Below are 72,089 nucleotides of genomic sequence, written 5' to 3' on the forward strand. Positions count from 1 at the left end.
GGGGAGCCGTGGGGCCCGCAGTCGAGCGGCGGAAGGTTGGAATTGGGGCTGAAGGCGCCGTAGTGGCCGCGGAAGGCGGGACCGATGTTGACGACGTCGAGGGAGCGGGGCTCGAAGGAGAGGGCCGCGGGGCGGAACTGGAAGGCGCGGTACTCGTGGGTGTGGACGTGGGAGTGGTGGTTGTCGGAGGAGGGGGAGGCGAGGAGGAGGAAGATGCAAGGAGGAAAAAGAGAGGGTTCGGAGTTTGGGTTTTGGATTTGGGAGGAGAATTGGGTGAGGGAGGAGAGGGAGGCGGTGACGGAGAATTCGCGCATGGAGGGGCGGAGGGGGGAGCGGCGGCGGGCGGAGAACCAGCCGAGGAGGGGGGAATTGGGGAGGGAGGAGGGGAGGACGGTGCCGGAGGAATCGTGGAAGGAGGGGGAGGTGAGGAAGCCGGTGACGGTGGCGAGGAGGGTGGGGGTGGGGGTGGCAGCGGAGGAAGTGTCGTCGTCGGAGAGGGTGAGAGGGAGAGGGGTGACGTGGCCGAAGAGGAGGCCGTGGATGGAAGAGGGGGAGGTGGAGAAGCGCTGGATGAGGGAGGCGAGTGTGGGGCCCGAAATCGCGATCTTCTGCAACGGAGGATCCTCCATGGCCAGTAAAGAGAGTGAGATTGTTGCGAATTTGGGATCTTCTCTGTGCAAAGAGCGTTTGTTTGTGCTGTTATTGCTTTGTTGAGTCTGTTTTACTTCTGAGCAAGGAGTACCGAGTCTAGTCTAGAAATGGTATGAATGAAGACACTCTGGTTCTTTTAATCGGCTCACCCAATATTTTCCTTTTAACTGAAACTAGTCTGTAACCCGAGGTAGGCACGGGTCATTTGGTTAATAAAATTGCAATCACAAGAACATAATTGAATATTAAATAGATATATAATTATAATGTTGATGAAATAGAGTGTATGTGCTATAAATACTATCTGTCAGGATGCTGTTTGTATCATTAGACTGCAAGTGAAAAAATAATATTTGTCAGGGTGCTGTTTGTATATTTTTACTTTAAGTGATATAAATACTATCTGTCAAGATGCTGTTTGTATATAACATAAAGATAATTTGCATGAAGACTTGATTGTGTTGAAAATATTTTAGAGTTGATTTAAATTATATAAAAGAAACATGGGAAATAAATTAGAAATATTTTGTTTTTCTAGAAAGAAATTAATTTAGATGTATTTAATTGTGAAGTGGGACTAAATTTTAAAAATAATTTTGTAAAAATGTTTAGTGAGCATATGAAAATAATATTTTGATTATAAAAGATAATTTAGACTCATAAAAAAACTATGTTTTAGTCTTTGTTTAAAAAAATGTTTCAGTGTATACAAATAATTTGTTGTGATGTTAAATAATTTTGTTATCTCTATAAATAATAGTATTTAATTCTGATCCAATATAAAATTTAATTTAATTCAGCAAAAAAAAATTCAAATTTGTAGTTATGTGTTACAGGTGGTGGCAGTATTAAGCTATGTGGTTTTTTGTATAAAGCCGAAAACGGACTACAGACAGAGGTGGGTAAAAAAAAACATAATAGAAACAGTAGTGTGTATGAGAACGAAATCAGACAAACTTGACACATGTTTTTAGTATTTCAGTGCCAAGGAAACCGAAAAAGGTAAAGACACAACGAATGGCAGCAGCATACAAATAGAAGGTTTAATCCTACGACTACACTTTTGATCAAAACAGCTTTACTAATTGCAACCATTTATTTGAAACAGAAATTCGAACCATTATATTATTATGGAATAATATAATAATCTAACTTAAATGTTCATTTGATTTCATCATTTAATCTAATTTAGAAGTCAATATTGACCTATCTCTGTTTTCATTTAAATACCAACAATATTGACCTATCGCTTGAACGTAGTTCGCAAAATCAATATAAAATCAAACGACAAACAAAGCGCTGAGAAAATTTAACGGAACGTAAATATTTGTAATATTGAAGCGAACAAATTGTCTGGTGGTGGTGGCAGGAAACATAAAATATTAAACTTTAAAAAAAAAGATGAATATAAAAAAAACTTAATCATCAGAGTCGGGGTCGGTGTTGTTGTTGTTCCATTCGATGGCTTTCCTTATCAGCAGCTCCCATGCATGGTCATGAAAACGGTAGTAAAAGACTACCTCATCTCCGGCTTTTAAATTTTTTTCATGAATGAGGTTGAACCATGGTTGTGTAATGGCAGGGACGTCATGGTGGATGGTGAGTGGCCATTTGGTGGATTTTGAAAGTCTGTGGTGGATGGTAATACTTTTTTTGGAGCCATACACAAATTTGGAAGCCGCTGCAGGAAGTGTTTGTATCATCAAAAGAAAGAATGGTTAAACAAATTGATGAGGAAACCACAAAGTATGATAGACTGAAAAAAGTGTAGTATAACGCACTAAAGGTAGGTTCTGTTGTAGCATATCATCTGTGATATCAACAGTAAAGATGTATCTCCTTCTATAAATGATGGGTTTTAGGTTAGAGTGGTGGTGTGCAGGTCCGTCAATATGAACGGTGAAAGTGGTGTTTTTGTCACCGGCGACCAAACGTAGAATCACGCTTTCGTGGAGGTTGTGTGCCCTTCTAAAATCATTCAAGCCATCAACAAAAAAGCATTTAGTACCGAGTGTTCTTACCCTAATGAAATGTATCTCGCCATCGTAGTGGAATAAAACGTATTTGGGGTAGTTGCGCAGCCATTGCCTGTGATAGGTAAAAGGAACTTGGAGAAGGTTATGCAGGCAAAGAAAGTAAGGCGAGGCAGTTGAAAAAAAATGGAAATGCAATTAAGTAGAAAACGTTTTTTTATGTGAAATGTTACCTTTTGAACTCTGAAAGGTGCGGTGAATCTTATGTTGTCCATTGGATCGCGTGGGAACTATACGAATAATGTGAAAATGTTAAGTAACCAAAGGAATAGAGGAAACAAATATAAGAAAGATGAAAATGAGAAGAAGAAGAAATAAATTACAATAGTGGAGCGTGATGCGGAAGTGGCCATAAGAATGCAAAGAAGATGAATAGGGAGTCTACTTTGATTTGGCAGGATGCGAAGAGGATGAATACGAAGTGCAGTATAGGTATATATATGTGTATAGAAGTGTTGTAAGTGTTGGTGGTGTTATATCGATATAATGACTGAATTAATTAACAAATTAAATGGTGACTCTTGGATGCAAAGAAGATGAATAGGGAGTTTAGTTTGGTTTGGCAGAATGTGAAGAAGATGAAGAGATGTGTACTATACGTAGATATATCTGTATAGAAGTGTTGTAAGTGGCGGTGGTGTTATATCGATATAATGATTGATTTAATTAAGAAATTAAATTAAATGGTGACTCTTTGTTGTTGAATGATGCAAAAAAGAGTTGTGAAGAGTCACAACCCTATACAGCGCTGACGTCTCTCGATAATGATTACATTTGATGTAGTATAGGGAGATACAACTGCAGTAATTGTCTTAGTGCATTTATTACGATAGTTCCTTAGTGGTGTAAGTTTTATGTGGGATGGGAAAGCGGTTTTTGGAAGTTCAGAAGGCAATCTGATAGCAAAGTAAGCGGGGATATGAAGCGTGTAGGAAGCGTGTAGGTATCCAGAAAAGTAAGGGTTGAGCAGCAGTTGTGCAGTGTATTTATTAGCAATAGGGATTGGTTGGTGTAATTTTAATTTGACAGTGAATATAGGTTGAATTTATTTGTAGAGTAAGTGGATGTTCAAAAGTTTATGGTATAGGACTGAAAGCATGAATGCAAACTGTGGATGGTTGGTCCAGCACCCCAAAGACTTCGAAAACATTTTCATTAAATTAAATCATATGATATCATTCATATTCATCATATCATATCATCATATTAAATATTAAAGGATTGAGGTTGGATTTATTTGTAGACTAAGTGGAAGTGTAAAAACCAATTGTATAGGAGTGTAAGCACGAATACAAAATGTGCAGGGGTGGCCCAGGTAGTTGGAAAACATTTTCGTTAAATCAGATTAAATAAAAAAGGATTTCAATTTAATTAACCATAATATGGATTTGTACGTGTATTTCGTAAATTATTGTATGATTTGTAGTTATATAAATAAATTACCATGAAATAACAATTTGATATTGACCATGTAATATAAATTTTCAGATAACATTTGCAGCATTAAATAAATTTGTTGATTGCTGAAGTTGGATTGAATTCCCCGAAGTCAGTATAGGAATTTTGGAATGCAACAACATACATGATATATGTGTTATATGTCAAACTGAACAAAAGGAGTAAAAGAGAATATAATGTAGAATCAAATAAATTAGTTGAAGTTGCATTGAATTCCCCGAAGTGACTATAACAATTTTGGAATGCAACAACATACATAGTGCATGTGTTATATGTCAGACTGAATAAAACAAACAAACAGAAAGGTGTAATTAATGGGACAACATAATTGTATTGTATGATGGAAGGATACCTGTTTATAAATTCGCAAAGACTTCGTTGTAAACAACATTAGTGGTAATATTTTTTGGATTACCATCATTGTCATGTATGAGAATATGAAGTCCATCTTTGTTTTTGACCCTTGAGAGTGCAACATATAGTTGGCCATGACTAAAACCTGGGTGTGGCAAATACAGTCCTATGTGATGAAATGATTGTCCCTGAGATTTGTTTATAGTCATAACATAAGAAACTATGAATGGAAACTGCCTCCTTATAAGTTTGAATGGCCATGCAGATTCAGAAGGAGACATATTTATTCTGGGTATGTATGTCCTATTTCCTGAATTAGGCCCAGTAATTACTTCAGCCTCAATCACATTAGATCTGAGTTTGGTGATAATGAGCCTAGTTCCATTGCACAGGCCATCAGTCTGGTCGAGATTTCGTAATAGCATGATTGGAGTTCTAACCTTAAGTTTTAATTTATGATTAGGTATACCTGATGTTTGCAATGAATATAGGAATTCAGGTGGCAATAATGCAAAAACAGGATTGAGCAATTCATCTGATTTATCAATACTATCTGCGCTGGAATACTCTTTTTCGTGATTGGGTATAAGTGATAGGACATAATCATTTATTTTGTCAACAATTTCTTTTTTAGACGCAAGAACAACTCTTTTTTGCAAGTAATCTGTGTCACTATAGTTATCTATCAAGCTGGGATAGGTGGCTTCAACAATAGCATGGATAGGATCATCATAATTTTTTATGAGAAACTCATCTGGAATAGTGATTTCTGAAAAATCCGTCATTATATTGTCCAATTTTTCCATCTCCTATGTCAAGTAGTCAATGTGAAAATTGTTTGAGTTCTTCATTGTTGGGCTGCTGGGGAGCATTTGATAGCAATCTCATGTTTTTTGTAAGTTTAAGAATTTGGCAATGGTCCCAAATGTATGATGCATTTATAGTTGCATGGACGATGTCTGAGCAATTACCTTTTGGAACAATTAGCAAGATCTGTTGGAAATCTCCCCCCAAAAACCATAATTTTCCCTCCAAAAGGCAGATTGTTTTGCATGATGTCTTTAAGACTTTTATCTAGTTCCTCAAATGCAAATTTGTGACACATTGGAGCTTCATCCCAGACCATTAGTTTTGTAACCTTTAATAATTCAGCTAACTCACTGCCTTGATGAATATTGCATGTTGAATTTTCTGTTGCAGGGACTGGCATAGCAAATTTGGAATGTGCAATCCGACCACCAGGCAATAGTAATGAAACAATTCCACTTGAAGCAACTGTACAAACAATTCCACCATTGGAGCGTATACCAGATGATAAGGTTGTCCAAACAAATGTTTTGCCAGTTCCACCATATCCACAGAGAAAGTAAACTGCAGCTGATTGAGTGTTAACCACAGACATAATGGTATCGACAATAGTTTTTTGCTCATCTGTAATTATATATCCACATATTAACAAATAGTAATATATACTATTATGATTAAGGAGTTCCTATATCAAATGTGTCATAATTTATGAGTACCTGTCAGCAATTGGTATGCCGTGTTGTATTGTTCTGCTAACATCTCTTTGTCATATGTCATTTCATTATGGATCAGATTATTATGATGTTGGTTTCGTGCATATCCTATTGCGTATGGCATGGATGTAAAATCTCGCAAGCTTCTTCTATTCGCTTGTAGCATATTCTCAATCTTAGTTAAGCATAAATGAATTGTTTCCTTTTCAGTAAGGCGAATACCTGTGATTAGCAAAATAATAAACATAATGATTATGAGTAAACAATATTTATTTAGAATATATAAAATCACCTTGTTTTCTATGATTGAATATGATATCATCTGCCATCTATTAGTTGATGTGTTCAATTTAAAATATGAAATTTCTATTTTACATCTTTTATTTGGCATTATATAACCTTGTCCAGCACATCACAATTTTTTCTTTGATTTCTCTTCGCCATAGATTAGACTTGTTTCATATAGTTCTACTTTGTTGTAGTTAAAATCAAGATTAAAGTTGCGCAAGCCATCAATGAAATTAAAAATTGCAACTGAAATATCGAACACATGATTTTAGCAAAGCAATGATAGCTACAAAAATGGAGTGATAACATTCATGGCAAACACATTCCAAATAAGCAAATACGATGTCAGGATAGAAACTTTGATTAATTTAAAGAGCACCTCGATTGAGAAGGAAAACTGAAACTAAAAATTTAACAGAATCCTCTGCATGCTATTTTTTTCTTAATCTGGTTTTTTCCCTGTTATTTTCAGGCAATTCAGGTGGGAATGGAATTCATTAAGCAGTTAATCAACAAATAGATTAAAAACGTGAGAATATCGAGTAGCAACATGATCGCCAACGTAGCTATAAATTTTCCTCCTTGGGTGTTTTTTAATATTTGATGTTATTTGAACACCAATTTATCTCCTTCACTGTTTTTTTTATTTAGGCTAACTCCGCCATTAATTTGTTAGAACCATATAGACCATCAAAGGTATGGTAAACAATAATTCAATTGTATCGAGCACAACCAAACAAAGAATACTGGGAAAATCAATTGCTTTCAATGCCACATTTAATATAAGAAAACTTCCAATACTACAGCAGAAACACAATATGGATAGATCTCAATTTAGAACGTCTAAAAGCATGAATCCAAAAAAACCGATTTTCAAATGTGCAAATGCAGTGATAACAAAAACTACATAATTGTCTGTTCAATATGCCAATATTTTAATAGCAGTGTGAAAACACAACAATAAGAATCTGGAATCAGCTAAATTAGCTCCTATGAGAATGTCTTGTTAATTTGTTAGACGATAGCTGGGCTGACGAAATATGAGAGCTCCCTAACTCATCATCGGCTTCATCAGATGACATCCGCTTTTTGGGCGTTAAAGGCAACCCCGCAACCGGATCATGGTCAGCTGTGGCAGATAGAAATTGCTGCATAAAGCATAAACTGGTAAATAAAAAACATATAAGATATCAATGTTCATGACAGCAACATTAACTCACACATTCAACATGCGTAGCATCATTGCAATCAACATTGGAAGGATCTATTTGGAACATGTCTGCACCATATATAAGTTGATGATAGTCAAACTCATGAATCATATCATCATGACAACAACGACTAAAATAGATATCAGAAAAGAACACCTCACTATCAGGCAGCATCTCCAGAACAACATTGATCAAATCCAGGTCTTTTGAGTATTTAAGTACAACAACATTTTTTAATCTTGATTGAATCCTGACCTTAAAAGCAAGCACATGACCCAACAATTTGTCAAGTGCTTGAGGGGAAGCATTCAAATCAAGATTGTGAATGTATGTATACATAATTTTGATGATGCCAAAGAAGAATCAAACAAGGCTGCTTCAAATGATAAGCATTTGCTTCAAGAATAATTCAAGAGTGCTTCAACAAGCAAAGCCATGTTTCAAGATTCATTAAAGACCAAGCCTTGCCTTAAAACAAAGTGCTTTCAAGACATTCAAGGCTCTGGTAATCGATTACCAGGAAGTGTAATCGATTACCAGAAGACAGGGTTGAGAAATAGCTGTTGAAAAATGTTTTGAATTTGAATTTTCAACATGTAATCGATTACCATATGTCTGTAATCGATTACCAGCAACGAAACTTTGGAAATTCAAATTCAAAAGTCATAACCCTTCAAATTATAACTGTGTAATCGATTACACAAACATTGTAATCGATTACCAGTGGAAAGTTTTCAGAAAATCTGCCAACAGTCACATCTTTTCATTAGATTTGTGAATGGCCATCAAAGGCCTATAAATAGGTGACTTGGGCACGAATTTTAGATAGAGAGTATTTTTGGTCCAAAATGTCTTATCCTCTCAAAAGACAATGAGAGAGATTCCAAAAGAACTTCATTGTCAAATGCTCTCTCAAAAGAAATCCTTGACCAAACACTTGCAAAATCTATAAGGATTCTTACATGATCTTCATTGTAATATTCTTCTCTTGAAGAGAGAATTCTTCTTCTATTCTTCTTATTCAATGAGATTGGTTAAGAGACTGTGAGTCTCTTGTTGTAAAGCATCTGAACACAAGGGATGGGTTGTCCCTGTGTGGTTCAGACTTTGTAAAGGATTTTACAAAGATAGTGGAAATCTCAAGTGGGTTGCTTGAGTACTGGACGTAGGCACGGGTTGTGGCCGAACCAGTATAAAACTGTGTTTGCATTCTCTCTTCCCTTATCTTATTTATTTTGTTGCAATCAATTGTGTCTTGCATGTTTAAAGAACATTGTTAAATTGATTGTTGTTGCTTCTTCTATATTCTAAGCCTATCCCTCTTAAGATTATTGAGGCCACAAGGTCCAACAAAGATCACCATCCTGCCAGAAACAACACATATTCACCAGCTGTCAGTTACAACTCGAAGAACATACTTCAATCTTGACCCTATTTACACCATCAGTTGTTTGGCCAATCAATTCAGCACATTCATGGTCCCAGAGCAAAAATTTGCCACTCTCATTGTTTTGTGTAACCATGACCTTAAGTCTATACCTACCAATTTAGATGCCAATCAAAAACAAAATACTGAATAAAACATGTTAAAACTTCGTACCCCATTGCCCAGAGGCTCTTCGCTATGCGAAGGTATGGGGGAGGGATGTTGTACGCAGCCTTACCCTTGCATATGCAAAGAGGCTGTTTCCGGATTCGAACCCATGACCAACAAGTCACCAAGGCACAACTTTACCACTGCACCAGGGCTCGCCCTCACTGAATAAAACATGTTAATGGACTAAAACTCCAATTACCTTAGAACAGGCTGATCATTATCCTTGCCACATCCACATGTGAATGGTCCTGTTTGGATGTCAGTTTTCCTATGACATTGAGCACAGGCTGGATAACACCATGAATGGTTATCCATGACTATTTTGCTAATAGTCCCCACGGTAACACAAACAACGTCCTTTTAAAAAACCATAACAATCAAATTGCCAACAATAAAATGCCATCGTTAGACACATTAGCTATAATATATGAATGCAAACAAATCTAACCAAATTCAACTTCCAACTGCAATGAATATAAAATAAACACAGATAACAGATCCACCTCAGAAATGGCATTGATTTCTAAAATAGTTTTGGCTTCAGCCTTTGAAAGAAACGAATCCTTTGATGATAGCTGACTTCCCCCTGAAACTTGTGAGCTTGCTTGATCGCCAGGTAGCAAAACTCGACTCACATCAACACCTAAATCTAAAAGCCTAAGCCAATCGAATAAATAGAATCAAACAACAGATTACAGTCAAGACGATTGTCACACGAATTTAACAATTACAGAGCAAAGATGATAAGCAAAATACCTCTCTTTAAATTCCTGAATTTCTAATATAGGATCATTAATCAATAGTTTTGACGCCTTGAAGGAATTGCTCACTGAAGCTGGAAAACTTTCTGTAAATGCCAACAACAGCAACAACAAAACTCAGCTATTGAGTATCCAAATCAACAAATAAAATATCATACTTACCCTGTGCATATTTTATTCTGGCATGCATCAATATAACAACCATCGGCCCATCATGCCCACGTTCATTCAAATAGGATAGGAACTGAGTACAGTAATTCTCCCAAAGTGTGCAAGACAAAATTTCACTGCTACAACAAAGAAACAACATTACATCCATCACCTCATAAGGATAAGATAGACATAAGCACCATGCAAAATGAACAATAAAATTCTCAACAATATAAACTCTAAATAACCAAATATACACAGGAGATAGCAAAAATTGTGATTAACCATAACCTCAAATCCTTCATTCTAAAAACAACCCTGGTATTTTTCGATGAAACATGCCGAAAGACCACCTGATCAATGACCCCAATAATATCTTAAACCACCAGAAATGAAAATAGGTCATCGGAAAAAACCCAAAGAAGTTATGATCAAAATGAAAGCACAAATTGTGACTATACTCTCTAACCAACAGGCCAGACACAAAATTGCCAGCAACAACATTTGCAAATTCAACAAATCTAAATTCCTTAAAAGGCAGTTCATGCAAATCAGCTTCTCTAACAACCGTCACTCCAATAAAAAATAACTTGTACTCATGTTCGCACACTCTAAATTGACCATCATTCTTAACAACTTTGAAATTATGCATAACATAAGTGCAATTCTCTTTCAAATAAGCTTTCCAAGACTTGAGGTGGTCCGATTTACAAATAGCATGAATTTGATCACCCTGAAATATGCAAACTATATAATCAATAAATGACATCAACAACAATCCAACAATCAAATAGAGAGCACAAAATATACCTCAGAATCAACAAAAACCATTTCCGCTTGCTCAAACTTGTTAGGAGTCCCAACGAACCAAAGATCGGTGATCCTAACAGCAAGCTTAAACGTTTCTTTTGATCCATCAATAGACCTAATCTTGTCAGGAATCCTTGCCATAAAATTACATAGACCTGTCAATTCTAAATCAAAAATGTAATAAATCCAAAACCATGCAAATGCTATGTAAAGAATGATTGTCAATTCAGAATAGAAAATAATGCTGACAAAAAATAGAACAGCAACACAGACTCAAATGCCACATGCAATAACATTTCAATCAATGACAAAATACCATAAAAACTATTATACTATTTGTTGAACTACTAAGCCAATACATGCAACAACCTGAACAAAAAAAAAAACAAATCAGCAAATAGCAGAGAAGCAGAAAAAAAAATTATATCTCTGAACAAATAATATTGCAACCATCAACAAACAAATAGAAAGGCTGAAAACAAACACAACAAAGTTCAACTTTTGGAAAACAGAATACCAACCCATCCTTAAACCACACATGCAATAAGATTTCCATCAATGCCAACATACCACAAAAAGTATTACACTATCAATCAATCCAACAAACAATAACAGACAAATGGAAGCCAACAAAAAAAAACTAAGAGTTTGTAAATAATGAAAAACAGAACAGAACACGTGTCAGAGCAACATAAACATGCAGAAACCAAAATCACCAAACAATAAAAACCTGACAAAATCACACATGCAGAACACACAAACAATAATATGGTTAATCAAAAAACACACATGCACAACAAACGAACAATAATATGATTAACGAAAAACCATGTAAATACAATCCAACCATCGAAGCCAGCGATAAGAGACAAAAAACAAAAAAGCCAACTCAGCAAAAAAGCAAAAAAATAGAACCAAACAATTATAGCTCTAAAGGAATAATATGATCAATCCAAAACCATGTAAATGCAATCCAAAGAACAACTGACAAATGCAGGCCAACGAAAAGAAAAGCAAGAATTTGTGAACAATAAAGAACACGTGCTAGAAGAACATAAACATGCACTCGAACCTTCAACCACAGAAGAACGGAAATCACGAACTGGAAACCACAACCTCGCGCCAAAATCGTAAACAACAGAACAACTAAAAAAACAAATGAAAAAAGTTAAACAAATGCAATCAGCAGCTTGCAACTTGCTAGTGAAAGAAGTAAAAAACGCTACAAAGAAGCCACGTACACCACCAACCACCAAAACTGCAAACGACAATCTAATCACTCAACAACACACCAAGCTACGTGGCTTAAAACCATAATCATAGAACCATAAAATAACACATGGCAGTAAGGTGGCAGAAAACCAACCCAACCTAGAAGGGCATAAATGACCAAAAAACAAAAAACTTGGACAGGTGTCAAGCTCTCAGCTATGGGTATTTTGACCAAAAAATCAAAATTTTGGACAGCTGTCAACCTCTCAGTCATGGGTATTTCAGTATTTTCAATTTCCTTCTCTTTTCTTGTAGATATTGATTTATTGCAAAAAATCACAAATTGATTTTGTAGATTTCACATTTTAGTATTTAATAAATATCTATCTTGTATATTTTTTAATAAATTTTAATTAATACTCTTAATGCTAATAGTATTCCTTTAAATGAACGTTTTATCATTGATTAATTTTATTAAAAAGTATAAAACCAAAATAAAATCATTAAAAAGAAGTGAGATCCATTAATTTTTTTAATTTTTAACAAATTTCATCAATAATATTATTTGTATTTAGAAAAAGTGTATTATTAGTATTTCTCTAAAATAATAGTATTACGTTGTTAAAAACAAATCAAAATTGATTTTAAAAATAGTTTATAGAAATTAATAAATTTTAATTATGCACCAAATATTACTACTTGCTTTTTAATTTTGTAAAAATATTATTAATTAGTGGTATAAAAAATACACATATTATTAGTATATTTATTTAATCTTATAATATAAACTTGAGTTCATAATTTAAAAATATCATTTCCTAAACATCTTCGATAGCACACCATATATATTAATATAAAATGAAAATATTGTTCTATATATGAAATTGGATACTCTGCCAAAGAGACCGAATTAAACTAACTTACAACATATTCATGCTATCTAAAGTAATGATTAAAAAGTAAGCCTGCATAATTGATTGTCAACAAACAAAAGGCTTAATCAGTAATGATCATGCTTTACTAAACAAAGTGAAGAATGCTTCAAAAAAATTGACAGTATTAATCGTTACATGGCAAGAAGAACGCTGATGAAGATGAAAATGTCATTTCATGACGAAGCCACATAAAGAATTAAAAATTAGAGATACCTTTGAATGAAGATAAATCCATCCAAAATTAATGTCTCAAGAATTGTATTATAATGGAGATGAACCAGCTCTATCATGTATTTTTTATTTTCTATCATGCTAAATTTCCTCTTAAAACTAATTGAAATTTAATGAAATTGACCAAAATATTAGCTACTTCTGAGAATTGAAGCAGATCATGATGCGGAGCTTTCTAACCCTATCTATCACTGCAGATTCTTTTTAGAAGATTCCAAAAGCTAGATAAATGATAATATACACCTCTGAAATGGTTAAAAGGGGCCATATGAATAACAATAGACAACTGGCCCTTTCAAAGATTCTCTTTTGACAGGAAGAGGGGAGGAGATTTTTGAAGAATATACCTATATGTACAACCCTTGGATGAATAAAAATTCAATTGTCTATAAATAACTTGATCCTACACAAGACCAAGAAAAAGGAAATTAATGAGAGGAACAAAAATACTTGAGCAAAAAATGTAATTAGGAAAGGAAACAAAATAATAAAATTTTCATAGATTGTGAACTTCTAAATATTGTTTAGCATATCTAATAGTATTTATTTCTCTGTTTGGGAGTTAATATTCTATTATATTGGAGAATCTCCTGAGGTTAGAAAGGATGTGGTTGAAGGAAATTACTTGATTTGTAGCTTGAAATTGTTACGATTTAAAAAATTACTTAACTTTTCATAATTAAGCATTGCATCATAACAAGAGTGCACTATCAGAGTGATATGACATGGAGACCAAGTGTAAGCAACGGTTACTTATAAAAATAAAAAATAACAAATAAAGTGGGTACCAACGATAATAAAATGCTCTTCGTGCTTGACATATCTCTTTCAAGAAGAAAGGAAAAGTAATTAAATTCATCTCTCTGTGTTTCATATTTATATTTGTTTAAAGTAGGTTACAAGATGAAAATGTATGAAATGAGACGTAGCTTTTTGTGCTATGGTCAAAGTGTTGTAAAATTATAAGCTTGAGGGAAAAACACAATTACAGTAATATCATTGAATCAAGTGAAAAACAGAAGCATCATCATTTCATCAGATGAAGAACTTGTTTAACAAATATTGAAAGCATACATTATTTCTCCAGTTAAAAAAGAATACAAGGTGTAAAATAAATCCTCACTCGTATATATACATAAACTCAATGAACAAATAAATAAAGAATAAATCATATATCCTTTCTCAAGTAGTTCAAGTAAATAAAGTAATTTCCCTTCCTACACACTCTCAAAATCAACCCTTTACTCAGTTGTTTGGACCTTAGCTCCATCATCATCCCCTGCAGCTAAGTCTGGTTTAATCTCCTCCAATTGCTGCAGAACTTGCTGAACTTCAGGCCTAGCAGCTGGAGAAGGATCCACACAATGCAATGCTAACTTCAATGTGTTAAGCAATTCATCCCCTATGGCTGGTGCATCCCTCATGAGCTCCAAATCAAACACTTCATTAGTCCACTCTTCCTTAACTATGGATGCCACCCATTGTGGCAAGTCCATGCCATTGGTTGGCTCCCCAGGCGGTTTACCGGTCAAGAGCTCCAACATGATGACACCGAGGCTGTACACATCAGTCTTTGTGGAAGGCTTCTTGGTCTTTGAAAGCTCTGGTGCATTGTAGCCGAGACTTCCTGCAGTAGCGATGATGTTGGTGTTGGCAGAAGTTGTCATCAGCCTTGAGAGGCCAAAGTCTGTTATGTGGGCTTCTGTTTGCTCATCCAATAGTATGTTGCTTGATGTAAGGTTCCCGTGTACAATGTTCTCTTGGTTGTGGAGGTAGCTCAAGCCGCGAGTAACTCCGATGGCTATCTTCATCCTTGTTGGCCATTCAATAACAATTTCAGGCCCGCGAGCTGCATATGTTGTTAGATATATCATATATCAGAATCAGAAACATTGACACAACAAATTAAGAGATTAAATCTTAACTAATAAGATACTCTAAATACAGTTTAGTAATTACCATGAGGAATGATGTTTTATATTAGATATATCGCATATCAGTATCTAAGCAATGAAACAACATATTCTAATTATTGTTTAGTACTTATCGTCATGAGCATGTATTAGATGTATCACATAGCAGTACCATAAGCAATGACACAACAAATGAAGAGATTATATCTTAACTCATAAGATACACTCATGACAGTATAGTAAACTTACCATGAAGGAATGATGCTTTATATTGGAAACAGAACGTATTAGATATATCACATATCATTATCAGAAGCAATGAAACAATATATTCTAATTAATGTTTAGTACTCATCATCATGAAGGAATGATGCATATGCTAGATATATCGCATATCAGAAGCAATGGCACAATAAATTAAAGGATTGAATCTTAACTCGTAAGATACTCTAATTACAGTATAGTACCTACCATGAAAGAATGATGCTATTGCTATATATTATACATAGCATCAATTAGATATACCACATATCAGTATCAAAAGCAATGAAAACATATGCATATACTAGATATATCACATATAAGTACTAGAAGCAATGGCACAACAAATTAATAAAAGATTAAATCTTAACTCTTAAAGTGATCTAATTACTGTTTTAGCACTTACCATGAAGGAATGATGCTAGGCTTCCTTTGGTCATGTAATCAAACACAAGAAGCTTCTCTCCTTTTGGTCCTAAATAGTAGGCTCTAAGTGCCAAGAGATTTGGGTGTCTGATTTTGCCAAGTGCAGCAACCTCAGTTTCAAACTCCTTCTGCCCTTTAGTAGTCTTTTCCCTCAACCTCTTCACAGCAACTTGGTTACCATCTTCCAGTGTCGCTTTGTATGCTGTCCCAAATGCACTTTTTCCCATTATCTCCGCAGTTGCACACAAAAGATCATCAGCAGTAAACACAAAAGGCCCATCAAAGTGAACTAGTTTCCCACCAGCTTCACCTCCTGATTCAACTTCGCCAGCTGAGGCACCTTTCTCAACACCCCTGGCAGATGCTGCAGCCTTAGCAGTCTTGCTACTCTTTCTGCTTGAAGCAGCTCTTCTCCTGATCAAACAACACAGCAAGAAGCAGCACAGTACTAACAGAACCAACAGGAGAATACCTGCCACTATGAGGATTATGTCCTTGGTGCTTAGTTTGTGGTGATGCGGCTTGGAAGGAGCATGTGGTGATTGAGTTGGAAGGTTATGAGGAGGGGGTGAAGAGCATGGTTTTGAAGTGATGAATCCACATAGCTCAAGATTCCCAACAAATGAGCTAGCATTGAACCTTTTGGAAAGTAGAGATGGAACAGCACCAGATAGGTTGTTGTAGGAGACATTGAATGAACTGAGATTTGTAAGTTTGGTAAGGGAATCTGGGATTTCTCCAACTAATTTGTTCTCAGATAAATCAATTTGGCTAATGCTTGAAATGTTCCCAATTGTTGTTGGGATTTGGCCATCAAGCTTATTGTTCTTCAGGTTAAGCACAGAAAGGTTGTGCAACCTGTCCAAAGAATCGGGAATATGGCTTGCAAGTTGATTGCTCTCTAGATTCAATGAAACAAGAGAAGAGAGGTTAGAGAAGCTAGCAGGAAGGCTGCCATTGATGACATTGTTTGATAGATCAAGAATTTGAAGCCTGGAAAGTGCACCTAGCTCACTTGGAATAGCCCCTACAATTTTGTTATGACTCAAGGAAACATTTTCAAGAAAAGCTAGCTTCCCTAGAGAAACTGGGATAGTTCCAGAAAAAAGATTGTGATCAAGGGTCAAAACTTGAAGCTGAGAGGCTTTCTTCTTTCCAGTTCCACCCCAAGAATCTGGGATAGAACCGGAGAGATTGTTGTGCTGAAGTGCAAGAATGGTTAGAGAAGGAGACATAGTGAGACTACTAGGAATGGATCCAGAAAGTGAGTTGAAGCTCAAATTGATCCTGAATATCCTAGTGGATCTTGCTAAACTAGAAGGGATTTTACCACTGAGGGAATTGTTGCTAATATCAAGAGACTGAAGCATTGGACAGTTTCCAAGGGAAGGAGGGATAGAACCTGAAAGCTTGTTGTTGAAGAGATAAACTCCTCTAAGGTTAGGAAGCAAACCAAGTGTCAAAGGAACTGGACCACCAAGAGCATTGTCATGGAGACTGAGCTTCCTAAGAGACTGAAGTTGGCTAATTTTCTCTGAAATTCTCCCACCTAACCCTCTCCAAGGAAGCTGAATTGCAATAACCTCACCATTCACACACTTGATTCCAGCCCAGCCTCCTGAACAAGCACCTACACCACTGTCATTCCAGCTTTTCAGCACCCCTTTGAAGTCAATAAGCTCATTCTTAATAACCCTAAGGGCTTGAAAATCAGCCTGAGTCACAACCACCCCATCCCACAAGTGGCCTGAAACATGCTGAATGGTGGAAGTGGAAGCCAAAAGAAACAGAAAAAAGGGTAAGCAAATGAAACCACCGCTACCACTTTTTTCATTGCTCCGGCATTTCCTCCTCCTATCACCACCACCATTTGAAGCAAAAGAGAGGCTATGCTGAAAAGGGTCTGTGTGGAAACCTTTGACATGATGATGACAAGTGTTGTTGTGTCCCATGAAAGTGGTAAGTAAGTGGGACTTGGAACAAACAATGGCAAAGCAAAAGAAAGAAAAGAAAGTAAGACACAAACAGGTTCCACTTGCACACTCTCTTTTTTGGTTTCTCACTTCTCAAACTCAGATACTCAGATGATAGTGGTAGTATAGTACAATGAAGAACAAAGGGAAGGATCTAAATAACACAAGAAGGAAAGTAGAGAGTGAAAAGAGAAGGACATGTGACTGAAGAAAGTTGTTGTCGGTGGGGTTTAAGGTTTGTTGTAGAATGAGTCAAATGTTGCAAATTTCTTAATGATCCTAACGGCTAGTTTTATTTGTTCATAGTCTAAATTATTATCATAACTGCTGCATAACGTATTAACGTTGTTGTTGGGTTGGGACATTATAATAGAAGACCGAGCAGAGATGGGGTTGCGTTTCGTCCCTCCAACGGCTACATTGCATTGGATTTGGTTTTTTTTTGGATGCTTATGTATTCTTATGGGCCCCACTCTTTGCCACGTTCTGCTGGCTCAATGTGACTGGTCATCATGAATATTATTATAGTATAATAAAATTTGCATCGGTCATAGAAGACAAAATTTTAATTACCCGAATTAGCCTTGAATAAGGGTGTTGTAAGATTTTTTTTACCCATCGAAAATGAAATCATTATTAGAATTCACAATAACTTATGTATTGTTCTCAACTGAGCTAAATTCCAGTGTTGCAAAGATTGATTTTGCAAAATTTATTTTTGATTAAAATTATATTTAAATCCATGTGATTTATATTTATATTTTTTATTAAATTAATAGTAAAATTTGGTATATACTTTTTTGTCTAAATTACTCGGTTGATCTCTAAACTATTTTAAAAAATTTCAAATAGATCTTTAAACTAAAAATAAATAAATGGATTCTTAAAACAAAAAAGTAGCTCTTGGAATTAGTTTTTAGCATCCTGAAAATACTAGAAATGACCATATATGATAGTTTTAAGAAACTTGAGGACGCAATTAAAAACACTTACATGATCAAAGATCAATTGAAAAAAATAATTTAAGGACTTAATTTAAAAATTAGTTCGAAAACCAATTGACTAATCTAACCAATATTTTTAATACAACATTCTAAAATTATTTAAAGTCAAAAATCAAATTATATGAAATCAAACATATCAACGTTTATTTTCGCGAGGCTTTGAATAATCTGTGCATCCAAACAAACAAACAAACAAAACTTGTGATGCACTTCATTGGGGCAAAATTGGCAATTCGTGAGGCTTTCATTTTCTTCCTTTGCATTGTCATTATTGTTTGGTCATAATAAAGAAGAGGCTTTTATAGGCATCTTTCTTGTGTTGGGTTGAGGCATCGGGTGCAATATTGTACTGGGCGTAGGGACATCAATGCGACACGGATTGTCCACCTCATGCCTTCATAATTTTATTGTGTTGTGAATTAGAATGCATTATTAGCTTGAAAAAACGGAGCACAAAACAAAAGAGGAGTTGTGAATTGTATTACATTGGAGGGGAAAATAATATTCGGATTTTCACAGCCATAACGAGACTCTGGTGAATAATGGCCCCATTGTGTTTCAAGTTTCAACAAATTTTTTGTTATGTTTTGGACACAACATGGGGAAGAAGTGAACTCGAAGAAATTGGAAAATTAGAGGGTTAATTGGGGATTAATTAAGGATTAAGGCATTGTACGTGTTCAACTTTTTGAACGACAAACAACATTTTGAAATGTCAAAAGCATGATAGTGATCATATTTATAGCTTCAACGTTACATTACAATTTTTAATTATATTCATTTTTTGAAAATTCTAATCATTTTAAGTATATTACTGGCAATCTCTTAAGAAAAAAAATCTAGAAGGAGAAATTGTCTAATTTCAGTATTCTTTGTAAGCTTCATAAAAAAAAGGTAATGATATTTAAATTAACTTATTGATGAAAAATTTAGGAAAAAAATTGTCAATCTTAATCATTTATAACAAATTAAAATAAGTTTCACTTAATACATCTCTTAAAAAAAAAGTGTGAACTAGCTTGTAGTCTAAGAGGATAACTATGTTCTATTATGCTATTCAGCTAGAAAATTTTCCGAATTCTCCATGCAAGAATAAGATTATAGGAACAGTTTTCTCTATTATTTATATCTTTTATTTCCCTCTTTTCACTTATTACAAAAAATACTTATACGTTATCACGATTCACATGACAACGTCTATAAAATCATGTAAGTATTTCTGTAATGGGAAATGTGGACATCATAAAAATCATAAATAAACAAAAAGATTTAAATTAATTTTGCTCTCCTGTCTTTTAAAATTTATAATTTTAATTTTCTTATTTTAAAATAGATAATTTGGTTCTTATATTTTAAAATATCTACAATTTTAATCTCCTAATTTAAAACAAAAATATTTGATCCTTAGTTAACATTGATTATTAAGACATTAATGTTGATTATGATATTTGTTAAATAAATAATTTCATGTTACATCACTCAATTTGGGTAACATCGTTAATATTTCAAATTTGATGGAAGACCAAAATTACATTTAACCTTAAACAAAATTATAAAAGTTGAAAAGGAAAAAAAGAAATATATTGATATGAATTTAAAAAAATTTTAAAATTTATTCAAGTTAAACTGAGATTTAAATTTTAAATTTTATATGAAATTATTTGGAGCTTTGCGAATACCCAGATAATATATAGATAATAGCATCTAGGTTTGTTATGGCGGAGAGATTCTATTGGTTTTTAATTTTTTTTACCGATCCAGACGAAGGAAACTATACACAGAAGCAACAAAAATGAGATGTAGATTCTGAATTTGGATTTTATATGTAGTCATTGAGATAATTATTTATATATTGTCCCTTTTATCATTTTTTTCATATGTAGTTCTTTTAATCAGAATCCAGTTTCTATATATGGAAGAGAACAATCTCAACTAGGTTGACACCAAAGTCATCAACAACTAAATACAACACACTCCACTAGGTTAAGGATCAAAGAAAAAAAAATAATGATCATGAGAGACAAACGACCAAAATTCATGTACAATCATTTGAATCAAAAGCAAGAAATAACATATATTTATATATTTCTAAAAAATTCTTTCCAATTAAAAAAATATGGAAAAAAATCCCACCAAATTAAATCATTAGTAATAACACCATGAGCAAACAAGTTTATCTGCACATAAATTACCCTTGAATAGATGTGAAAAATAAAGAAGAGATAGAATTACATTAAATAAATTCATGATAGATAAGTTACACACACAATCACCACCCATATAAAAAAATAAAAGACAATAGTTAAATTATTGAAATTAATAGCTTATAAAAAAATAGTGAAATTAATTAAAAAAAAACATAACAAATTAGATTAAAAAATCAGAAAATTTGAATTGGAAAGTCTATAGGAGGAAGAAAGAACGAAACATTCAATAAAAAACACTCCATTGAATTGCGAAGGAATAGAGGTCAAAAAATACAAGTAAATTTTTGTAGAATATTTTACCAAAAAAACAAACAAACGATAATATTCTGTGTAAAAATGAGATTTTAAAGGCTATATGTTAGTAACATCATTATAGCGCGCTAAAAGTCGTTATTTTAGTTGTTATGACTGTCATCTTAACCGATTAAGAAGTTAGATTTAAGTAAAATTAATCACTTTGATTTACCCTTTTTATGTAAATTGTAAGTAAAAAACAATAGAAACTAGAATAAAGTACAATAATAATAAATCCAAGAATATTTACTTTTATAATCTTTATTATGTTTTATTTCTGTTAAATTTTCAATAAAAAAAACTCAGATTATAACCATGGTTGAAAACCACAAAACGTTGTTTTAATCATTTTGAACCAGAATTATTAGTCTTTGAAAAATCACAACAATAAAATATTAAATCAGTTCATTATATTCTACAATAAATCAATTTGTCCGTACATTACGCAGAGTCTACTACTAATTACATTTACAATTAAAAACCATAAAAAATTACCATTCATTGTATTTTACAATAAATCAGTTTATCCGTGCATTACATGATTCTAATACTACTTACAATTACAATTAAAAACCATGCAAAAAGGAAGACTTATACGTAATACAGTGAGGAAGTTGGCATGTGGTTTTGGTGAAGGAGTAAAAATACTTTTTAACCAAGTGAATACACGTTGGAATTTTAAATTCGAATTGACTAGTTTGGCCATGCTGTGGCCATTTGGAAATGACAATTATGTCACCACAAAAAATGCTTTCTGATGTTGGTTGTTAAGGATTTTTCCAGCGCAAAGGGTATTTTGGTTGTTGGGTTTTACTGTGTGGCAAAGAGAATAGACAAAGTCAGTCGGCAAGGCAACAGGGGTTTGGTTCGCGCGTGTTGCTACATTGTTTCTCGACACTGCGTTCAACATCACCAACACCGTGAAACACTGAAACCACAAACTTCAAATCATATACATTTAAAACGCAGCTGTTTCATTAACCACACACTTCCAATCATATAATTAAACGCATATGTTGCATAAAACTACTACGCAACACAACTTCTCAAATTATATTTAATGCATAATTTCCTTATCATTACAGATAAACAATAATAGTAATATCAATATTGAATGCGAACCCACCATCCATAACTGTTACGAACATGCCTTTACTACCTTTTCGCAGAATGATTTTTTCTTTTTAATTACCAGGGTCAAACATGACATTTACTACATTATAACATAAAGGACATTCCTGTAAATAGCAAGGTTAAAAATAACACTTACCAAGGTCAAATAAATCATTAATAGCTCAGCATTCAGGTTTCCTCAACCGTCCAAATTTTTTATCATAAATCCAACGGATCTAAAACATCACATCTACACCTGAACCATTTGTTAACAAATGGAACATAACTTTTAATGATTTTTCTTCACGTGAATCACATAGTTGATGCTTCACCGTAGAATTTTCCTGCAAAAAGATGTTATTTTGAACATTATAGCTGTTATTATGGTCGATCACTACTATTAGAAACTCATTTACTATTTGTATCCCAATGATGTTCCCGGCAAAAAAAAAAAAAACCGTTATTTTAGCCTTACAACCACTATTCAAAACCGTGAAATGCTGTTATTTTGGCAATCAGTTCATTATTTACCCATCTCTAGGGTGCTCATAATAACTATTATAAACTGAATTTGTAGTTAACTGAATTAAACTAACTTAAAATAACTAAACTTATTTTTTATTCTATTTTAAAAAATTTAACTATTATTAAAAACAGTTCAGTGCATTTTAATTTTTCTTTTTTAAAATAACAATTAAATGGTAACTTAACACTCTAACTTAAGTGTTCACATAACTGTCTGAGGCAGTGAGGCGCGACATAGTGATGCACTCTCACTCAACGACGTAGTGACACACTCTCACAAAACGATGTAATGAGACATGTTTTTCTTTCACTCTGACTCAACCTTTGCCGCTCAAGGTTCACGCTCACCCTTGTTTCACACTCTGGCTCAAGCTTCTCTTCTCGGTTTATGGGTTAATAATTTGATTCATTTTTACGGGTGTTGTAAGAAGATTGTGAATGCGAGGAAGGTGTTCAATGAAATGCCTGAGAGAACTGTTGTTTCTTGGAACTCGATTATGACTGCTTGTGTTGAGAGTCTTTCACTGGGTGATGAGATTGGGTATTTTTTTAGGATGTGGGGTTGTGGGTTTGAGCCTGATGAAACTTCCATGATTGTGTTGTTGCTCTTTGCTTGTGTTCTTCAAGCTCCATCCATTTATATTTCTTTTTTATTATTTACTAATACTATATATGTTATAGCTATTATATTGCTATTACTTGCAGTTGGATTCAATGACTTAGTTCTGATCTCTTATGGTTATCATAATGGTAGAGATACAATGTATTTGTCCTAGAAACTTCGATTATATTACTCTCTGAATTTTAATTGTTTCTTTTTTAGATTAGATGTTTACTTGGTTAGTCATTGGTTGCTTAGATACAATTTTATTATTTACGTACCTTAGTCATTAGATCAATTACTGTTGACACTTTTGGACAAGCATGGAAAACAAGGAACTTATTACTTTGGAGAGTTATCATATATCAGTTTGTCATTTATACCAATATATTGCTAGTTAGATGGTATATTATATATTTGTTTATATTATATATTTGATTTAAGATTTGTGGCTAAAGCAAGGTTTTTCCTAATGTTTTAGATATTGTTGTGTGTGGTGTGTGAATTTTTTATACCTATGTGTATACCATTTTCCTAATTATTGCTTTTAACTTGTTCTTCCTTCTTTTTTCCAATGTAGTGGTTTTTCCTTGACCCCTTTTGGTCTTTCTGTAGAAGACTCTTTTGTTGTTCAATATTACTAGGATTAGTCTTTAAGTTTGATTTAAACAATGGCATGCAAGCTTACTATGTTTTCAAGTATAAACTTCACTTTTATTGAGTGGTAGATGTTGTGGAATTTAGAAAAGCATAGTTTGCTATTATTGGTTTCTCTCTGTCCTTATTCTTGCTTTTCTTATAGTTGAAATCGGATGGATTCTTCATTATCAGAGACAACAAGACATTCAATTGCTAATACCTCATATGCCTCTACCACTAAAGCACCATTACCACGTCATTCAAAAGCATCATCAGAGCATAAAACTCGATCAGTAGCATGGGACCATTTTAAAGAAGATTCCAGTGAAGACTATAAGGCATCATGCAACTATTGTGGTACCTTAATTAAGTTTAAAGGGTGGACCAACTGCTATGAAGAATCATTTATTAAGATGCCCTGATAATCCAAATAAAGGACAAAAAGTGAAAAGATCAAATGTTTCCTTTTGACAAATTGTAGAGGGGCAAGTGGGTGGTGGTGTTCACTCTTCACCAAGTTGTTTTAAATTTGACCAAGAGTTGTGCCGAAAAGAACTTGTGAAGATGTTTGTGTTTTCCGAGCTTCCAAGTTTCTATTTGTCTTGCAACCATGATTTAGTGCCCCATCACGTGCTACATTAACATGTGACATTTTTAGACTCTTTGATGAAGAGAAAGAAAAGTTGAAGAAATTTATTTCCAAGCACTGCGAGAAGGTTTGCTTACCATGAATACATGGACATCAATCTAGAACTTCACTTACATGAGTTTGACTGCTCACTTCATTGATAATAATTGGAAGTTACAAAAGAAAATTTTGAACTTTTGTCAAATCATAGGACATTCTAGAGAGAATATGACAAAAAATTTTGAAATATGCTAGAATGAATAGGAGTGGAATCATGTCTTTAGTGTAGTTGTGGACAATGTTTCATCTAATGACCTCGAGATTCAACACTTAAAAAAAAGGTTCATTTTTTGGTACAATGTACTTTTGGAGGGGGATTATATCCATATGCGATGTTGTGCACATATTTTGTGCTTGATTGTGAAGCATGGTTTGAAACATGTAAAATAATTTGTTTTAAGAATCCATGCTACATTCAAGTATATCAGATCTTCACCATCTAGATTGGCTAAATTCAAGGGTTGTGTTGAACAAGAGAAAATTCTCTACAAGGGCCTCGTTCACCTAGACGTGAAAACTAGGTGGAAGACAACTATCAAGTATCAAAACACATTTGGCAGGCTTGAAATGGAAGACAAAAAGTATATTGATGATTGTTAACTCCTTAGCAAGTGTACCAATTCGTCTAAGTAGTACTTTAAAACGATAAGACTGAGTGTCCAGTCCACAAGGACTTTGACTGTACTCAGAGTTTATATATATCCAATTTTAAGCAATTAATGAATTGAATTGCAATATGTGACATTAAATGTAAATTTGACGTAAAATTAACTATAAGGCTAGCATGCACAAGGGCGAGAAAACAAATACTTGGAACAGTGAAGTGATAGTTGATGCAGAATTACGGGCATGTTGGGGGCTCAACCTACCAGAACTATTCTTAATGCAACGTTAATGATTTTTCTCTATTCCATATTATTTCAATTATCACCTACATTTACTTGCATACTCTAGCCATGATTCCTCACATGAAAGAGCCTAACTTACCTAATTTCTCCACTAATCCCTTAAGAGATGAATTAGACAAATTGCGTTATGAACAGAGATGCATAAAATAGGCTAAATAACACCATTCTATCGCTAGAGATGGATTGTTTAGATGTTCTTTTTCATTTCTTAAGAGATAAACATTTTCCAATGCCTAAACCCTATAACATTACATGAGCATGGGTGATCAAGCCACAAACATGATAATAAGCACAGAAAAGAAACAATAATACTGAAATAACATTAAATAGATAGTTAGAATAATTACATTAAGAGTGTTTGGTTGCTAAGCTCCCAACAATGGGTGGTTTAGCCTCTCATTGTCATGAGAGGCTTACAAATACAAAAAAAGGTAAAGGTAATGGAAGAGAATGGAGGAAAATGGAGAAGAAAGGAAATGAGAAGCTCCAAATTAGTGGGTCTCTCTCTAATGGATTTGCCCTAGCCTTGGGTGCTCAATGGATGGAATGGTCCTCTGTTCCCTCTTCTTCTTTCTTTTAAAACACAGCACAGTCATGTTTTTCGACATTGATTGTGCGCTAAGCGAGGTTACACGCTGAGCGCGGCACAAAAAGTCCAACTGGATAAGTGACCACACGTTGAGTGCGCACCATGCACTAAGCGCGCATGCACGTGACAACTGGCTTCCTATGTGACTTCTGGCGCTAAGCAAGGCTATTGTGTTGAGTGCTTTTCACTTGCTGAGTGCGACTCTCTAATTCCTTAACTCTTTTCCATGCCTTATGTTGTGTCTCTACAAAAAGTATACCACCAAAAATGCAATAAATTTATTATTTTTAGCACCTACTAGGTAAAAAAAAATCAAAAGATGTTAAATTCCTAATGTTTAACACAAAAAGAAGCAATAAAAGAGAGGGAAATTAGATGATTGTTGTGTGATTTAATTACACAATTTATGTATACATAACAATTATCATCTCATTCAATGCAATCACACACACACAATATGGATCACTAAGGACTTTATTAAGCTTGTAATGTGGTCGGGTTAACAAAGAAATCATGATTTTGCTCAAATTCAAACAATTAGGTTCTAGGAGAGCATTCACCTATTCCCTATTTACCTAACAAACACTTTTTCACAACCACCAACCTTATTGAATTGCTACACAGTTGCTTTCAACTCTTATTTCTCAATTTTTTTATTTTTAACAAAACTTGAAACATAATACCAAAAAATGTAGTTCTGGTTTTCTGTGTGTTGTTATTTATATCCCTGCAACAAAATTACCCAATACACTCCCCGAAATTTGGGACAAATTTGTCTTGATCCATAATAATGCTCTCTTATAACCTAAGACAGGGTGCACAACAACAACATTTGCATTCAGCTAACTTTCAATGACAAATTCATTCACATTTAGGCTTAAAAGGGTATAAGGGATTCATTCATTCACTAGCAACATGGTAGCTATTTGGCTAAGTGGATGAAATTAAAAATAAACAACAGGGCCTTGATCATATCCACATCATGTATGCATTCAAGTAGTCAAGGAATCATGCAAAATCATGAAATTAAAATCAGTCGTTCTCTTACAATCAAGGTTCACACAACTCACCCAGTAATACGAAACATTTAGTTTTTCATCCATAATTTTCTGTCATGCAAACTAACCACTTCACTTACACGCATTTAATTCACACTCCATCCCTCACAACCACGCTTGCTCACTCGAAAATCAGAAATTCGAAAACAATATTCATCAATACGTAATTCATCTCAATCATACAGTCGATTCCACCAAACCAAAACGTAAAATGTCTATCATGCAAAGAAGTAAATTAAAACTACTGAATAATTGAAAATAAATGAAAATTAAACTACTATCATAAATGCAGGAAAATGAAGATAAGTCCTGATCAAAGATGACCTCAATCTCGAGTTGGCGCCATGGGTCCCAAGCTCCCTGAGCAACTATGACATCTGCAATATAATCATCATCATCACCGTTCTTTGTAGCATCATCATCACCGGCTAGTCCTGCGTCAGTTCCAGCTCCAGAGGCGTCACCCCTCCCCCCCCCCCCCCCCCCCCGACAGAGGAAAAATGGTCCCCAGGCCAAGCTACACGCTCCAAGAAAGCCTCTAGCGACATGACTAGCTGATGGAGGGAGAGCTGATGAAGGCTCAACATGAGAAGATATTGGCCCTGGTGAAGACTGCATCATAGGAATGAGTTGGTCAGGAGGAGTGGAGAAAAGGGAAGGCGGAATGGAGACCGAAGGAGGAACTACTGGCAAAGCATCTGGAGTGGCCCGAGTCGTAGCCTTTTGTGGCCCTGAAAAAACAATGGAAGGATCTGTTGGATTCCAATAGTTCTTCTTGATATAAGTTAGGTTAATAATGGTGCTCGACGACTAAAAAGTCAGGGTGTTTGAAATGACCCCTTTGGTGTCCCAGAGGGTTGTGATCAAAGCAGGGGAGCCCAACCTAGAAGAGTTGGACTGGGCAATTTGAGTGATCTGGGAGAATATCATGCTACCCAAGTCCATGTCCATCTTCATAACAAACCCATAAATCAATCGGGAGCAGTCCATGTTCAGATCTAAGGTGTGGGAGGTAGGAACCAAGTTGAAATAGGACAAGACACTCCATGTTTGAGCGAGAGTGGTCAAGTCCTTCCACAAAATCTTTCATAGAGCCCCTTCGGCATTCAATATTATAAACTGGCCACCCGGCATACACAGCTTCCTCGTAATGGTTTGATGGTTGGGGTAGGTGTGAAGAAACTGGGAAAAATTGGTCAGCCACTCCCCCTCCGAAATGATGATCGGCGTCTCCAGGAAGGCGTTCAACATCTGGGCGTCAAACCAAATGTGCTTCCCTCGGATTTTACACTGCTTTGGGGAGCCGCCATCGGGATCGTATATGTTAGCATAAAACTCCTTCACCAGTGCAACATCAATATGCTTATCTGGAAATCTAGTGAGTCGTCGGTGCCACTACCTTCACTCCAACTCCTCAAGGAATTCATCATACTGAGTATAAGCGAGCTCCATGTTCCTCTCCAGAAGAGTGTTTCAGAGATGAACGTTGTCCTGATAGCGATGCTAGGCGACCTCAGAGACAAATCTGGTGGAGTCCCATGCGGGCTCCGCCCTTTGTGGCTGACTGGTACCAACTCTGTGCTTCTTTGAGGCCATCTGCAAAAAAAAAAAAAAAGACATAAACAGGACTGGTAAGACAAGGATAAACAGTAAATTGTACAGGTAGAAAGGTAAAAAAAAAAAGAACAAAAAATGTTTGGGCGTTAAGCCGCCATCTGGGCGCTTAGTGCCACTCTAGCAAAAAAATAGGTTGGGCTTAGCGTGAGGTTGCGCGCTTAGCCCAATTAGCGCAAAAGAATAGACAAAGAGTGTTTTAGGCTTAGCACGACCTACTCGCTAAGCCCAATGCAAAATGTAACATCAACAAAATAACTTGGGCTTAGCGCGAGGAGGCGTGCTTAGCCTAATTACGAGATAGAGAAGGTTTTGGGCGTGGCGCTAGGTTGTGCACTAAGCTCCATTGTGAGATAGAGGGGGATTTGGGCTTAGCATGAGTATGTGTGCTAAGCCCAGACAAAACATAACAACAGGTCCAGGGAGGTGGCGGCTTAGCGCGAGGGTGCGCGCTTAGCCCCCCAATGATGTAGCATTTATTGATGGATGGCTTAGCGTGTGGAGTACGCTAAGCCCGTGCACAAGCATACAAAAAGGACACTTGGGCTTAGCGCGTAGCTGGCGTTAAGCCCATGCACAAGAAGATGAGATGACACAATGGCTTAGTGTGTGGTTGGCACTAAGCTCATACTCTGGCATACAAAAAGACATCGAGGCTTAGCATGTAGCTAGCGCTAAGCCCGTGCATGGGAGACAAAAGGACATTGGGGCTTAGCACGAGGATGGCGCTAAGCCTCATGCACAAGAAAACAAAAAGCCACACAGTAAGTTAAACGTCATGTGGGCTTAGCATGCAACTACCGCTAAGCCCAAGTACAAAAAAAAAATAAAAATCAAGATGCTCGCTTAGTGCGCACACGCGCTTAGTGAGACACAGAATCTGAGAAATTCCCAGTTCTGTGAACTAATGAAGAACATTGAACTACGAAGGGTGAAACCCAGAATGCATGAACTCGTTAAGCACGTGACGTCGACTTAGTGAGTTCATCAGAAATTTTTGTAGAACTCAACAAAAACCCAGAAAGCATGAACTCGCTAAGTGTGCACTGCCCGCTTATCGAGTTCGTCACAAATTGCCAGAAATGCATACAAACCCCAGAAACTCATGAACTCGCTAAGCCCCAAGGTGCAAGCTTAGCGAGTTCATAAAATAAAAGAAATTCTAGAACATGGATAACATGAGCAACAACCAACGAAAATAATAACAAGTAGATGGAAACCACACAAACAAGCAACGAATGGAACAAAATGCGTAATGCGCAACTCAAAGAAAAAAAATGCAAACAAAATGCATAATGCACAAAACTAAAAAAAGAAAAATGACTGAAAATAAAAAAAGAGGGTTTAAGAAGTGAGATAGAGATAATGAAAAAGGGAAAATGGCATAAAGGGAGAAATTAGGGGGTTGGGTGGAGTTATGTAAAGTAGAGCAGTTTTTGAAACTGCCTCTAGTTATGACCTACGGTGCTTAGCGCGAGCATCGCACTTAGTGTGTGGCCTGACAGTTACAGGTACGCTTATGGTCCCCGTACTTAGTGATCTTGCCTCACTTAGCGCACCAAGGACGACGTCCTTTGGTTTTCCCCTCAAATTTTATTTTGATTTTCATATATATATATATATATATATATATATATATATATATATATATATTTGAACAAAACTTGCGCTTAGAGCAAGTGTGCTCGCTAAGCCCAATTCGTGAAGTTTCCAACTCGAGAGGATTTTGGGCTTAGCGCCACTAGTCCGACTTAGTGAGATTTGCAGGTGAAATTTGACCTGCAACTTTCGCTTAACGAGCAATTGCACGCTTAGTGAGCTTAGGTGGCTCCCTTAGCCTGTGATGACGCGCTTAGCCAATTAATTGATGGAAGTTCCAAAGGTGTAGAGTGGCTTAGTGCCTTAGCAACGCTTAGTGTACTGGTGTATGCACGCTTAACGTGCCCAAATCACGAATGCTACAAATAGAGAGGAATTTGTGCTTAGCGCGTTAGGTGCACTAAGCCCAATTCGAAATAGTTCTAGATAGAGAGGTTTTTGGGCTTAGCACGATTGTTTGCTCTTAGCAAGAATTGTGATGTGCTTAGCGAGCTATCTTGTGCTAAGCCTAATTTGAAATTTTGCAAAACAGAGAGGTTTTTGGGCTTAGCGCGATTCAGGGGCGAAACGCTACTGTCGCAATAAGACACGCGCGTTGTTGCGCGCTAAGCGCATGATGACATTTTTCAAGCATACAATCAACACTTTTACACCAACAACTTAACCAATTCTAATCATGCAGAACATTCCTAGTATTATGCCAATCACATTATAGCAACAGCAAACTCGCACCATTATTGAACTTACAGCACGACTAACATAACTCAAGATCCACATACACAAGAATTAAAAAGCAAACATCAAAGCACTCGAATTAGCATAAGAGAAAAGAAAAGAAAGGTTAGAAATCATGGGTTGTCTCCCAGTAAGTGCTTCTTTAACGTCACTAGCTTGACGTAAAACACCTCATGGGTCATGGAGGTGGATGATGGTGGTCAATCTCTCAATATTGTCACCATTGTAGATCTTTAACCTTTAGCCGTTCACAATCCAGCTCCACTATGGGTTAGTAGATGAAGGATCCATCAGCTCAATTGCTCCACAAGGCTTCACATCTTTGATTGTGAAAGGGCCAGACCACTTCGACTTGATTTTTCCAGGAAAAAGCTTAAGTCAGGAGTTAAACAGTAGCACCTACTATTTGGGCTGGAAGTTCCTCTTCATCAGTTTCCGATCATGGCAAACCTTCATCTTCTGCTTATAAATCTTCGAGGACTCATAGGCATTGAGCCTCATTTCCTTTAACTCCAGAAGTTGCAATCATTTTTCCCCGAATAAAAAGATTCATCAAAATTGAGGAATTTGAGAGCCCAGTAAACCTTGTTCTCCATGTCCACCAGCAGATGACATGCTTTCTCATAGACCATCTAAAATGGGGATAAGCCAATTGGAGTCTTAAAAGTAGTTCTATAAGCCCATAGGGCGTCATCCAATTTCACAACCTAATCCTTCCTTGAGGATGCAACAATCTTCTCCAAAATCTTCTTTAGTTCTTTGTTGGATACCCATGCCTGGCCATTTGTCTGGGATGATAAAGGGAGGCAACCTTAGGCTTGACATTGTAATGCCCTAACACCTTATATAGTTGTGCATTATAGAAATGTGAACCACCACCACTGATAAGAACCCTGAGACTCCAAAGCGGGAGAAGATGTTTCTCTTTAGGAATTTGATGACAGTCTTGACATCATTCTTCTGAGCAGCCACAACTTCCACCCACTTTGATACATAATCCACAACCACCAAGATATACTCGTTACTGTATGAAGATGGGAGATGGCCTACAAAGTCAATGCCCAAGAGTCAAATACTTCCACTTCAAGTATGTTTTGCAAGGGCATTTCATTCCTCCGAGAAATACCCACAGTCTACTGACATTGATCACAATGAAGCACGTGCTCATGGGTGTCCTTGAAAGTGGAAGGCCAAAAGAATCCAGACTGTAACACCTTTGCAGAAGTCTGATCCCTACTATAATGTCCTCCATATGGAGAATTGTGAAAATACCACAATATACTCTTGGCTTCCTCTTTTGTAACACACATTCTCAGCAAATTATCCACTCCAAGTTTGAAGAAACGTGGATTATCCCAGACAAAAAAATGTGCATCACGGGGAAAATTCTTTCGCATATGCCAATTGAGATCATCTGGAATGATTCCAACTGCTTGTAGTTAGCGATGTCCGCAAACCAAGGCCTTTCACCCACAGACAATAGGGTTTCGTCAGGAAATTCATCCAGAATCTTTTTTTCATCTAGAGTGACTTCTTCATTAACCAACCTAGATAGGTGATCAACCACCAAATTCTCCAAGCTCTTCTTGTCTTTGATTACGACATCAAATTCTTGGAGCACTAGTACCCATCTAATCAACCTTGGCTTAGAATCAACCTTTGTTAGAAGGTGTTTGATTGCCGCATGATCGATAAAAATAATGACCTTGGAGCCAACCAAGTATGACCTGAGCTTCTCCAATGTATATACAAATGCCAATAACTCTTTTTTAGTGGTTGCATAGTTCAACTGTGCATCATTTAGGACCTTGCTAGCATAATAAATTGAAGGGAATACATTATTCTTTTGTTGTCCTAGAACTGCACCAATTGCATAGTCACTGGCGTCACACAGTAACTCAAACTCTTGGCTCCAATTAAGGGCCACCATCACGGGAGCAGACACAAGCCTTTCCTTCAGAGTCTGAAAAGCTGGCAGGCACTCTTCATCAGTTTTAAACACAACGTCCTTGTTCAAAAAATTGCTCAATGGCTTGGCAATTTTGGAGAAATCTTTAATGAACCATCGATAGAAACCAGCATGGCCAAGGAAACTCCGGATGCCCTTCACATTAACTGGTGGAGGTAGCTTCTCAATAACATCAATTTTTGCCATGTCTACTTCAGTCCCTCTAGCTGATATCTTATTTCCCAAAACTATCCCTTCTTGAACCATGAAATGACATTTCTCCCAGTTTAGCACTAGATTAGTCTCTACACATCGTCATAGCACCAATTCCAGATTGGTTAGGCAACAGTTGAAGGAGGGATCGAAGACTGAAAAATTATCTACGAACACTCAATGCATTTTTCTACCATATCAACAAAAATAGCTAGCATGCATCTCTAAAAGGTGGCAAGGAAATGACATCCTTCTGTAAGCAAAGACACCAAAAGGGCATGTAAAAGCAATTTTTTCTTGGTCCTTAGGGTCCACTGCTATCTAATTATACTTCAAATAGCCATCCAAGAAACAATAAAAAGCTTGTCCAGCTGGCCACTCCAACATCTAGTCCATGAATGAGGGAGTATGGATATGAAATATTGGCCGCTTGAACTTCTGGTCGTGCTTTACTGGTGAAATATTATGGTGTAGAGGAGCTAGAGTAGTCCTCTAGAGTCACTCTCGGTGGCGATCATCTGCCATTTTCATATCAAGACCAGTTTCAATAATTCGATTAAAACCACCAAAAAGGATATTTGAGAAAGTCTACGTTTTTTCCCGGGATCAAAATAAGCAACTTTCTCTAACTCGGGCAAATACAAAATCTCCATTCCACTTCCAATACGATACCTAAAGTCAACACTATACCAAGCTACAAATTTAACCAATGAATAAACGGATACAAATCAGACATGAACTAGAAGATAGAGCTTGTAAACCTCAAATCTAACTCAACAACAATACGCATTATGACATATCAAACCTTGCTCCTGCATATTCAACACAAGTGCAGAAATTATGACTTATGAGATGAAATGAACCCTGCATTCATTCTATTTATATGCCAGAAATGAGATCTAAGTTATGTATTTCCAAGGCTTAAATGAGAAAATATATTATTAAAATTGAAAAATATAATATCTAGAACCACAGAAATTGAACAATATAATTCTGAAAACCATAGATCATGAACTGACAAATACATAACTTGGTTAAAACCAGTTCATCTACGGTTAGATCATTAAACCTTGAACTAGTACATTTACTGGTTCAATCACCGGTCCGGTTTTAAAAACCTTGGTAAAACCATATTATGCAACCATGGCCCCATGGGAGGAACAAATCTAACAAAAGCAATAAACCTTGTAAAGGCAGGTATTACAAGATAAAACACCTTCACATCTAAATCACACCAAAGTTTCTAAGCAAGACTAGAGTGCTATGATGAATTTCGAGTGTTTAATAAAAAAAATGCTGAGATAATACAGTCAATAAAAATGAAGAAATAATCACTAGAGCCACCACAATCCTACAATATATAATACTGGAAACTACAGATCATGTGGTTGTGGAGAAAACATTATTATAAAAATTGAAAAAATATGATCACTAAAACCACAGAAATCGAATAACATAATTCAAAAAACCAAACAAGTCACATTATGCAACCACCAGATTACAAATCTAACCAATGTAATAAACTACAAAGAATCAACTTATTAGAAGCAATGAACAATATGATAAATCTAACACTGCTCGTGCAGGTTCACGCAAAGGCAAAAATCACAAGATTAAACCTCAAATAGATTCTATTTAACGCCAGATTTGATGAGATCTAAGCAAACATTAGAGTGCTACAATGAATTACCATGGAATCAAACATAAATAACCCGCACAAGATAATACATTGTGAAAATAACGAAAAAGTAATCACCAGAGCCACCAAAATCGTACATTATAATTCTGGAAATGCTTGATGACAAAACTCGAGGGCGAAACCAAACAATGAACAAATCGCGTGAATAAAATTGAGAAAATTCACATAGATTCATCAGCGAGATTTGCAGATCCCTGTATATAACAATATCAAAATAACAGAGACCCATACAAAATGTAATCATAATTCTTATTCATCCTATGTATAATAGAATTCGTTTAGACAGATAAAGGAATTTAAAAACCAAAAATAAAAGAGAAACTACATTTCAAGATTCATTCTGCTTCCAGGCACCAAAACTCATCAGATCGGGAGAAACATCCCCAGATCTGAGGATTTCGCTGAGATCTTTTTTTTTTGTTTACTTAAACGCGTGCGGCAACGGTGGGAACAGCGGTGGCGGAGGCGGCAGGGCCGCGGAGGAAGGAGAGGAATCCGGTGGCCTGAGAGTTGTCCTGGTCGTCAAGAAACAGATCCTCCGGCACGCGGAACGCGCCGTGGAGGCAGACGACGGCGACGCCAAGCATGAGAGCGGAGACGAGAACAGATCCAACGCTGGTGAGGAAGACGACGAAGACGGTGAAGGCGGAGAGGAGCGCTAGGGTTTCGAAATCTGAAAAAGTTCTGCCAAGAATAACGAGTGGTTGATCTGACGGACGGAAGAGGTAGAGGAAGGTCCAGGAGGCGAGGAGGCCGACGAGGAGGATGAGAGAGAAAGGATTGGTGAGGAGAGAGACTGCGAGAATGAGTGAAACGACGGCGTAGTAGTTGACGCGGAAGTAGGAGAAGTTCTTGCGGACGCGGAGGGTGGCTTCGGAGAAGGACTCGGGCTTCGAGAACGCGGAGCGGTCCCCGAGCTCCGACCACGGGCGGCGCTGGTCGAGGCCGTGTCGGAGGGACGCGGAGAGGTTGTTGATGAAGGCGCGGAAGGCCGGGTTGTTCGCCGGAGCCTCGATGGCGCCGCCGCCTGCGGCGGTGGTTTGGGGGTTGGATATGGGAAGGACGGGAGCCGCGGTGGAGGACATGATAGTTTTAGAGAGAGAAAGCCAGAAAGGGAGGGATTCTTGTGGGTTGAGAGAGAGAGAGAATGCTAGGAGATTTTCACGTGGAGAGATTTGTATTTAAAGGTTTGTTGCTTAGTGGTGAAGGTTTTCGGAAGCCCTTTCGCTGGTCAGTCACACGTCAACGCGTTTGTGAAAGGGGCATAATATGATACTCGTGAGTCTTTCGTTAACTTATTTTTGGGAATTGGGGATTAATGGAAGATAAATAATAATTATGACTTTGTGGATGGATAATTTTGTTGGAGAGTTTAATTTATCATATGTTTTTTTAATTACTTGTTTTTTAATTCATAAGGGTTAAATAAGACATCTTATTTAAAGCAATTGCATGAGTACCCGTGAGTAGACATGACAACAAAATTTTATACAAATGAATATTTGTTCGAACTCATTCCAACTTTAACGAGAAATATCCCAATTAATCGGATATGAATTTGGGTTTTGGAATATCATTATTCATCCCATACTCATTCTCATGATGAAATTATTACAATTTTATTTATAGAAATATCATTACTCATTCCATACTTGTTTCGATATAAAATTATTAAAATTTTATTTATTATTTGTTAATTTTATTTTAGAATTTTTATATAATTTAAAATTCTTTTTTTGATGATTTTTGTAGATAAATGTGTTACAATAAATTTATTGATATATAAGTAGTTAAAAATAAATGTGTAACAATCAATTTATTTTTTCAAAAATCAGATTTTTAATATAATTTTTTTACAAAAAAAAAACTTATTTTACAAATCTAAATCAGGGAGGGGGACACCCCACTACCCAACGGGTACGGGGATGAAATAACAAATTTCAACTTGTCAGATACGTTGGAGAGTCTGTGTCGAAGAATGGAGAGACAATATCATCTCCGCCTCATTGCCATGTCTACCATTCAGGCCAAAAACTTATTAATTTGAGTACTAAGAATTCATCATGATAAGGATATGTCTCAAGGTTTAAAATAACATGTTTATAAAGGTACTTACAAATGATTCATTAACAAAGTGTTCACATTGATTAATTAAGTATTTATTTTTTTAAAAAAATTATTTTATTGTAAAATTAATTTATTATACATATACATTTTTACCAGGGTTTAATTATATTGTAAAATAAGTTTATAGTATGTTTGGTTTAGATTCCCTTTTAGCAAAATTGATTAAAAAATTTTACGTTAAGGGTAGAATTTGTGGAATGGTGTGTGTCGTGGAAGTATATGCTCTTAGTTAATGTGTTGGGCAAAAGTGAGCTTCAAGATGACTCTGGTCAAGATTCATCGTGAGTGGACAAAGGTAGGGTCTGTTCATATTATAGATATGCCTCAAAAATCACTGTATGGTTTTTCTCAGCGGAAAATGACTATAATATTTATGAATTCATAAACATTCTTAAGAATTGAAAGATGATAGAACAATCTATTTGGACCAGGGTTAATGTTTGTGCTAGATGCATCACTTTGGCATGCATATATGTTTGGGGAATGCTTAGGTTAAAGTTGAACAGAATTATCAATATGCTTGGGAGTTAGGATGATAGAACAATCTTCAAATGCAAATAAAGCATATTTTAATATGGAATTCGATGGAATTTGGAACCTTTTAAGAGGACAAATGTCAAATGAATCCTATGCTTGAGTTCAACTCCATTTTTGGGTCATCTTACGTGGTTGGAGCATGTTAGAATTATGTCTTTGTATTCTATTTTTTGGTTCAAAATATTAATGTTAGCTTCAAAACACAAGAACCAAAACTACGTAAAAATTTCCAATTTACAGCAATCATAATACTGATTCAAAGAACCATAAAGGCATGAAAATTGAAACCAAAAACAGCTTCACAGTTGCAAAACGATATGTCGTCAGTTAACTGTTTATTAACAGAACCAAAATACATACATACATATTTAAAAGGCAGCCAATCACAAATTCAATACTAAAATTTCTTTGGATTGTCCCAACTCCCAAGTCCCAACATCCAAGTATCAAACTCGAAGAATAAAGAAATAAATAAAAGCACACAATTCTAGTACTCTGAAAAACTTGATGCCCTCAAGTCATAACTGTAGCGCTGAACAGCAACTACATAATTGTCCCCAATTTTCATTTTAAGGAACATGATTTAAAAAAACTACTGTAGACAGAACACAAACCTGCCATTACTATCATTGAACGAGTATGTATCATCTTTATAATCAATAACATGAGGATCAAATCAAATCTATGGTTTCAAGCTGAATTCATAAAATGCATCATCAAAACAAATGATCATTTAAGCGGTGCCAGATAATGTTTGTCACAAAAAGTGTCAAACACATATGATCCCCATTTATCCTTGCAATCAAGCAAGTTACATTTGCATGATACCCAAGCTTAGGCTACCAGAAATGCCGAGTACTTATATAATGATACAAACATAGAAATAAACATAGAGGTGAAACATAATGAAGACTCCATCCAACATTCAAGGTACCGCAACCAATGTAACATGGAATTCAGAATGTAGATCCATTCCATCCAAAGTTGGAACCCTGCAGAACAAACAAAGTACCATTACCATCAATCATCAGCCATGAAAACAAAAAATTTCTTGGGTGTAAAAGCAGACACTGGAAAAAGTGAGAATTGATGTTAAAAGAAAACAGATAGTATTATCAAAGTGTAAATTATAAATGGCGGATGGCGGAACATGGCAGAAGGTCGAAATTCTGCCATATAAACACGCCATTGCCCCTTATGTTATCGCCATGGGGGGCCTCCCTTCACAAATTGTCTATGGCAGTTGGCAAAATATCTGCCACGCCATTCTGCGATGGCCACTATTTAACAATACTGAATTTCTCCAAATATGTTTCCTTTTTCTACCCCTACATTAACCCCCTTAATTGTTTGAAAACCATTACACCATATATCTCTATAAGGAAGGTTGCTGCAAACGTTAAAAAAAGAAGCAGGAGATTGAGTGCATTCTCAATAAAACTCAGGAGAGTCAGTGCAATTTACTCAATTATTAATTAAAATTACAGCTTATAAAGGGGGCAATGCTAACAGTATAGAACAGTGAGAATTAATTTACATGATGTAGTGCTGATGTAAAACAAGCAAACATTGTGCATATTCTTGACTCTGATAGACCTCAGCATATATGAACAATAAGAAAAAAGATAAGGGGCAACAAGTGACCCTTCTTTTCAGGACAGCTCAAGTGTAGATACTTGCCTTGGTGTCATAGAATTTCAAGAAGAACCGTGACTTGGGCACCGACAATTTGGTTTCCAGAATTGAAGCAATTGCAGCACTAAGTTCCTTGTTTACACTAGGGTTAAGACCACCAATGGACACCAATTCTCCATAAGCTGCTGGCTGTTCATTCCCACCAAAAGCTATGGGTACTGATCCTTTCAGTACAATCATCACATACTGCAAAAGCAACAAAGGGAAGAATACTAACTTAATAAGGCTTTAGAACAGTCTGAACAAGTCAAAAACATGAAAATTTTATGGCAAAGCAAGAAACGTAAATTATCATTAGCAAGACAAACCATCAGTAAAATATTTGACTATTGAGCAAATTCGCATGGATAGCATTATAAGATAACACGACACAAGAATGCAATTATTTATTTTTTTCAAGAAATAATAGGAATCTGCATAGCCAAAATATAATGTATGTAAAATTAATAAAATTAACATTTTAAATTACCAGAGAGGGAAATCATGTTTTAAAAATGGGTATAACTCATTATAAAAATAATAAAATGCTAATGTTTTTATCTAGAGTCTAACAAACATGTACTATCAGTATAAAAATTTACACTGCCAACAAATCAGAAATGATATAAAAGTTAAAAAAAAAAACTCATTATAAATGACAATTTGTGATTGGACCAGAGTGTATATAATATTACCTTTATTGTAAATGTATATATTATTTATTCTTTTATTTAATAATATATGCACATACAGTGTAAATGCTCCTCACACCATCTCCCAATTATCACAAATTGTCATATGATAAATTTAGCTACTTTAAAAATCATACATATACCATGATTTTCGATTGGTCGACATTTTACCCGTTTTTTTTTTCTTCATAAATTCTTAAATATGGTACTGTAGGCAAATAACATAGAAAACCATTCCCACCTTATCCATAGCTACCAACAAATTCTTTAAGCACCACAAACATACTTAATAGACAAAAGAAACACTCCAATTATAAGCGACCAACATCGACCATTTCTAAACCTAATTTTAATTTCACCATTTCAGACACAATTTCCGAATAATCGGCATAAATATAAAATAGCATATAAAAGAAGAACAACGTACGGCCGCGGGTTTGCCGATGATGTTGGCAACGGAGGAGGTGGCTTCGGCGAGGATGGAAGAGGTGTCGACGCCGTCGAGGGACACGTTGGTGTTGAGGTTGAGGCACGGCATTTTTTCTTCTCTTCGGTTTCTTGCTTACTTTCTCTGTTGTTTCTCACAATTTAGTTCAAACCCTTACCCGACATATCGTTTTACTCGTGTTTTTATAAGAAGGCATCGATGGGAATATCTTTCTCCCTCCCCTCTCTCCAAAATGCCCTTTACCAATCAAATTACTGCTGCTAGCGGAAACACTGTTGAGCCTCTATGAGGACTTGATATTTGTATTGTGTTAAAATTTATAATACAATTTATCTTTGGATTATGGTGTAAAAAAATGTAATTATTATATTAATAAATATAAAAAAATGTTACAAATATAGTGGAAATATAGGAATATAGTGGAAATATAGATATTATCGTGCCTGTTCACACTTCTATTGCATTATCATATTTTATGTGCATATTAATTTAAATTTAATATATTTTATAATATATACATAATTTTACTTCTTAAGTTTAAAAGGAAAAACAAAGGTATATTGGGTTTGCACAAAGCAACACACCAGCAATTGAAACAAAATTAAATCCATCACAATTCAACACGACACCATTGTAAACAAACCACACCCATTACACAAAACAAAAACTTAAGACATTCAAAGAAAGAAAAAGAGGAAAAAGGGGAAGAATGCTAACTGGGTTTGCACAACTCAACATAAAAAGAAAATAAACGTTTAAACTTTCAATAGAAAAAAGAAGGAAGAAAGAATATCTGGGCTTATGAAGAAAGCCACGGAGAGTGAAGGGTCAATGGTTTTGATTATCATTTGTTTGGTTTGGCAAATGAAACTCTTTCACATTAAGTCTCCACCAAGCTTTTGCAACCTCTTCCTTCGGCGACACCAGAAGCGGTTCTCTCTGACGGGGTCCTCCGCCACTCTCTGCCATGTTCAGTTTTCTCAAGGTTTTGGTTTTAGTTTGGGTTTTTGTTTGATGCAATGCGAGTGATAATAATCACCTTCCTAGTTATAGGGACCAACGGAAGGGGAAGAGAACTGTGCTCTGTGTATATAGGTAGATTTGGATTTTTGTTTTGTTTTTAAATCTAAGTTTTGAAGAGTAAAATGATCTAGTAAAAGTGGAGACCGAAAAACACCTATCCCATTGAGTGTCCCTTTATCTAGTGTTATAGATTTATTTCCTTGTTTTCTTTTTCCTCAAAAGTCAAAAGTAACGTTGTTGATTTAATTTTAGCTTTTAATAGTATTAATTGTTTATTTTCTTTTTTCTCACATAGACAGAAGTAAAAAATAAAATTAAACACAAGAGAGAGAAAGAGGTATTATATCAAGTTAGTATTTAATTAATCTCATTAATATATAATTTTTATAAATATTTCAATAAATTAGTATCTTTATATAAAATTAATTATTATATTTATTAAATATAATATATTTATTAAAATTAATAAATGCAATGTTATAATAGAAGAGTGATTAAATAATAGTGCGATAACTTTGACAACTATTACACCATTTTTATAATTTGATACAGAATTCAAAGCAATACACAACAAAGCAAGAACCCAAAGATTTACGTGGTTCGGCAATGTGCCTACATCCACGGGAAAACGCAGCTCATCATCATCACATTGATCATGAAATTACAAGTTAAATACAAGCAGCAGCTAGCTTTGATCTCTCTTGGTTTCTCTTTCAACAAAACCTCTCTCAATCACCTAGCTCACTACCTCCCTTTTGAACTCTCTGATTTCTGCAGTTTTTCAGCTTCTCTGTTTTTCAGCCACTCTCCTAAAAAACCACACACTGCATTACATGATCAAGAATATATATGTACACTCTAGCTATGCGTTGGTGTCAAAACCAATTCAGTTACAATAATTGAAAACAGTTATGACAGCACCAATTTAAAGTCTTCTCACTTGAGTCATTTGTGATTTTGAGTCACACACCACAACCCAAATGTAAAACAAATCTACGAGAAGAGGATTCACGAGCTCAAGGCCAAAAATAAAGCATATAAGGTTAGTTTTGAATTTTATCAATTTATTATTTGTTATAAGATATGGTTTCATAAATAATTATTCATAAGAAGTTGATTGAGTTTAAATTCAGTGTTTGCATTTATTTAGTTGGGTATAACATTTATATTAGAATAAAATTAATATATTTTTTGTAAATTAGTTCTAGTTGGTTCATTGTAAAAACAAACAAAATATTTAAAAAATACTGCAAAAAACAACATCGGTTGGTCAAAAACCAATGTAGTAAGTTTTTTTATAACATCAATTTTAACCCAAAATCGATGTTGTAAAGGCACTTTCTAGATCGGTATTGGCCAAAATTGATGTTATAAACACATTCAATATCGGTTTTTTCAAAAACTGATGTTATATATGACTTTCAACATCGATCTTTTCAGAACCGATGTAGAAAGCGTTTCAGAATACACAATTCAACATCGGTTTTTAGGAAAAAACTTATGTTGTTTTTTGCACAACAACATCATTTTTTAAGAAAACCGATGTCATGAGTGTATCACAACATCGGTTTTCATAACCGATGTTAACATTGACACTTTTAACGTCGGTAGATTCAACATCAATTCAAAATCGATGTTGAATGTCTAAAATAACCGATATTAAAAGTACTTTTTCTAGTAGTGATATCTCACTCCCTCTTACGATAAATTTCTTTTTACTTAATCTCATCCATTCACACTAATTAGAAAAAGCCTCAATTTCTAGGGTTCACACTCAACATAATAACATATCAATTTCACAGCAATTTCGCATCGAGGTATCAATTGGTTCGTCAAACATATATAATTCACAGTTATAGTTGTAAATTTAGAATCAAAATTGCAAAAACACCTCAAAATCCATCTCAATTATTCTTCTAAGGATCGATACACATGTTCTCACTACTCCCCAACTGCGAATAACTCATCTCTTACCTCTAAGCGGGATCACATGTGTAGTCCGGTAGGGATAACAACATCTCTAGTGGTTCTCTAAAATTCCTCAAACTTTTTTTCAGATTGCTCTATTAGGATTTTCAAGCATTAGAGAGAAGGAGAAGGGATTGAAGTCTCTATTTTACTGTCTCCATACGAGAGACATTTCTCTCTCTACAGACATTATTTCACAAATCGCAATAATGGGAATGTGCAAAAATGAGTTGTGAATACGGTGTCCAAATTTCATAACGATCCCACGGTTAACGAGTCTAGGATCGTAGTTTTACTGGGACAGGTTTGAGTGTAGCGGGAAAAACAAAAGGTTTTGGGAGAGGAAGAAAGGAAAATAACTTTGAGAGGAAAAGAGAACATAGAGATGTATCTTAAAATATAAAAATTAATATAATATGTTTTTGTTTATAGTTAAGATACCTTATTTTTTATTCTATTTTTCTTTATTTTATTATTTTATAAAAAGGACCTCTATTTTATTCTTTATCAAATGAATAAATAAAATGTTTTTTTTCTAAAAACACATATTTATTTTATTTACCTTTAAAACATTATTTTAATTAATAAAACTATTTCTCCTTATTTAATTAATTAAAAAATCTCATTATTTTTCTAAAACTTTATTTATTTTAAATAAAATCATTTTTAATTTATTTTACGGAAAATGGGCAACAAGTATCTTGTTTTTTCTTTCCGAGTTCAATTTGTTTTGCCATTATATTCACCCAAAGAAAATTTTCTTTTGCTGAAATTTCTCTATACAGGATTGGTTGATTAGGCTGCTGCCATGGTTTAAGCTTTTGTGTTGAATCTATTGTCAAGCTTATTCTACTTAATATTACTTACTTTTATGCTGAGGAGCAGCCACTAATACATCTTCTCTGGCTTGTGAGGTATAGTTATCATGATAGATCTATTTGCTATTAGTTCACAAAGAAGCAATTATATCAAATAAATTATCCTAATGACATATTTGCTATGAACTTATATTTGTTGTTGGTTCATAAAGGTGCAATTATCTGCATATAAGTTTGCTGTGTTTGACTAGATATAAATTCTTTTATTAGAAAACTTGTAAAATAACACAGATTACTGTTGATGTCTTCGTACGATATATTTGTGGCATATAATTAACTGTTCACTTAACTAATAAACTGGAACATTATAGCATACATGGAGAAAAACCAAATAGATTTTAAAGGTAAATATTGTGTTATATGAAGTGCAACTTTTAACTAGTTCATGAAATGTGTGTGCCATGGGTATCACTTCTAATACTCGATCTGATATAAATAACTCCAAGTGGCCCTAATATTCTGTTACCACTCTTCCTACTATAATTTTTTTTAATGGGTGGTTTACTAACAAATATTCAGAAGAGAAAGGGTTGGCAGAAGAAAACTTAGTAGAAAACCTTAAAAATAAATAAAGAAGGAAATTTTACGGGACAAAGAAATTACATAAAGTTTTTATGTTTTACTTATTCCCAAATAGAAAGGCATAAGTCAAATAGAAAATAAGATCTTACAATCCTTGAAAGACACACTGTTATAGTATGTTTCATACAGTATTATACATCACAAACGGTCATAAACTCAAATGACTTAGTCCAAGAAAGAGAACTTCACATATCCTTTTCATCTGGGGACCAAAGAACTTTACATATCCTTTTCATCTGGGGACCAAAGAGACACTTTTGAAACAAAATGATTTAATGCCATTGTTGAAAGTGCAACATGGAGAATCTAAAGTTCAGAGACTGAAAGCCCAATTCCTACCAATTCAGAGAACAATATATTAGTATAGTGCATTATAATGGTGATGAGACTTTTGACAGAGAAAAGATACAAAGGTCAAAGACACCTCATGAAGTTTTTTTTTTTTTACAGATTAGACAATTTTATCCTAAATTTCTAAAGTGTGATATAGAATAAAAAATATAGAAATAAAGCATCTGATAGAAAATAAAAGGACTCAAACGTAGAGAAACTATTTTGGGAATTAAAAATAAATTACATTTATTGATGACTATTATAAACTGTAAACAATAACATAAGTATCATTTTCTTGGAATTGAAATCCAAAACAGCTATTTCCCTTATCAGTTAGAAAATCTAATAATTAAGAAAAGTGTTTCCCTTTAAGAAATAAAGGAGACACATATATACATTAAAATACGTGTAATTTGAATCCCATTCTACATATATTAGGAACAAAAGTCGTACCTTCTTATGAATTCTAATTCCTTGAATGATGAATGAATAACGTGAGTTTTTTCTCCTTCTTCGAGGCTGGTAGTAATTCTTACCAGGGGCACATGCTGGATGATTGGGTTCTTTAGACCTTCATTGGGAGAAATGCAGTTGTTGAATTCAGTCGACATATGATGTATATCTTAAACTTCAAGCTTTTTCAAGTGTTGGATGCCAAGAGGTACTGTATTAAGTTGGGGTATTTCCCTAAATTGGAGTTTTCTCAAAGAATGCAATGCTCCTTTATAGATAACGATGGAATCCAAATTATATAAATATTTGAGACGCAGTTCCTTTAGTTGTTGAATGCCTCCATCTTGAAAATACAAATTTTTACCTTCATAAGACATGGAGCCAATCGCAAGGAACAACAACTGTGACATATTTTGTAGTGATTTCAATGGATCATCAACCTGGAGTGTATCAAAAACAATTTCACAAGATTTTTGAGATGTGAAACCCACTCTGGAAATTTATTTAACTTCCCAGATAGCCTAAGCTTATGAAGCATGTGCAAGGATGAAATAAAAGGCAAATCAAGGACTCCATCCTATGTTGATACAATATTTAGTTTCTCCAAGTTTTGAATCTCATTTATTGAGGAACATAGAGTGCTTCCCTGTTCTTCCTTCACATCCATCACGCCTAAGTTCCTTAACTGCTTCAGCTTTCTCAGTTCTCTGATTAACTTTATTACATCACCATCCTTATTTATCTTTTCTCCATATTCATCCAAAATAACTAAACTTACTTGATGCAATGTCTGTAGGGATGTCATGCCTCTTAGACTATTTTTCAATTGAAACAATGTCATTTCATCACCCAACAGATGTCGTAGCTTTCTATGCTTGCAAATCTCCTTTGGCATTTTCGTGACCATTGTGTTCCGTATGTCTAAGGTCTCGAGGTTCTGGAGCCACTACTACAAAACACGGTTTTTACATCGGTCGAAAACGACATTCTACATTGGTGGTTAACCGATATAGAATATGACGTCGTTGAATACCAAAAGTTTTGACATCGGTCCTATATCGAAAGATGTAGAAAACACATTGTTTTCTACATCGGTGCTAACCAAACCACCGTCTTTGAAAAACATTTATTGACTATGTTGCTGATATCATCAACAACTTAAACAATGTGCTATTGACAATGTTGCTGACGCATGCCCGTTGTTGAAGGTTGAATTTTTTACATCAGGGCTATGTTGACCACCGATGTAGAAATGTGTGTTTTAACATCAGTGCTATATTGACCACCAATGTAGAAATGCGTGTTTTAACATCGGTGTCGGTGGAAGCACCGATGTAAAAATTACATATTTCTACATCGGTGCTTACGAAAGCAACGATGTTAAATGTTGAATAACCTGCAATTAAATTTTAGGTTAATTAATAATCAATATTTATATTTATAATATTATCAATATTACTAATACTCAATAAATATTATTATATAATATTAAAATCAATATTTATAATTACAATGAATAAATTATTTTAAAATAAATAAATTCCCTTTCATACATAACACCTTTCAACCATTTTTCAAGAGTTAAAAAATTTAGTTAAACATTTACTAATATTAAAATCTGCAACAATTTATATTATTATTTTAAAATACTCATGATACAACATATATATAGGAAAACATAGCATATGAGGTGAGAACGTTAAAAAAAATAAAAAATAAAAAAAACTATTTTTACTCAAATAACCATGTGTAAATAACTGAATTAATATTAACATTTATGTAAAATTAAATAGTTAAAACTAATTCATTTTTCATTTTTACTTGATACACTCTCCACAATCCCACATATATACAAGAAATAATCTTTTGATGTCACCTGGATTAATGCCATCTGTGTTTGGACATGGGACAAGCGCGATGATGGTGAGGCCCTTAATAATAATATTGTTGTATAGTGTTGGAAAATTTGTTATAATCTTGAAATTAGAAAATAATTGTTTTGTAACGTAATCTTGAAGGCATTTAATTTATAACTCGAATAATTAAGACTATGTATGAAAGGCAAGCTAGAATTACCTGCTATAAACAGGATGAACATTCCACGATGGAGAGTTTAGGAGCGTTAGATTGGAGATTTGAATCTTGTCTGAGAACATTAATTCAATCAGGTAGGGTCGAGTATAGTTCAACCTTTTGTTGTAAAATTGCTGCCTCCAAAATGCTCCTTGACCATCTATGGTGCCATTGTCCCCTGTCACTTGTCCAAAGGAGCAAAACTTGACAAGGTTGCCATATTGAACTGAAGCTTTGGATGTGGGGTTGGTGTGTTAACTGAATTCAGAAGTAGTTTTTTGTTGTGGATGGAGAATTATGAGGAATCCAAATCTTTATATAACAAAGCTTTTCATGCTGATTCTTACCAGCTTAGGAGGTCCCTTTATGGTGTTGAATCATTAATGTTCTGCTTCTGAAAATTGAGGCATTGTGATCACAAACATAAATTAGATAGGTTGGATTAGTTGAAATGCAAGTAGAAAGGAAAGATACTAAGTTTATTTCCACGTTACTTGCTTTGTAACATATAGCTTTTAATCATTAAATTTTACTTAAGACTTTACCTTATGATTTTTGAAACTCATGCAGATAGTTAAATTAACTGTGGTGGCTAAGACTGCTCACTCATGGAGGCATGGTGGACGTTGTGACTGTGGTGGCTAAGACTGCTCACTCATGGAGGAGCATCAACCATTGGAACTTTTTGTTCAGGTATAAGTTGAATTTCAGACACTTTCTTTGAAGGGAATTGAAAATACATTAAAGGGAGACTTAGTGCATGAGGCTCCCAAGCCCCACCTAATGAAGGAATTGAAAATACATAAATCCCTTTTTAAAAACGATCTTATTTGAGACACTTTGTATTAAATTAACAAAGGAAATTAATTAAAAAGGAAAATTTATCCAGCACAAGTCAAAGTACAAGAGACAAGAAACATCAAAATATTTATCTTCTAGATGTCATGACCACAAGAAGCATACTCATGTTATATCCATCCGAAAAAAGAGCCTATGTCAGAGATACACAAATTAGTTAAAAGGTTAGTTACATACCAATTCAAATGAAAATAAAAGACGCATATGACCCAAAGACAACAGTGTAGCCAAGCTAGTAGAAGACCTATAGACAAAATTCATTTGGTAGTGTGAGATTATTTAAATGTGCTGCAAACCATAATGTAGTAAAACTTGTCATTGAGAACCTTGCATTTGAAAAGGACAACAAATTCTGCTCACTATTTTCTTCATCAATCTACAGCTAAATGAAACTTGGTACAAATATACCAAGTTCTACACTTGAGAAGATAGAGAGAAGGAAGAACTATGGTCGGTGGTCAACTAAATAAAAAGTGGAATTTTAATCATTTTCAGTTTCATTTTGCCTTTGGTTGGAAACAAGTTTTAATTAACTTTTTGATGTGTTTGAGAAGGTAGAATTCATGTACTTAATGGAAAGGTTTTCATTTTTCTGCATAAGGCAGTTCTTGAAAGTGGAAATCTACACTTGAGAAATGGATTAAAACCTAGACAGGCTATGCTTGGATTAAAGTTGGAAAAGTATTTTTGTGAATTCCAATATATATTTGCGAATTTCAATATATAAAATGAAAAAGATAGAATTTGTTAATTTAAGTGTAAAAGCATATTTGAACTCTCTAGTAAAATCCTCACATGCACTCAAAGGGGTTTGCTAAAAATTAAAACTTAATGTTTGCCAAAGGAGGGGTGATTAGAACTTAGAAACCACTCTCTGAAGTTTGAATGAACTATGAGATTTCTATTCTATATCTCTATATAATATATAGTATGCACCTAGAATAATAAGATTATTGTGTTATTTTCCTAGATCTCTCTTGTAACATGTAAGCTTTTTTGTAGCAGCAGAAAAAACCAAACAATTTAAGGCTTCGGCATATTATTAATTATTAATCATTCTTGCCTCATGTACATGTAACTATTAAAAGCAAAAGCTTCAACATGCAGAATGGTGAGTGTATCACTGATTAGTTTACTATTAAAAGTTGAAGTTTATATAAAATAAATACCACGCAGCAATAATTACTATTACTAGTGACCCCATTTGCAGCAGCTACATAGCCATTTCAAAAACTATGGATATAAGAACTAATTAATTAACAAATAATTTCTGTTATGACAGAAAGTGAAGTGACTAGTACTTGGAAATTCATTTTAAAAGGAAGGGAAGATTAGACAGAGGAAGTAGGTACTTGGAAATTGGAAAGGTGCTCTTTAGTCAGCTGAGTAGTCAAGCTTTGTACAACCACTGCATTGTTGAGCTCCTGCAGCTTACTAACAGAAGTTGCTGCCCTGATTTTACCAACATCATTTTCTGAAAACACAAAGCTACCGGATATATCCCATAGCTCCACAGTCCCCTCATCATGCAAGGTCACGAACTTGACACCAGTAAGAATGAGATTCTTCACAGCAGACAGGAAGTAAACTTTATTAGAATTCAAAAACATGATTTAAAATTATAGAGTTAGCACTATCATCTTTAAAGCTTGAACCTAAATATCACAACCATCAAACAAAAAATCAAGTCACACACAAATGATAAAACTATAACCTAAGTTAACAAAAAAAAATTACAACTGTCAACTGGTAATCAAGGTTTAAAAAAAAAAGTCTGCAACATCAAGGTTTCCAGGTGGCAGGGAGAGGCGGAGAGCTAATAACAAAATCACCAAATCAACCAACACAAATCTCAATATCTATCAACTAACTGATCGAATTTCTTCAAGCAAAAAGCTAACATTTAACAGAATTTTACCAAAAACCAAGGCATCACAAATCCGATCGAATATAATACAATCTCAATTCAAGCCAACTGTTCAAAGATTTTACCAATCTCGACGCCAAGACCCTACATCCCGCAGATGAGAAAGTTGGAACCGAAGAGCCTTTGCATGATCTCTCGCCCATACACGGCGAGTTGTCGGCTGTGGAGATCCTCATCGATGTCCGGCGGGTTTGATTTGCCCAAAGCCATATTGGACGCTCCTTCACTCGCGTCCCCGCTGTTGCTGCATATAGTGCAGTAGTGAGCTGCACGAAGTGCGATCGTGAGCACAAGAACAAAAGCAATCAGGAAGAATAACCAAGAATTAGCGTCTCGATCGTGAAGAGGATCGAAGTCAAAACCAAAAAACCGCCAAAGGAGTAACGAAACAACGACGAGGAAAAACCCTAGCCCTAGCTCACGCAGCATGAGCGTTATTACAGTTATTGTTTAGAGAGAAGGAATGAAGATTGACGAAAGAGAGAAGCAATTTACCGATTGGAACTTCGGTGCGAAAGAAGGAAGAGAAATGGAACCTCTGATTGGATGCATATGACCCACAACATAGTATCACCACGATGGTGGCCACGACGGCGGAGATGAAAATCTTTTTCTGAGATGAAGGGGGTTACGCGGCTAGGGATGAAGGGGGTTATGCAGCTAGGGTTCTGAGATGAAGGTTTTTGGAGATGAAAATTAAAACAATTTAAAAAATACAATCAAGGGCGGTGTTGTATTAACAAACGACGTTGTATTGAATGCGTGTATGGGTATACGACGACGTTGTTTACGGCAACATAGTCGTTTAATGAGTTGCGTCAAATGCCACTACGGTCTTTGCCAAGAACGATGTCGTTTGTTTCGTGGTATTTACATAAATGTCACCGCGTATATTCTACAACAGTCCCCGAATAATCGATGTTGTCTTCTAGTCGTAGAATGTTGCTTTTCTAGTAGTGAGCTTATCAATAATTTTGGAAAACTTGCTCTCCATATGTTCCTGATGCTGAAATACCTCAAGTGTGCTAGATTTCCACAATTTCCAGGAACAAAACTCAATTCACCATCTTCAAAATCAAGCACCTTCAATAGCCTGTATTTTGTAGGGATTCTTAGCACATAGTTGTTGGATATTGTTGACTCTTCAAGTGAAAAAACAAACAGTGACCAGGTGCATGAGCTTTCAATACTCTCCATTAAATCATTGGAAGTGATTGCTATTGATAAGTGCTGAATCATCCCACTTGACATTGATTCATCTTCATTACTAATATGCTAGAAGAAACTCAAATCCTTGGATTTTCTGAGGATCATATCATGCAATAGGTCATGAACACAACATCTCTTAGCTTTTCCATCTGTTGGTGGTATTCTAGAGGTGAAAACTCAAAGGAAAATAGAATAAGAGGAAGATTATTTAGGGTTGAATAATTTCCTAATTTTATTTCAACTTTGGCTTAGCTTTTTTGATGCAACTAGTGAGTCCACATATTTATAGTGAACAATGGAACTTCCTAGAGAGCATTAATTCACCAGCGCATAAACTCTCATTACCTAGGTACATATTTTCTTGATACATGTAATTCTCTAGATACATGAACATAATTTTCGAGACTACATTTATAATATTGCACTCCACATTATTCAAAACCATCAATGGTAAATGAAGACACTTACACTAAACTTCTGACAATCAACTCTGTTAAATATTGTTGTGCAACTTCCTCTATTGTTTGTCCTTCTTCATTTTTACAAATTCTTCCGTTATCCACTATCGAATCAATCTTATCGATTTTACTTCATAATCTTTAGGATACATTTCAAAATACAATAAGCAGAATTTGAGATGGTATGGCAAATCATCATAACCAAAACCTAAAATCTTTGTTAATGTGACACCCTTTACCCCGATGTACATATTTATATAATAAAATACATGGAAATGTGGAATTACATGAAAGAGATTTTATTTTCTGAGTATAAAAGAGTTTACATGAATAAAAGGTTTACATCAACGTTAATCATCAAATTAAAAATTTATCAAATAAGGATATGAAAACATCTTTGACCGAAAACAAGGTCGTCCAATTTTTTTTACACAAGGAAAGCAAGTTAAGCACTGGAACAACATAAAGTAACATATTCAGAACATTATGGAAATGATATAGAAACCCATGTCCCAATGTCACATTGTATCAGAGTGTTGTGTCCAAGCACCCTCTAGCACGAGATTCTTTAAAGTTATCCACCTAACCATTTGCTCCCACGAACACAAGTTTGAGATTATCACAAGATCTAAACGCAAACAATACACAAGGAGTGAGTTATCACATTCTCAACCAAGTAGAGCTATACGAAAGCACACGCGCGCACACACATACACATAGATAATATAAGTATAACAAGCTCAACTTAGCACAATTTGGATCATTTTACCACTCATTGTATAACATCACTTGTTCCAAGGATTTAATCACAAATTCACATTTCACACCTTCACATTAATCACGTGTTCAAAAAAACATATCTCAAGTACAACACAATATCTCACTCACAATTCATTACACACCACCAAATAACAAGTCACAATGATCATTACACGGGTGTTATGCTATAGATACACTAAGTCTCAAGCTTATATGCAATATGGTATCATATCTGTGAAAAACCTCATCGGATGCCTAGGAATACATGACAAGATGGACCATACACTAGAAGTCAGGTCACTCTCACTAGGTGAAATCATAGAGAGACCAGTCAGGGTTACTCTATTTTGGGAGAACACTCCAACCATATGGGATCAACATAGGATTGAAGGAACATTCAAACTGAGTGTATTTACCCCCAAGGTCTACACTTCGAAGAGTCTGCCAGGGCCTCTCCCTCCTGATTCGGGTTCAACCCAAAAAATATTTTAACACGCAGACTCTATTTATGAATTATACAAAACACACAACTCCTCAATTGTTCTCAAAATAATTTTAACTCGTCGCGTCTCAAAGTGATTAAACTCGCCGGGTTCCCACAGTGGATCCAATCATCATACTCGTCGCACATTAACTTGTCGCCCTTAAGGATTTTACAGTTGTGTAATTGTATGGTTCATAACTCACAAATCAATGCATATAATATCTCAATACACATGTATCTTACAATTCAACACATACTCAATTTATCACATACACTCAATGTCAATCACAATGTTATAATCCTAAAGCAACATGTTATCACACCTCATGAATCATATACACATCATATAGTATTAATATATACATGGCACAAACACATACTTTACCTGTGAATTATGCAATACACACAACTACTCAATTATTTTCAAAATCATTTTAACTCGTCGTGCCTCAAAATGATTATACTCATCGGGTTTCCATAATGGATCCCATCACAATACTTGTCAAACAAAAACTTGTCACCCTTAAAGGATCTTACAGTTGTGTGATTGTACAGTTCACAACTCACAACTCATAACTCAATGTCATCACTTTATACTTCACAATAATAGGTATAATCACATTGAGGAACATATTAATCCCATACTTATTCACAACACATGTCTCATTACACCTTCTCACTAACACATGATTACTTCTCATACATTATATATATATATATATATATATATATATATATATATATAAAATAACAATCTTCCAACATTTAAGACATATAATCATTCACTTATTCATTTGGTTAATAGCATAGAACAGGTGATTACATGGGGAACAAACCCCTCAACTAATTTCAAGAAAACATGCAAGAATCAAAAATTTTAAAATTTTTAGGTTTTAACATTCAAAGTCAAACACTTAATTAAACCATTCAATTCACATCAGGATATCAATTTACCCGTCAATCATGAGCAATTCATAGTTATCATTGTATAGAAAAAATTAAAACGGATAAAATACTTCAAAATTAACCTCAATTTGATCTTTTAAGGATCTCTACACATGTTCACTCTAATCCCAATTATAATAAACTCATCTCTTACCTTTAAGCGGGTTCACGTATGTAGTCCGACAGTGATAGCAGCGTCTCTAGCGATTCCCTAAGCTTACTCAAGCTTTTCCTCTGGTTGTTCTGCTAAGGTTTTCAAGTGTTAAAGAGAAGAAGAAGGGATTAGAGCCTCAATTTCACTCTCTACAAACACTATTTTTGAAATCCCAACGATGAGAATGTGCGAAAATTAGTTCCAAAGATGAAAGCCAAATTTCAGAACGATTCAACGGTTAATAAGTCCGAGATCGTAATTTTACTAGGATAGATTTGGGCGTATACAGAAAAAACATAAGGTTTTAAGAGAAGAAGAAGAGAGAATAAATTTGAGAGGAAAAAAGAGCGTAAATATATATCGTAATTGTAAAAACTGATATAATATGTCTTTATTTATAACTAGAGCACTCTGAGCCTATTATTTACTCTACTTTTTTATTTTATTATTTTATAAAAAGAAAACTTTATTTAACTCCTTTTAAATAAATAACTAACTCATTAAAACATCTATTTATTTTATTTATTTCAAAACTTATTATTTTAATTAATAAAACCATTTTCCCATCATTTGTGTAATTACAAAAACACCATTATTTTTTTCTAAAACTTTATTTGTTTTTAAATAAAACTCTTTTTGTTTACTTAAAAAAAAACAGCATGTTACAATTACACTTATTAAATGGTGATTTTTCTCCATCTCTGAACTTAGAATTTGCCAAATTTTTCCCCATATTGGAATGTCTTCTTCCATAAGAGTTCCAGACATTTTTCTGAAGTTAAAGGTTTCATCTCATGCACGTGGTCAAGAGGAGTTCCCTTACAAGAGACTACAACCTCTTGCATTCTAGTTGTGATTAAAATTCTACTTCCATTTTTATTGTCAAACATGGCATGTTGAATCTAACCCCAAATTTCTACATTCCGTGTATCATCAAGAATGACAACGTACCTCTTCTCTTGCATATTGTTTCTCACTTCATCAATCAATGAATCTGGATCCATTTCAGAATATCTTGAGGAGGATCCTCCCTTTTTTGTTTGCATAACTTCTTCACCAAGTCTCTCGTCTACCCTTCCATTGTGTAGGACTGAGACACCACGATCCATGCATGGAAATCAAAATGTCCAATCACCTTCTAGTTGTTAAAAACTCTGTTGACAAGTGTGGTTTTTCCAAGCCCTCCCATTCCTACCACTGATATGACAGTGCGATACGCTGGTACCCCTACTAACCAACCAATCAATTCATCTCTTGGCCCTTCAATGCCAACAACTTCAGCTTCTTCAAGGTAACGAGAAGCCGTTCGAGGGTCATGCCATTGAACAACTTGACTACCTTTATGACTTCTCTTCCCATGTTCAGAAGAAGGTTGGATTTGGAACTGATAATCTTTAGCCTTTTGCTTGATTCCATGTACAAATGACTTAATCTGCCGAATCTCTGTTGCTATTCAATGGCGAGACGTCAAAGACCCAACAAAATGAACAATCTCACAAAGTTAACTTGTACATCCAGGATCACGAGGCTGTTGTTCCACATAGATCATGGATTCATCAATAAAATCTTCTATGGGAAATGATGCTTTCCCTCGACTGTTTCACCCAGTTTCTGATTCCCTCTTTCATGTTGTCTCCTTTGCCAGCAGCCCTTTTATCTGCATCCTTGAGGAAAGCTTGAATGTATTCTAGTTCATCTTTTAGGTCTGCAAATTCTTTGGGCATGTCCCAAATCAGATTTGCTTCATCTCTTATCAGTGGAAGCAATTTCTCTCGTGCTATGGAAACTGCCATGTCCGCCATCTGAGTCTTGCTAGCTTGAACTCCTTCTGTATTGTTGAAATGAGGATTTTGAGTTCTGAGACTTTTTTTGCTGATCTTAAGTTCCCTAACGTTTACAATTAAAGGAAGACTTTTGGGTTTTCCTAATATTGTGATTTGGTTAATCTGTCAATGTTTGTCGTTGTACAAATATAATTTAAACCTGCTTTTGTCATATACAATTGTTTCTGTATGCATGATTTCATTTTGATTATTCATTTATATAAATATTTTTAGGCTTGTACTTATCTTCTTAACAACGCATGCATCACAGAGTTGCAACTACTAAAATGATTTATTAGAAAAGTCAAATCCTTGTATATGCAACTTTTAAATTTTTAAATATACTTGTTAATCTGCAAACCTAATCTTGATTTGATGACAAAGAAAATGCCAACCCACATGGAATAATGGGTCCGGAAGCCATTTTTTATAACCCATGCTGGTTTCAAAAAAAGCAGCGCATGCAGGTTGGAGCATACTAAGTTGACATTTGCTTTGATATATTTTAGTCCAGTGGTACTGGAACAAATTGTAAATTTCGTAATTATACACCCATGTTTTTTTCCGTTAGCTAATCTGTAAATATATATGTAATTAAAGACTAAATATTCTTTATACGCTAAACAGACTAAATGTTGATCAGCGTGTTTCACGAGTTTTATATATGATATAATTTAGATAAAATAGAAATAATTAAACATTGAAATATTTCAATAAACTATAAAATAAAATAATTGTGAATTTTTTGTTGAGATCTTATGAATTAAGGAAGTTGTCAAAGACAGAGAATGATTTTCTTGAAATGCATTTTTCTGAAGGAAGTTCTCAACCCCTGAGCCTCACATTGCAGAGTAACTTCTCGATTTTCCTAATCAAGACCCGACAGTCAAACAAATCCAACAATTTCTCAGAATTCTTATCTAATAAAATTTTATTCATCATGTTGCTGAAGAAGGATCCTCCGCCTGGGGGACCAAAACAAATTAAGGCAGTGGAAGAGCTGAAGATGACAAATGGTGTTCTAAGAGTATTGATTAAGAAATTTAAAATAAAAATATTTTTATTGAAAAATGAAAAACTGTTACTCATGATTTGTTTTATTCTCTCCTATGATTTATAAAATAAATATTTTTTCTTTTTAATTTTTTAATTAATACACTAAGAATACTAATCAGTAAGATCCTAAGAAGATAGCTCAAAATCCACCTACTTTAAAAATCCTTGGAGCTGGATAAAGAATCATAAAAATTGATGCAAATGATAATTTTTGGGGAGTTGTTCTCATAGAAGTGCCCTAAAAATATTTATTGTGACCATGGTAGTGGACACGTCAAAGAAGCAGAGAAACATATCGTCATACCAGTACTTTTAAGGAAGCATTAACAGTCAGAAATGAAATCAAAAAATTTGATTTTCATCTAAGAGGTCATAGTTTTGAAGTTTATATGGACAATCACCTTTTCCAAAGATCCTTCAATTTTCATCTAACACTGGTTTTCTCGTTATGACTTTTATCAGACACATCAAAGGAACTACAATATCATTTCAGATTTTATCCTCAAGGCCTTCCAAAACAATTCAAGTCATAACCAGGCTAAACAAGTTTCCTTTTATCTTTATGCTTAAACCATTACCAATAAAGCTAAGACAGTCAAAGACATCTCATTTGGATTAAGTCAGTCCTCTACTCCTAAAGAAGAAATCCAAGCATACGCCAAATCTGAACACCTCATGCTTTCAATCCTGAAAATCCTCCTTTTGGAGGAATTTTTGAAGTTTTTTGTCTGTCCTGATTTGATATTTCTGAAGACACTTTATGGTGTATCTGGTGCATAATGATAATTGCTATGATTACTTTTATTTGTAATCATAGATTCATAATTCACAATTATTATCTCATATTTTTCTTATTTATTGCTATGTTTGCTCTTATTTTAATTAGATTATTCATAGTTTTAGGAGTAATATTATGTAGTATTTTTTCTGAGTCAGCGCATCGGTATCTCCCAATTCACTCAATCAGATTATGTACTTTAAATTCTACGAAACTTATTAGTTTTTATGGTTGTTTTCCAATTAAAGCTCTCAAATGTCGAACTCTTAATGTTAGGAGTGATGAAACTAAGTATTAAGAATATAACTTTTCTCCCTCTCGGAAATGAAGTGTAAAATGATCTCAGATGGAAGTCATGAGAAAAGGTTAAATAATTATTTTGATATTTTATCATATTTTAAAAAATTTATTTTAATTTTTTATCGCATTTTGTTATTTATAGCTTTGAAACAGAGATAATTCATTATGTCCTTAGAATAATCAATCATTTTGTTCATAGAGACATAGAGTATGTCAGAATGCCATCCCTGCAATAACAGAATTCCACTAATTATCTAACATGCAGCTGAGCAAGAAATGCTAACGGTCATCACGCGTAATCCTCCAGGTGAGTGGGCCTCCAAGTTGCCCTCTTGGGTCTGCTGTTTCCTTGGTTTGGATTGCTATCATAGTTTCTACTTCAATTTTATCATTCATGGATCTTCTTTAATAGAATGGCGACATGTATGGTAGTGTCCCATCAAAAGAATGGCAACAACTCAATCTTACAACAAGTCAAAAGAATAGTATATAACTAAATACGTACTGAATTCTGAAATTATCATACCAACCACGACAACATCATAAATACAAGAAATTATTATACTTTCAAAGCCCATCACATGTTTATGGCCTTAACCAATAAATCTACGTTACATGTCAGGTAAAAATTGTCCAGAATAAAAAATTCATGATGAACTCGAAACATGTAATAATTTCTTCACAGAATACACATCAGAAGGATTCACGAGTTTGAACCCTAACGGAAAACATCACACAAAGCTAAGCAACACCACAAGTGAGGGCTTCTATATATGCCTCTGGAAGAGGAAACTGAGAATCCGAGAGTGTAATTACAATGAAGCCAAAAATTATCTAATAGAATCAGGTTACAGATTAATCCATAGCCATATAAGATGTGTTGTTATTTAATCAAAATTAGAATTTTATTTACTAATCAACATTGACTTCAAATGTCAACCTTTATAATGCATGTTATCAAAGTAAAACCAATCATCAGCATTGACATTAAATGCCGACCTTTATTATAAATATTGCCAATAAAACACTTTTCTTTGTTTGAATTACATATATAGTAACTAATTAAAGAACTTCTTTATATAGTAATAACACATTACAACCATAACCCCGACCATTGTCCCTCCCAATTTAAAACCGTAAAAAGCATATCAATAATGAAGAACATAAACGTTGTACTCAACCGTAGCTTGCATGGTCTTAGGATCAGAAGAATGAGTCTTGACCAGGGCATATCCCCTAGCAAACCGGAAAATCCCACTACCACCAATCACAGGCATCTCCCTGCTAACCTTGCTGAGAGCCCTATTCCTTCCCATAATGGTGATGGTGCTGCCATTGTACTTTCCTTCGGTTAGGGCGAAGTTCATGACCATCAGAAGGCTAAGCTCCGACCGCGACGCCGACGCGTAGAGCCCTTCGGCCCTCCCCACTTGCTTCGAGCTCAACTCCGGTCCCAAGGTTAAAGGGTTGTCTAAGATTCTTACCAAACCAAACGAAGTGGTTGTGTTGTATTTTGGAACTGAGGGAATGATTTGAATAGCGGAGGGGTTGCTTCCGGTCAATATGTCATGCCAATAGAACCTGAAATGGCTGAGTTTTTCTTTGGTTTTCAGGCCCAGGAACTTACGGTTTGGTGAGCCCACGAAACCTGTGCCATCTTCGGCAGTGACAGAGGTGAGGGCAATGATGGAAAGAAAGAAGAATATGAGGAATTTAGTAACCATGGTTTAGTGATTACTATTGTTATATATTATTATAGACAGAATGTATAATGTGGAGAATGAGCTAGAGAATGTGGAGAATGAATAGAATGAACGGAAGAATTAATAGACAGAAGTTGAATGTGGAGAATGGAGAGAATGAATGGAGAAATTTATAGAGGGAAAGTGAGGAAATCAATGTTGGGAAGCAATTGAGTACGTGTGGGTTTGGCACATAGTTACTAGTTTCGTGGTACGGGTAAAGGTACGCAACTGACATTATTATCATAAAATTTCTTGTAAAGAGAAATCACCAATCTCAGCAAGCAGCACGCAGAATAGTGAATTCCATCCATATATCATATATGATATGTGGAGTTTTTGATAGAATTACTATGACTTGGTATTTCATGCAATGAAATATATATAGAACCATGTAGCTAGCCTTGAACAAACACTTCTTTTGTTTAGAAATCATATATTTTTTTATTGAAAATAATCATATTTAAATTAGATAAGATCATTATATGAATGACAATCATATTTAAATTAGATAAGATCATTATATATGAATGACAAAGTTCTCTTTTTAAGTATTTAACGTATTTGTATACTTAAAATTAACAACAAAACACGTTAGAGGTACTGATTGAAGACAACACATACGTGTATTTATTTTTTTTTTCCATGTTTCTACATTAAAAGGCCGGCTCTCCAATCTTTTTTCTTTTTTTACAATGATATATTTCTTTAATTATAGTTAAAGTTAATTTCTTTTGAAATGTTGATATTATTTAAATGAATTTTACCACTCTTAAAGCCATATACTTATGCATATAGATAAACTTTGTTTTAGAGAAATCGTTGTATTTATTAACTTTTTTTATTAAATTTTCAAGAAAGTTTTACGAGAAAAAAATACTTTTCAAAAATTCTTTCCCTTCCGTTTTTACTCTTAATTCAATTAAGTGAATTTTAGTACAAGACATAAATATTAACTTTTCAATCTAGTGAACTTTCACATAGTCATAAGGGGGATATATAAGTTTTTTCTTCTTCTTAATTTAACTGAACAACTCAATTTAGAAGATAAAATAATCAATCTTAATATCGTCGATTAGATATTAAAAGGTTAATATTCTAGCATATCACAGTTTATATATGTGCATGTAAAATTAACCAATTATTAGTTTACCTCTTAAAAGAGGAATTATTATTATTATTATTATTATTATTATTATTATTATTAATTCTTGACGTAAATATGTTTTTATCCATGAAAAGTTATCAAAAATTTTCATTTAATCTCTAATAAAAATAATTCTTAACATTTGTTTCCCAAAATGTATTTTATTTTGTATTTCATATCTCTGCCGATATAATAGCTCTGAAAATTAACCAGTCTATAAGGGATTCCTCTAATGTCTTGGTTAAGCGAACTAGAGCAAAGCTTGTTCGGAAGCATTGGCGTTGACCAGGCGTACCTCATGTTTAATTCTTCATTGTCATATAATTGCTGCGGTTTATTTTATTTCCTCCTAACTATGTCTATACGATTTCGTCAAAAAAAAAAAAAAAAACTAAGTCTATACAAACATCTGAATTACAATGAGTACGGAGTAATTAATTAATTTATTAGTGGGTCGCAATGTAAGTTCAACTATTTTGACGCTTTCACCTTCAATAAAATGGAGTACTTTAATAAGGAGAAAAATTTATTGAAGGTAAGACATCATATTAAGTTATCATTAATTAATTCAATTATATAAGTTGGTTGACAAAAACCATTCCATACATATGGAGAGTTTTTGACGTGCCCATGTTAATTTGGAGTATTCATACTGTTGTTTTTTTATCAATAAAAGTTAAGTTGTATTATTATATTATTATTTTAAAATTTAATGATAATTTTTTTATATATTACAATTGTAACTTTTTAATTTCACAAAATCAAACATTCCTTTTCAAACTAAAAAAAAAAATATTTGCAAACATATCCACACACTCAGGTTCAAACCGAAACCTCAACAAACTCATAATTTGGTTCAGTATGGCTTCCTCCTATAGTACTTCTTCACTACCACCCCCAATGACGGCACTTCCTAACCAAGATACAATTTTTATGATTATTTCATGTTTGGAAGGGTCTACTAAAAAGGCAGGTTTGAAACCACTGGTAACTCTTTTTTGCTACATTATCTTTGTTATGCAATGCCGTCATTGATGGTGATAGTGAAGAAGGACAGAAGGGGGAAGTCAAATTCAACCGGAATGAGAATTGGTTGATGTCTTAGTTTGTACCTGAGCATGGGTATGTTTGCAAAGGTTTGTTTAGTTTGAACTGGAACGTTTCGTTTTGTGAAATTAAAATGTTCAAATTCTTTTTTTTAAATATTTTGATTATACAGGACTAAATTGTAATATATAAAAAATATCATTAAATTTTAAAATAATAATATAACAATACAGCTTAATTCTTATTGGTTGAAAATACACCGGTATCAACACTCCAAATTAGCATGGACATGGTAGAAATTCTCTTACGTATATTTATTATAAAATTAATTGTTTTTGAGAGCTAAAAGGATTTAAATTGTTTGATTTATGTACAGCTGAGGAAAGGATCAGCTCGCTAAGTTAGCTCAAGTGGAACGAAATATATGCGTTTAAATTGAGTAAAATTCTTTCGGTGGATTTGATTCAAATTAATGTACCATTGAGGAGTTAATCTCAATCATATTAACTTAAATTAATATGCATGGTTTTATTTGTAGAGAAAAAATAAGTAGTAACATTATAAAAAAATTTACAAAATCATTAAATCACAATTCATCATGATAAGTTTATTGACTTTTAAACTAATTATTTTAAAGTAATTTAAACAATAATTTATAAATTGGATAATAATATAAGATTATTTTATATTGTCAATGCATAGACATTAAATTCTTGTTTCTATTTGTTTATTGGTTAGTTTTTTCAAATTTCATTAAAAATCATAAAATTAATATTTTTTTTAAGAGACTAAACAAAACAGACAGTGCTGAAATCAATCTTAAAAATCTATGAAAGTTTATCATCGTTATAAAAAATCACAAATAAAAACTATTAGTGAAAGAGTTCCATTACTCAGTCTTAAAATGTTGAAACAAAAGACCCTAGATTCTTAAGCCTATTGAAGAAGTACAAAGCATCCATCCTTAGAGTAGGTAGGGTTTTGACACATCCAGACATTAAAGAAAGAAAATCCGACAGTAAAATTCGATTAAATGATTTAAAGTGAACGACACAATTTATAGATGAGTTTAATTTATAGATTTATAAATTGATTGATTCACAAAAGAAATAATGCATATACATTGAGCATGGTTTTAAACTGAGGTTTGAAACCACAATTGCATCCGTAACATCATAGTATTTTGGCACTCGTAATTGCATCACAATCATAATTGTGATCGCATTAGTCACAATTATCCGCAATGTAAAAGTTTTTGTTTTATCACAACCCCAATTTAAAACCATGATACCATGGTTAACTCAGTATATTTGCATTATTTCTTTCGTGAATCGTCAACCAGGGGTGTGCGCTTTTCTGGCGACAGTTATTGTCATCATAATTAAAGGTCCTGGCATGGTTAGTTGGAGGGGGATCTACAGTCCTCTGTTACCATGTTATACATATGTATACATCACATAATTAAATGAGTTACGATTATTATTTTATTAGTCAAAATATTAAAATAGTTTAATTAATATAAAATTAATTATGGTTAAGGGTATATACATGTTATCAAAGACTAATTGTGTAGATATTATTATATAGTGATATTATAATTTGATGAGGGACCAAATTATAATTATCAAATTTGAGGTAAGTGATGGCACATAAGAGGTTATGATCCTGTTCTTGGAAAAGAGTATAGTTTTCCTCTTCTTTTCTCTTTATCCCCATCAGAGAAGAGAAAATCCTAGAGAAGGAGAAAATTTCTATACATTTGAAAGATCATAAAATCAATCTTGATATTCATCAATCTTTCGTCATTCCATTATGACTAATCCAGGTACGCTTCCGCATTTAGTTTTTGATTTTGAGTATGGGAACACAATGGGATTTTATTCATCTTTATGCAGTAATTTTTCTCTACATGGATAAAAAGCATGTGGTTAGGATTGATGATTGTCTGTTAGAATCAACTTATGTTGATTGATTGAATCCCTACAAATTGGTATGAGAGCCACCCATACTTGGTTAATGTATGATTTTGGAAATTTTATTTATTCAGGCTGCTGGCATATTCTAAATTTTAAAAATGAATTTAGATATTTTACATATTGTTGGTAAGATCAAGAAGATTACTTTAGATATTGTTGGTAAGATCAAGCAAATTACTTCAGGCTGCAGTAAATCAAAATAACAATCATAGGCTTCTAAAATTTAAAATAAATAAATAAAGTTAAAATAATTTACTCTAGAAATGTTTTAATTTTGGATTTGGTGCATCAATGCTCAAAATTTAGCTATGATATATCATTTTAATTGTTTAACATTTAAATGAGCTAATTGAATCAAGATATCACCAAAGTGACCTCTCTTGTGTAGATTGTTGATGAGAAATGTTAACGTGTGTTTATTTATATGAATGGTAATTGGCAGGAAAGTTACCATTTAACTAAGTTACACCTGTGATGTTAAAATGTGTGATATAATTATGAGGTTTTGCATGTGAATGATAAGTCACATCAAAAGAGAGGTTTTGATATGCTTTTATTATCAATAGATAGGATTTACCATTATTTAAATGCATTATGACTGTTATGTGAGCTTATTGTATTATTTGTTTTGATCTTTTCATTTGTTCTAGTTCTTAATGGTACAAATTTTAAGGACAGGAAATAAAACATGCAAATTGTTCTTGGTTGTAGGATTCATACCTCGCATTAAGGATTGAGAAACCCCTTTCTCCTATGGATTCCAGTACCTCTAAACAGGAAACTTCATGAGAAGTGGGATCACTCAAATCGCATGAGTCTTATGATCATTAAGCGCGCGGCATCCTTGAGGTCTTTAAGGGCACTATTTCAGATGGTATAACTAATGCCAAAGAATTTCTTGTTGAAATTGAAAAGCGCTTTACAAAATGCAATAAGGCGGAAACAAGTACTCTTCTCCAAAACTTAATTTTCATGAAGTATCAAGGCAAAAGAAATGTCAGTGAATACATTATGGGAATGTCAAATATTGCTTCAAAATTAAGGGCACTAAAGCTTAAGCTGTCAGAAGACTTGCTTATTCATTTAGTGCTAATTTCTCTACCTTCACAGTTTAGTCAATTTAAGATCTCTTACAACTTTCAGAAGGAGAAATGGTCTCTCAATGAGCTCATTTGATAATGTGTTCAAGAAGAGGAAAGACTGAAGCAAGAAAGGACTGAAAGTGCTCATGTTGTGAGTACCTCTAAAGACAAGGGCGAAGTAAAAAGAACTGAGGAGCTCAAGAATGAAGCTGTTAAGGGTCCAACACAAAAGAAACAAAATCAAGGTGACAATTGTTTCTTTTTGCAGTAAGCCTGGACATCTAAAGAAGAAATGTACCAAATATCATGTTTGGCATGCAAAGAAAGGTATGTTTCTTACTTTGGTATGTTCTGAGGTCAATTTAACTTCTGTACCTAGAAACACTTGGTGGTTAGATTCTGGTGCCACTACTAACATTAGTGTTTCAATGCAAGGTTGCTTAGGCAACCGGAAGCCAATTGATTTTGAAAGATGGATCTATGTTGGAGGTGGTAAATCGGTGGAGGCGGAAGCTATAGGACATTTTAGATTATTATTATGTACTGATTTTTATTTGGACTAGAAAGACACTTTTTTTGTACTATCATTTAGATGGAATTTGGTTGCAGTTTCTTATTTGGACAAATTGGGTTATTTGTGTTCATTTGGAAACAATGTGTTTAGGGTGTCTTTTAATTCAAATATTGTTGGAACTGGTTCACTCTTGGCTTATGATAATCTATATTTACTTGATACTATAACTTCCTATGGTGAATCCTTTAATGTGGAATTGTGTGGTACTAAGCGTAGAATTGATAATACAAACTCAGGAGCATTATGACATAAGCGCTTAGGTCACATTTCTAAGAACAGAATTGAACGACTTGTGTCAAACGAAATCTTGGATTCCATTGACTTCGCAAGCTTTGATGTTTGTGTTGAATGCATTAAAGGTAAACAGACCAAAAGCATGAAATTAGGTGCAAATAGAGCTACAGACGTCTTGGAATTGATACATACATACATTTGTGGACCATTTCATACACCTTCATGGAATGGTCAACAATATTTTATATCATTCATAGATGATTACTCCAGATATGCGTGCCTATTTCTTATACATAAAAAGTCACAATCTCTAGATGTGTTCAAAACATTTAAAGTTGAAGTTGAAACTCAACTCAACAAAAGAATCAAGAATGTCAAATCTGACCGTGGTGGTGAATACTATGGCAGATATGACGGCACTAAAGACTGCAGCTTACATTCTAAATAAAGTGTCAACCAAGGCAGCTGCCAAAACACCTTATGAGCTTTGGGTTGGGCAAAAGCCTAGTCTGAAACATTTTCATGGGGATGTATAACTGAGGCAAGGCCTTATAAGCCAAATGAAAGGAAATTGGACTCCCGAATAGCGAGCAGCTACTTTATTGGGTTATTTTGAAAGATCCAGGGGTTATAAATTTTATGATCCCAAATTAAAAACAATTTTTGAGACGGAAACTGTCACATTCTTTGAGGATATTGAGTTTGGGTGAAAGAATAAGGTTAGAGACTTTGTCTTAGAGGAAGAATCAGTAACAATTCCAAAACTGATTCATATAGTTGCTTTTGATAAAGCAAATTCAAAACCTTTACAAGATATTGTTATTGAATCTCCCACTCGAGATAATTTGGTCATTCGTGAAGAACAAACTCAAGATCCTCAAGAACTTATGCTTCATGAGCCAATACCTTTGTGGAGATCTACAAGAGAAAGGAGAAGTGCTATTCCAGATGATTATGTGGTATTTCTCCAGGAACATGAGGAAAATAATGGTATGATGAAAGATGACGCAGTCAACTTCCATCAAGCCATGCAAGATTCCAACTCAGAAAAGTGGATTGAAGTAATGAATGAGGAGTATAAGTCCATGCAAGACAATAAGGTTTGGGAACTTGTCCCATTACCAGAAGGTGTGAAACCTATTGGTTGCAAATGTGGAGAGGTATAACGCTCGTCTTGTTGCGAAGGGCTATACCCAAAAGGAAGGGATTGACTTTAAAGAGACTTTCTCTCCAGTTTCATCGAAAGACTCTTTTAGGACAATCATGGCTCTTGTTGCACATTATGATTTGGAGCTTCATCAAATGGATGTCAAGACAACATTTCTCAATGGCAACATTGATGGGACAATTTATATGGTGCAACCAGAAAACTGTGTCAGGAGACCCAAAGAATATGGTTTGCAAACTGACAAAATCCATTTATGGGCTAAAACAGGCATCTCGTCAATGGTACCACAAATTTCATCAAGTAATTCTCTCATTTGGTTTCGAGATGAATCTTGTTGATGATTGTGTGTATCACAAATTTAGTGGAGCAAGTACATTTTCCTGGTCTTATATGTTGATGAAATACTGCTTGCCACTAATGATATAGGCATGTTGCATGAAACCAAGAGATTTCTATCAAGAAACTTCAAAATGAAAGATCTTGGTGACGCCTCCTTCATGTTAGGAATTCAGATACATCGAGATCGATCTCGGGGTATTCTAGGATTATCACAAATGAGCTATATTGAAAAGGTACTTAAAAGGTTTGGCATGCAGAAATGTAAATCCAGGGATACTCCAGTTGTTAAGGGAGACACGTTTAGTCTCAAACAGTGCCCAAAAGGAAATTTGGAAATTCAGGAAATGCAAAAGATTCCATATGCATCAGTTGTAGGGAGATTGATGTATGCCCAAGTATGTACGCGTCTGGATATAACATACATAGTTGGGGTATTAGGCAAATATTTAAGCAATCCAAGAATGGATCATTGGAAAGCAGTTGAAAGAGTTATGAGGTATTTGAAGATAACAAAGTATTATATGCTCACACACAAGAGGTCAGATCAGTTGGAGATCACTGGGTATTCTGACTCAGATTTTGCAGGATGCCTAGATAGTTTGAGATCCACTTCGGGTTACATTTTCATGTTAGTCGGTGGTGCGGTTTCTTGGCGCAGTGCCAAGCAAACCCTTACTACTTCATCCACTATGGCGGCAGAATTTGTGGCATGCTATGAGGCATCAAATCATGGAATATGACTGAGAAATTTTGTCACAAGGATGTAAATTGTGGAAGGTATTGAAAGACCACTTAAGTTATATTGTGACGATAAATCAGTTGTATTGTATTCTAACAACAACAGGAGCTCGACCAAGTCGAAGCATATTGACATCAAGTTCCTAGTTGTTAAGGAAAGGGTACTGAGTGGACAAATTTTCATAGAACACTTAGCGACAAACTCCATGATAGCAGATCCTCTTACTAAGGGACTTCCACCCAAGGTCTTTCATTAGCACGTTGCTCACATGGGTGTTTTACAGTTCGAGGAATCTATGGTTTAGTGGGAGTTAGTCACTTTTATGTATTTTATGTTCTATGTTAGATTTTATGTATGCATACATTGACTTTTGGATATATTTGGTTATATATATATATATATATATATATATATATATATATATATATATATATATATATATATATATATATATATATATATATATATATATGGTTTATTATTCAGTTATTACACTTTGTACATTAAGGTTATTAAATTATCTCATTGAGGTAAAGTAGGAACAGTTGAAAATAGACGTGTACAGGCCACCTTCATGTAATTTTCCTGCTACACATTTCATGATGAGTCTATGTCATTTGATTCTATTAGTATTAGTGATCATTGATGGGTTTAGTTGTGATTGATACAATGAAAACTGCTTTGGTTTTACGTGCGAATGTAATCAATAGACAAGATTTTTGGAATATGCTCAAGGCTTTTGATATGCAAATTTTGAGCTCATAAAGTCTAACACATTCATAAGGATGGTAAGGATATATATATTTGTGACGAGTGGGAGATTGTTAGTAATTTTGGATCTTACATACATATATCACATAATTGAATGAGTTAGGATCATTATTTTATTAGTCAAAATATTAAAGTGGTCTAATCAATATAAGATTATGGCTAAGGGCATATATGTCATAAAAGCTAATTGTCATTAGTGATATTATAATTTGATGAGAGGTCAAATTATAATTATCAAATTTGGGATAACGGATGTAAGTTACCAATATAATAGGTTATGGTCTCATAGAGGAGCAATAGATGTTTCGCTCTTCTTTTCTCTTTATCCCATCAGAAGAGAAAATCCTAGAGAAGGAGAGAAAGCTTTGTACATTTGGAAGATCATAAAACCAATCTTGATTTTCGTCAATCTTTCATCATTTCATTATGGCTAATCCAAATACGCTTCCACATTTAGTTTTTATCATGATTTTGAGTATGGGAACACAATGGAGTTTTATTCATCTTTATAGAGTAATTTCTCTCTACATGGATAGAAAACATGTGGTTAGGATTAATGATTGTCTGTTAGAATCAAATTAAGTTGATTGATTGAATCCCTACCTCCTCAAGTTAATATGGAAACTATGTATCCATGGATGTAATTATGTAAATAGCATATGCTGGATCTAGGTATCTTAGTCATGTATTATGTGAGGGTATCAGGGGGCTCTTGGATTTGTTTTGGTAACTTGTGAAGCAAGGACAATTAGAAATGCTGTGAGGAATAGAATTCTGTTCTATTCATCTCTGACTTGCATTTTGTGGGGTTCAATAGTTGTTTTGGTGGGGGAAGCTAGGTAACTTGGTTTTGACATCATGATTGTATATCTTTGGGTATGTCTTATACTTGTTTTCTAATGATATTGTTTGGCTGATTCAAAATAATATAGTATGGTTCGGATTTCATTGACTTTGATTTATGAAATCTAATATCCAATCAAATGGCCTCCACATAATCTCAAATTCAAACCGACTTAGTGGCTTACGTTAACCCAATTTTCATGAGTTGGATCAGTTTTAATTCATTGGATTTGCAGATTGACTTAGACTCGTATTTTTTGTTTTGAAAGACAAAATATTATTATAACAGATTTGCACACAAGATGTGTTCCAAATAGCCAACAAAGAGTACAGAAATTACTCCCCTGATACAAAAGCCTCTCAAAAGAGTGTAACCTAACCTAGACAGCATAAACATCGAAGCTAAAAATCAGTTTTTACATTCAAAACTGGTATGTTATTTAAAAGATATATCGCCTTGAACTCCTTGACCAGCAATCGATATAAACAGCAAAAACTGATATTGATTCAGTTTGTTTAAATTTATTTATTGAAATAAATGTTATTTTAATAAAATAAATAACTTTCTGTTTTAATTTGTAGTGTGTTTAAATTATGTTTGCTTAAACATAATAATTTTCAACTTATTTTAAAAAATAAATACTATCTACTTATTAAAAAACAATTTTAAGAAAATATTTATTTTAAAATTGTCTTTTTTAAGTTTAAACAAATGGATTCATTGACTCTCCCGGTACCTAATAGATACATCTTGAAGCATGTCGAAGATCCTCAGATTCTGCCTCCTCAATCACAAGCACCTTCCAAAATGACACCAGGAAAACTATGTTGTTAAGTTTCCAAAGGAATAAAGGATCATTTAAGAATTATCTCCACAATTATTAAATTTTCAAATACCACTCTACTAATTTAACTATCTAGGCAGCGCAAATACTTTCAAAAAAGATTTCTAAGAGGAGAAAGGTCAAAAAAGAAAAGGAAAAATTAACAACTTAATAATAGCACTAGTGCATAAGCCTTATTTAACGTCAGTTAAAACGCTGACTTCATATCGAATCTAGGACTAATGTAGATCCTGCTATTGTAGAATAATGTGGGGAGTTTTGCCATTGGACATTGAACTGATTTAAAAATACTTTTACATTGGTTATATTAATAGCCGATGTAAGATGTCTGCTACAATAATCTTTGATGGAGGATAAAAAAATAAATTAAAAAAATTGTCCGCTACACTTTTTTTCCTAAATTCGTACACAATTCTCCTCCGCATTTCTGCAGATCTAGAATACAAATCTCATAGAAGCAATAGTTTTCCATGTTCCCATAGATGCAAATGCTATACTTTTCCAAATCGTCAAATAAACAACAAGCACACTTGATTTTTTTTTTTATCAACAAAATGTTAATGGTTAATATTGCTAGTTATTGTTAGCAGAAAATCAATTTGAATCCGCGACCTTTTTCCTCTTCTTCTCCCTTCAACGAGCACCTCCATGGCCTTAACGAATACAACACATACAGTCTCTGTAATATGAGATTGTCGTGATAGTCCCATGAGATCGTCGTGATTTCCATAATGCCAACAATGTTCTCCTATCACGAATGTGCGATCAATCGGGGAGGGAGGTTAGGCCTTGTGTATGTTCTCGAAGACGATGTGCTTCGATCTC

The 72,089-nt window shown here is 34.4% G+C and overlaps 6 protein-coding genes and 2 long non-coding RNA genes across 9 annotated transcripts in view; all 8 read right to left on the reverse strand.

Moving 5' to 3' along the window:
- The window catches only part of LOC114416514, a 7,472-nt gene extending 6,668 nt beyond the window's left edge, over positions 1 to 804 (reverse strand). The window contains exon 1 of one of the 2 annotated variants that reach the window (XM_028381406.1): positions 1 to 803. This exon is cut by the window's left edge and continues 238 nt beyond it. In XM_028381406.1, the coding sequence (XP_028237207.1) occupies positions 1 to 629 (629 nt within the window). In that variant the 5' untranslated portion in view covers positions 630 to 803. The other variant, XM_028381413.1, reaches the window with a different exon arrangement.
- Positions 805 to 2,069: 1,265 nt separating this feature from the next.
- LOC114380810 (ATP-dependent DNA helicase PIF1-like) lies at positions 2,070 to 5,281 on the reverse strand. Its single transcript, XM_028339909.1, has 2 exons — positions 4,558 to 5,281; positions 2,070 to 2,332 (listed from the first exon to the last, which is right to left on the reverse strand). The coding sequence occupies exons 1-2, from the start codon at positions 5,279 to 5,281 to the stop codon at positions 2,070 to 2,072; spliced, it is 987 nt and encodes a 328-aa protein (XP_028195710.1).
- Positions 5,282 to 14,210: 8,929 nt separating this feature from the next.
- On the reverse strand, positions 14,211 to 18,104 carry LOC114416527 (probably inactive leucine-rich repeat receptor-like protein kinase IMK2). The gene is made up of 2 exons (XM_028381427.1): positions 15,792 to 18,104; positions 14,211 to 15,060 (listed from the first exon to the last, which is right to left on the reverse strand). Exons 1-2 carry the CDS (start codon positions 17,761 to 17,763, stop codon positions 14,453 to 14,455), a joined length of 2,580 nt encoding a protein of 859 aa, XP_028237228.1. The 5' UTR covers positions 17,764 to 18,104; the 3' UTR covers positions 14,211 to 14,452.
- Positions 18,105 to 35,384: 17,280 nt separating this feature from the next.
- Positions 35,385 to 36,388, reverse strand: LOC114416534 (PRA1 family protein B4-like). Its single transcript, XM_028381439.1, has one exon. The coding sequence runs from the start codon at positions 36,301 to 36,303 to the stop codon at positions 35,644 to 35,646; it is 660 nt and encodes a 219-aa protein (XP_028237240.1). The 5' UTR covers positions 36,304 to 36,388; the 3' UTR covers positions 35,385 to 35,643.
- Positions 36,389 to 38,480: 2,092 nt separating this feature from the next.
- Positions 38,481 to 40,965, reverse strand: LOC114416543 (macrophage migration inhibitory factor homolog). Its single transcript, XM_028381449.1, has 3 exons — positions 40,676 to 40,965; positions 39,563 to 39,763; positions 38,481 to 38,874 (listed from the first exon to the last, which is right to left on the reverse strand). Exons 1-3 carry the CDS (start codon positions 40,784 to 40,786, stop codon positions 38,839 to 38,841), a joined length of 348 nt encoding a protein of 115 aa, XP_028237250.1. The 5' UTR covers positions 40,787 to 40,965; the 3' UTR covers positions 38,481 to 38,838.
- A 4,239-nt stretch (positions 40,966 to 45,204) lies between these two features.
- Positions 45,205 to 48,911, reverse strand: LOC114405203. The gene is made up of 4 exons (XR_003665174.1): positions 48,552 to 48,911; positions 48,010 to 48,400; positions 45,934 to 47,329; positions 45,205 to 45,482 (listed from the first exon to the last, which is right to left on the reverse strand). It is a non-coding gene; the product is annotated as an uncharacterized LOC114405203 (long non-coding RNA).
- A 3,830-nt stretch (positions 48,912 to 52,741) lies between these two features.
- On the reverse strand, positions 52,742 to 56,733 carry LOC114416553. The gene is made up of 3 exons (XR_003667483.1): positions 55,752 to 56,733; positions 54,801 to 54,889; positions 52,742 to 53,086 (listed from the first exon to the last, which is right to left on the reverse strand). It is a non-coding gene; the product is annotated as an uncharacterized LOC114416553 (long non-coding RNA).
- A 3,024-nt stretch (positions 56,734 to 59,757) lies between these two features.
- LOC114405209 (dirigent protein 19-like) lies at positions 59,758 to 60,715 on the reverse strand. The gene has a single exon (XM_028367841.1). It carries the CDS (start codon positions 60,479 to 60,481, stop codon positions 59,906 to 59,908), a length of 576 nt encoding a protein of 191 aa, XP_028223642.1. The 5' UTR covers positions 60,482 to 60,715; the 3' UTR covers positions 59,758 to 59,905.
- Positions 60,716 to 72,089: the final 11,374 nt, after the last annotated feature.

This window comes from Glycine soja, chromosome 1, assembly GCF_004193775.1.
Source record: "Glycine soja cultivar W05 chromosome 1, ASM419377v2, whole genome shotgun sequence".
NCBI classification, from domain to species: Eukaryota; Viridiplantae; Streptophyta; class Magnoliopsida; order Fabales; family Fabaceae; genus Glycine; species Glycine soja.

What these genes read in the sequence shown, in the direction of transcription:
- LOC114416534 (XM_028381439.1), bottom strand. Translation starts at nt 36,303, where the DNA reads ATGTCCTCCACCGCGGCTCCCGTCCTTCCCATATCCAACCCCCAAACC.
- LOC114416543 (XM_028381449.1), bottom strand. Translation starts at nt 40,786, where the DNA reads ATGCCGTGCCTCAACCTCAACACCAACGTGTCCCTCGACGGCGTCGAC. An exon ending in TCATCGGCAAACCCGCGGCC is followed by an intron (nt 39,764 to 40,675) that starts GTACGTTGTTCT and finishes TTGCTTTTGCAG; the next exon opens with TATGTGATGATTGTACTGAA. An exon ending in TGAAATTCTATGACACCAAG is followed by an intron (nt 38,875 to 39,562) that starts GCAAGTATCTAC and finishes TTTGTTCTGCAG; the next exon opens with GGTTCCAACTTTGGATGGAA.
- LOC114416527 (XM_028381427.1), bottom strand. Translation starts at nt 17,763, where the DNA reads ATGGGACACAACAACACTTGTCATCATCATGTCAAAGGTTTCCACACA. An exon ending in CCTAGCATCATTCCTTCATG is followed by an intron (nt 15,061 to 15,791) that starts GTAAGTGCTAAA and finishes CAACATATGCAG; the next exon opens with CTCGCGGGCCTGAAATTGTT.
- LOC114380810 (XM_028339909.1), bottom strand. Translation starts at nt 5,281, where the DNA reads ATGACGGATTTTTCAGAAATCACTATTCCAGATGAGTTTCTCATAAAA. An exon ending in TCTCATACATGACAATGATG is followed by an intron (nt 2,333 to 4,557) that starts GTAATCCAAAAA and finishes CACTTCCTGCAG; the next exon opens with CGGCTTCCAAATTTGTGTAT.
- LOC114405209 (XM_028367841.1), bottom strand. Translation starts at nt 60,481, where the DNA reads ATGGTTACTAAATTCCTCATATTCTTCTTTCTTTCCATCATTGCCCTC.